At 49.7% G+C, this 60,948-nt stretch overlaps 3 protein-coding genes and 1 pseudogene across 4 annotated transcripts; 3 read left to right on the top strand and 1 right to left on the bottom strand.

Annotated features, from left to right (window-relative positions):
* Positions 1-5,678: 5,678 nt before the first annotated feature.
* LOC138073998 (ribonuclease 7-like) lies at positions 5,679-6,239 on the top strand (annotated as a pseudogene).
* Positions 6,240-21,988: 15,749 nt separating this feature from the next.
* ARHGEF40 (Rho guanine nucleotide exchange factor 40) lies at positions 21,989-43,383 on the top strand. The gene is made up of 24 exons (XM_068993136.1): positions 21,989-22,087; positions 24,123-24,320; positions 25,228-26,479; positions 26,626-26,793; positions 26,941-27,061; positions 27,605-27,701; positions 27,812-27,892; positions 28,022-28,138; positions 32,578-32,673; positions 32,781-32,896; positions 33,270-33,396; positions 35,405-35,527; positions 35,604-35,747; positions 36,239-36,849; positions 36,965-37,199; positions 37,558-37,644; positions 38,455-38,670; positions 39,383-39,553; positions 40,357-40,534; positions 41,266-41,370; positions 41,599-41,742; positions 42,248-42,378; positions 42,781-42,826; positions 42,946-43,383. Exons 1-23 carry the CDS (start codon positions 21,989-21,991, stop codon positions 42,820-42,822), a joined length of 4,659 nt encoding a protein of 1,552 aa, XP_068849237.1. The 3' UTR covers positions 42,823-42,826; positions 42,946-43,383.
* Positions 43,384-44,139: 756 nt separating this feature from the next.
* Positions 44,140-52,166, bottom strand: ZNF219 (zinc finger protein 219). Its single transcript, XM_068965398.1, has 5 exons — positions 52,150-52,166; positions 47,380-47,468; positions 45,689-47,096; positions 45,253-45,384; positions 44,140-45,038 (listed from the first exon to the last, which is right to left on the bottom strand). The coding sequence occupies exons 2-5, from the start codon at positions 47,383-47,385 to the stop codon at positions 44,434-44,436; spliced, it is 2,151 nt and encodes a 716-aa protein (XP_068821499.1). The 5' UTR covers positions 47,386-47,468; positions 52,150-52,166; the 3' UTR covers positions 44,140-44,433.
* A 2,776-nt stretch (positions 52,167-54,942) lies between these two features.
* Positions 54,943-56,993, top strand: TMEM253 (transmembrane protein 253). Of its 2 annotated transcripts, XM_068966617.1 has the most exons (6): positions 54,943-55,044; positions 55,431-55,541; positions 55,626-55,682; positions 55,972-56,082; positions 56,198-56,344; positions 56,913-56,993. In XM_068966617.1, exons 1-6 carry the CDS (start codon positions 54,943-54,945, stop codon positions 56,991-56,993), a joined length of 609 nt encoding a protein of 202 aa, XP_068822718.1. The 2 variants fall into 2 exon arrangements, with proteins under 2 accessions (XP_068822718.1, XP_068822719.1); XM_068966618.1 differs by lacking the exon at positions 55,431-55,541.
* Positions 56,994-60,948: the final 3,955 nt, after the last annotated feature.

The raw sequence follows: 60,948 nt of genomic DNA on the forward strand, positions 1-60,948 counted from the left end.
AAGTTAATGTTATACCTTCATTCAGCTTGCCTCTTGGTGACTTTTACCTCAGGGCATCTGCACCCCAGCCCGCCTCATCCTTGACACCTATGGAAAACAGTCAGCAACAGCTCCTCTCACGCATAGTCAGGAGTAACTTAGCCAAGCAAATGAAGCTTCCCGCTGGTTACTCAAGCTGAGCATGTCCTCAGAGACCTCTATGAACAGATCCCACCAAGGCCCTCTACTGAGGTGCCAGGAATCGGTTCTGGGCAATCTCACACAAGATCCAAGCAGAGGACCAGAAAATGTACATACAGCCCACTCTCCACTTAGCCACTTGCAGCCATTTGTAGTGGTCCCGGCCACTCCTACACCAGTCCTGCTCTTCCAGAACCCCCTTCTTCCTGAAGAGGCTGCCCCTTGCCTCCAGGGTAAAGCCTGACAACCCAACCGAAGGTAGCATTTGTAGCTCAAAGCCTATCTCAGGCCAGCAACCCAGATAGACTTTTCTGGCCCCCTCACCCACACCTCCTCAGTTCAGTTTAGTTCAGTCACTCAGTTATGTCCGACTCTTTGTGACCACATGGACTGCAGTATGCCAAGCCTCCTTGTCCATCACCAACTCCCAACTCCCGGAGCTTACTCAAACTCATGTCCATTGAGTCGGTGATGCCATCCAACCATCTTATTCCTCTGTCTTCCCCTTCTCCTCCCGCCTTCATTCATTCCCACCATCAGGGTCTTTTCAAATGAGTCAGCTCTTCACACCTCCTAGGCTATACTGAAAAAACTGGTCTCTACAGGATCAGTGCTTACTCTCCACTCGCCCTCTTGGAGCTACCTTTGGGGTCTTCCTGCAGGATCTCTTTTCACATTCTAGTCTGGCCACTAGCACTCTGATGCTTCCTCTTGTTTCACAGAGTCTTTTAGAAATTATTCTTTTTAGAAAATATTTAGAAATTATTATGCTTTTTAGAAATTACTCAACTGAAACTCTTTAGGCTACAAATGGTGAGGAGACTAAGAGGACAAGAGTGGCGATTCAGTTCAGCACACAGTTACTGAGTATCCCTCTGAGCTATCCCGACTTTATGGAGATTGAGAAGCATGAAAGGAGCTGATTTCTGCCCACGAGTTCACCGTCTAGTTGGGAAGCCTGGATACACACATCAGAGTCAAATAACAGAACAAGGCAGTACCTGATTGAACATCTAAGTGAGTGGTACCAGGAGTTAATGCTGAAGGAGGTGTGTTCAGCAAAGAGTCACCCCAGGTAGAGTTGTACAGGAAGGTTCAAGCACAAGCTCAGGGGACCAAGCTGAGCACTGAAGGATGGATAATAGTTGAGGGAGAACCTTTAGGGAAGAGGAAAAAAAAAAGCAGAAATAAAGTCACAATCTATCAGTCACACAGTAACTGTCAGCCCATAAGGTAACTATCAGAAAGCAGTGTGGGGACTTCCCACACTGGGACAGGAATCTCCCTGCCAATGCAGGGGACAAGGGTTCCACACCTGGTCCAGGAAGATCCCACATGCCACAGAGAAACTAAGTCCGCGTGCCACAAGCGTTGCAGCTACTGAAGCCCGTGGGCCGAAAGCCTGTGCTCTGCAATGAAAGAAGCCACTGCAATGAGAAGCCCACGTGCAGCAAAGAAGACTCAATGCAACAGAAAATAAAATAAGGAAATAAGAAGAAATAAGTATCCCTCCGAGCTAGCTACATGCCCAGCTCTGTGGAGACTGAGAAGCCTGAAAGGACCTGATTTCTGTCCCACAAGTTCATCATCTAGTTGGGAAGACTGAATACACATGTAAGAGTCAAATAATAGAACAAGGTAGTACCTGATTGAGCATCCAAATGAGTGGTACCAGGAAATGCAGGAAATAATAGATTCAAAGAGCACATTTATAAAAGTAAAAGAGCAGCGTGGTGAGGAGGGAACAACACACCACTGGAGCCAGTGCTCCCTCCTTTTCTGTCCTAGGCCTGCCACTTAACACATCTGTGAACTTAGCCTCTCCAAGCCTCAGTTTCCTTTTGTATAAAATGGAAAAAATAACATGCAACACATAGTCAGTTCAGTTCAGTCTCTCAGTCGTGTCTGACTCTTTGCGACCCCATGAATTGCAGCACGCCAGGCCTCCCTCGCGATGGACATCACCAACTCCCAACACCCAAACTCATGTCCATCAAGTTGGTGATGCCATCCAGCCATCTCATCCTCTGTCGTCCCCTTCTCCTCCTGCCCCCAATCCCTCCCAGCATCAGAGTCCTTTCCAATGAGTCAACTCTTTGCATGAGGTGGCCAAAGTATTGGAGTTTCAGCTTTAGCATCATTCCTTCCAAAGAAATCCCAGGACTGATCTCCTTTAGAATGGACTGGTTGGATCTCCTTGCAGTCCAAGGGACTCTCAAGAGTCTTCTCCAACACCGCAGTTCAAAAGCGTCAATTCTTCGGCACTCAGCTTTCTTCACATTCCAACTCTCACATCCATACATGACTACGGAAAAAACCATAGCCTTGACTAGACGGACTTTTGTTGGCAAAGTAATATCTCTGCTTTTGAATATGCTGTCTAGGTTGGTCATAACTTTTCTTCCAAGGAGTAAGCGTCTTTTAATTTCATGGCTGCAATCACCATCTGCAGTGATTTTGGAGCCCAAAAAAATAGTCTGACTCTGTTTCCACTGTTTTCCCATCACACTATTTCGCAAATTGAATTGTACATAAAGCACAAGACCTTGGCATACAGTGAGCACTTTTTTTAAAAAAAAATTTGGCCATACACTGCAGCATGCAGAATCTTAGTTCCCCAACCAGGGATCAAACCACCTGCAGTGGAAGTGCAGACTTAACCACTGGACCACCAGGGAAGTCCGCAAGCACTTTTAAATGATAGCTGTAATCCTTAACAGAATACCTAGCACTGTGCCAAGCACATGCTCTATCTTCACGGAATGGTGGTTAGCGTACACTTAAAATAAATAAATAAAGCAATGTAGTGTGTATCATCCAGGCTGCCTTTAGGAAAGCAGTAAATGATACACTCAAGGCAACTAGCTCTAGAACGTCAAGGGCTCTGTTTAATACCCCCATACCACACTAGGCATTTTAACATTTCGTCATGCCACATTGAATATATAAAATGTATGCTCCTCATTCAATATCATTCTTGCAGAAATGTATCTGAAATGATTTTTAAAGTTTTACTTCTGAAATTATTTGACTCCAAGTAACTTGGGATTGGCACTTCTTCTCCAATCATGGTGTTGAGAATTCCAGTAAAAGGGCGGAAAAAAAAAAACTAACCTAAAACTGTTTTCCAAAGTAATAGACTTCTTATGGGTGCCAGATTCCAAAATAAGTGAAATCAACTTTATGTTACTGTGGTAGCAGGTAAGTAAATAATTTAAATTTGATTTTGTAGTTGACTTTTCCTATATTGGAGCCAATATATTTTTTTTCCTAGTCTCAAATATTGTAGGCCCTTGTAAACCTCCCAGACCCTAGGCGCTGGGCTTTTAGTGCTTAATGGATAAAACAGCCATGAGACTGTGACCACCAGGAAGACTTTTGATGAATAACTAGGATGAAACCCACAATTAAAGGAACATTTTCCTCAGACCTCCCTGAGTGGGACTGGCCAGTTGCACAGTCAGTACCTACTTGAGGAAAGCATGTTTGCAACTTAACTAGATTCAGAGCTTGCGAAGTCCATGGTCAGTCACTTGGTTGGCATGAAATGTTCCTGCCAACCCTTGGCTCCTGCTGCCATCCCTACCCTCTCACACAAAAAGCCCAGAGGCTTGGGTCTGCAACAGGTAATGAACAATCACATGGCAATCCAACCATCCCAGTGGGAAAGGCTCAGCTGACAGCCTGCAAAAGGGAAATATCTATATTGGGTTGGCCAAAAAATGTTAGAGATTTTCTGTAACATCTTATGGAAAAAACAAACGAAATGAACTTTTTGAACAACTCAATATATTTTCTCTCTGAGGCCCGAATCAACTGTTTGCTGGATAATGCTCTACTGGGATCAAAAAGCAGCATTTCGTTAGCTTTGCGGGGAGAAGTGCAGGAGAAGGATGAGCTCGGTTGATGAACCAGGCTCCACCTTGAAGATAGAAAGGAAAACATCTCCAGTGTTTCTCATCTGGCAATGCAGATCATAGGAGCCTAAGTGTTTTTTGCCACTTTGCAGAGCTTTTTATCTCAAAGGCAGTGAAGTCACACAGAAGTCAAGGTAGGGCTCAACACGCCAGCACAGACCCGAGAGGCTACAGCTAAAGCAAGATCCCCCACTTCAGTCATTTGCTCCCTCCCTTGATAATTGCTGTAATACTGCCAGTATTATCATTTGCTAAATTTATATTTATATGCATTTAGTTCAAAGAGTTCTTTGAATATGAAACTGTGTAACATCATATTTCAAAGAATACTAGAGTGTCACTGGATAAATAGAAGTAAAAATAAAGAATGTCATCAAATCACTTAAAATTCTGGTGATCTTCCCTGGTGGTCCAGTGGTTGAGAATCTGCCTTCCAAGCAGAGAATGTGGGTTCGATCCCTGGTCAGGGAATTAAGATCCCACATGCCATGGGGCAACTAAGCCCACTGCTCCACAAAAGAAGCCTGCATGCTGAAACAAACCCAGTGCAGCCAAAAAAAAAATGTTTAAGTTCTATCCAGATACTGTTTTCAGTTGAAGGCTCAGCCTGAGATCTGTTGTCTATACTGAAAAGTGGGTAGAAACAAAGGCTTTACCTTCTTGTCCTAATAGGAGACTTTCTCTTAAATGTCATCAGGAGGATTAGAAGAGAATTATCAAAGGCAATGGTCATGTTTCACTTAAACCACAAACAGACACACTCACTCGGCCCTGTCTCTATGGGAAACACGTTCTCCTTCCCTTTTCAGCCTGGTACTAGACGAAAAGGGATGGGCTGAAAGTTATCCCAGCTCTGACACTCAGTTGGTGGCCTTGGGAAGGGCACTTGCTCTTTCAGGCCCTCCAGTTCTTTCTTCTGTAAAGCAGAGTTGATTGACATGATCTTGAAGAAACTCTTCTGCTCTGATTCTGTCATTCCAAAACTTTCTCCACTTAGGGCGATATGTCAGTCCCAGAAAGAACCCAATTCACAGAATCCTGCTTGGCTGGCTGGAACACTGAGAGTGACTGTTTTTCTAGCTTCAGTGAGAAACTGGACCACAGAGCAGAGAGGAATTAGTCTGACACCACAACCTTAATATTGATTTTCAGGAATGTCTGAGCCAGCCTGGAAGAGCAAGGTATGGACCCTTGACCTACTTTCTTCCAAGACTGGTTTCCTTTTGTGGTCTGATTTCTCAGAGTTTCAAACCAGGAACACGGGAATGTGGAAAGAATAGGGGCTTTGGAAGCTGAGAAGCATCGATTCAAAGCCTGTAACACTCCCTAGCTGTGTGATGATGGGCAATTTCCTTAACTTTGCTGCGCTTCAGTTTGCTTGCTTATTAAAAATTAAAAAAAAAGAAAGAAAGAGTTCATACCTCATAAAACTCTTATGAAGGAAAAACTGTATATGTATTTATTGGGGGGCATAAAATATATCATTAAATAAAATGTATCTGCTGGGACTGAACAATTAAATGCCAGTAGTGTTTTTAAATATCTGAGGCTGTAGGAACCCTGCAATAATTGATTTACAGTATGAAATTTTTAGAAGGGCTAGCAGGGCACCCCCATGGTGACCTAGTCACCCACCTCCCATCTCTTCTGTGTCCCTGTGCCCCCTGGGAGCAATGGCGCCAGCCAGAGCAGGATTCTGCCCTCTGCTGCTGCTCCTGCTGCTGGGGCTGTGGGTGGCCAAGGACCAGTCAGCGCCAAGCCCGGGAACATGACCCCAGCTCAGTGGTTTGAAACTCAGCATGTGCAACCCAGACCTCAAGGATGCAACACTGCAATACACAAAATCAACAAGTTCTCTAAGCACTGCAAAGACTTCAGCACCTTTCTGCATGAATCCATCTACTGCATGGTCATCACCTGTCAGACCCCCAACATAGCCTGCAAGAATGGTCATAAAAACTGCCACCAGAGCCAAAAGCCTATATCCCTGACTACATGTGAGCTCCTCTCAGGAAGGTGTCCAGACTGCAGGAACAAGGAGAAGCAACTGGAGGCATTCTTCATCGTAGCCTGGGACCTGCCACAACAGAAGGATGACCTGAGGTACCAGCTGGTCCTGTGCTTTTGGATAATGTTGTCTAAGGCCAAGTGTTCCCCTCACCCCAAGCTCTGCAGACTCCTGACACTGTGGCTGCCTTTTCTCCCTTGAGTTCTTCACTAATCCTCACCCTTTTTGCAAATACCACTTCTCTCCCACGCAGCCAACTTCACATACTCTTAATTCCTTACGGGGTTTTGTGGATGCTCCTAATGATGAGGGAAGAGAGGTGATTCTCCTTAACCCTTCACTGCTGCTTACGTTGTTTTCTGAGTGTGGATGCCCTGTGGCTCTTCAGGCACTAAGGCTGTTGGCATGGGTGGATCCAGGTTTTGTGGGGCTTATGGCACATGCGATTTTAGAGACCATCTTAAAGAAGAAGAACACAAAATTACAAATGCAAAGTAAAGTCAGGACCTTGGTAGAGCTGTGGTTGGACCATTCAGAGGGAACCCCAGGGGAGATCATTCAAGGAAGGAGGCCAGGAGAGTCTGTGCCCTGTTCACTGTACTGGGCAAAGGAATGTGTCTGACTTTGCTACAATGAAAAACCCTTCTTTTCCTGATTGAGTGTGTGCATTACTGTCCAGGGGAAGCATGGAGGTTTGGAAACCCCTCTTTATCTCCGTGAAGCTTCAGCATCATGTACCCTGCAGGCAGAAGAGACAGCAGCACCCTGAGCAGGCTCAGGCTGGAAGGAGCAGTCAGTCTGGGGGGCTCTGCCTTCCGCCCCCTTAAAAACTGCCTGGTGGTCCCACGTCACATGAAGGGGAGGATGGCAGGGAAGGGCAGGCTGAGCCCCAGGATAGCAGTCAGACCTAAGGTGGGACCCCTTGTTTATGTTCAAGACCTGACCTCATGCCTCACTGTTATGACCCAGAGCAGGAATCTCAGATCTTTGAAATGAACTTCCCTCCCTTGGAAATTTCAGAACCAGGACCTTCTAAAAATCTTGATCTGGTTCTAATTAGTGCTTCTCTAATTTCCGAGGTGAAGGATCAGTTTTGTATGCAAAATCTGCCACAGATCAGCACTTTCATAAAATACAATAAAATGAATTACTGGAAAAATGAAATAGAATATACAGATATAGAAAACACAAGGTCGAATTTTTTTATAATCAAATTCAGTGAACATAAAAGTGGTGTATCCAGTTGGAATGGCTGTGATCCAAAAATCTGCAAGCAATAAATGCTGGAGAGGGTGTGGAGAAAAGGGAACCCTCCTACACTGTTGGTGGGAATGCAAACTAGTACAGCCACTATGGAGAACAGTGTGGAGATTCCTTAAAAAATTGCAAATAGAACTACCTTATGACCCAGCAATCCCACTGCTGGGCATACACACCGAGGAAACCAGAATTGAAAGAGACACATGTACCCCAATGTTCATCGCAGCACTGTTTATAATAGCCAGGACATGGAAACAACCTAGATGTCCATCAGCAGATGAATGGATAAGAAAGCTGTGGTACATATACACAATGGAGTATTACTCAGCCGTTAAAAAGAATTCATTTGAATCAGTTCTGATGAGATGGATGAAACTGGAGCCGATTATACAGAGTGAAGTAGGCCAGAAAGAAAAACACCAATACAGTATACTAACACATATATATGGAATTTAGAAAGATGGCAATGACGACCCTGTATGCAAGACAGGAAAAAAGACACAGCTGTGTATAACGGACTTTTGGACTCAGAGGGAGAGGGAGAGGGTGGGATGATTTGGGAGAATGGCATTCTATCATGTATACTATCATGTAAGAATTGAATCGCCAGTCTATGTCTGACGCAGGATACAGCATGCTTGGGGCTGGTGCATGGGGATGACCCACAGAGATGTTATGGGGAGAGAGGTGGGAGGGGGGGTTCATGTTTGGGAACACATGTAAGAATTAAAGATTTTAAAATAAAAAAAAAAAGACAAAAAAAATAAATAAAAGTGGTGTATCAGATTGGGATAATAGTTTCTCAATGCTGCCTTTCAATTTCTATACTTATGATAGATACACAGAGGAAAATACTATATACATATACACATATAAATTAAACACCAGCATAAGACATACACGCCCATACATATATACATATACATGGGCACGTACTCACACATGTGCACGTGTGCACACAACACACACACTCAACAGTAAGGCGACACCGTCCTTCCCTCGGCTGATTCTGCCTCGCGCATACCGCTTCCTTTCCATACTTGGAAAGAGACTTTTCTACACCAACTAGAGCTCATAATAAGGAAAGCATGATTGGCGAAACATGAAGTGGCAAGAAAAGCAGAAAATCCAAAAATTCTGACTCCCAGCCCCCATCCCTGCTACCTAGAAAGAGATCTAAAGCAGAGCTCCTTGCTACCTACCACACCCACACTATCTTACCCAAATATAGCTTTCCCCACAGCACCCAGACAGCCTTCCCACATCACACTCTGCCCATTGCCACCACTATTGCACCCACCCTGTGCTTCTGACCAAGGAAGATATACTGGAAATGAGAGGAAAACAACATCCTTCTACTCCTCCGTCTTTGCCCGGGTGTTGTGGGCAGGCTTCGCTTCCTCTGTCTGCACCTTAAATGATGGTGTTTCTCAGGCTCCTATTCTTAGCTCTCTTTTCCTCTCACACTGAACTCTCTTGAATGACTTGACACAGTCCCATAGCTTCAACTGCCACTTATCTGCTCCCAAAAGCATCTCTCCGGCCCTGTCTCCCAAGTTCCAGGCACATCTCATCTCAGCACCTTGCAGACATCATTAAAAGAGACACTCAGAGCTGGCCTCAGATCTGCCTGGCTGCCAAACTTGCCCCTCCTCCTGGCATCTCTCAGCCTTGGTGAGGGGAAACATCAGAGCCAGTCAGTCAAAGTCTTAATCTAAGAGACACCGGTGTCTACACATTCTTTTTCTGTTTGCTGGGGTCGCCAGTAACTCCTCATCTATCCCATGCTTGCCTCCTAACTTGTCTCAGTCATGTCTGACTCTTTAAGACCCCAATGGACTATAGCCTCCGGGTTCCCAGGTTCCACTGTCCAGGGGATTTCCCAGGCAAGAATACTGGAGTGCGTTGCCATTTCCTTCTCCAGAATATCTTCCCCACCTAGGGATCAAACCCACATCTCTCTCTTACATCTTCCGCTTGGCAATTGGGTTCTTTACCACTAGTGCCACCTGAGACCACCCAGGTAATCCCAGGTATTACCTTAAGAGGATTTTCTTTTTTCCAAATATAAGTTCCTAACATTGGTCCAACAGACATAATGATTTTGGAGGCGGCTGTGATTTGAAGCTAAGCAAATACACCTAAGTGGTTGCAATCAAGGATTTGCTGTCTAGCTACAGAGGGAAGAAAAAATAATACCTTTAGGACTCTATCGAACAGTAACAGAGTAGGAACCTCCCCGGTGGTCCACTGGTTAAGACTCCACCTCCCAGTGCAGGAGGTGCAGGTTCAATCCCTGGTGGTGGAACCCTACATGCCAAGGGGTGGGGCCAAAAAGTTAAGAAAAAAAAAAAAAGCAGCAATAGAAGAGTATAATGAATCAAGTGGATTCTGTAACATTTCTCTCCCACCTCCCCCAGGGTTTCATTCGTCCTAACCTATAGGTTAGATTCTCTGTTCTCTGTTAAATGCTAATATTCCTGACACATGTCTCTGACATAACATTAGGTCTGTAATTAGAGTCAGGCAACACCAGGAGAAATCAAACCACTGTATATATGTAAGAGCTGTGGCTCCAGAAGCTGGCAAGAGTGTGGAACAAATTCAGAATAGAATGGATCTTTAAATAGACTAATTATATCCAAACAAGTAATGTAGCAGCTTGGGTAGGAGTTTCTGACTTCCGTGTGTAGGTTGAAGAATTAGATGCAGTGTAACTTGAATCCAGGGGCCATGGATCATGAACCTGGCCCATTAAGAGACTAATGACAGAATACAGGGCCCACTGGGGCAGTTGGGGGCCTGAGAAGGGCCACTCAAAAGCCTTGGGACCAAATCTCTGCTGGTTACATTCTCTGAGAACAGATTTCCAAAAAGTCAACTCGGAAAGGCACTCCCCAGATATTTAGGATGACATAATTATTTCCTGGTCGGTAAGTTTGCTTTACTATCCATAAAATTGTAAGAATAGAAATATTTACGCAAGTCAAGTACATGGCGTTAGTGTGTTTGTATTAAAGAGTTCCTGTGTGTTTTGTATTTTAAGTATTTACAGTGTTTAAGAGAATCTAGCCTGTTACAGTAACAAATTGGTCTTGCTATTTTAAACGTGTAATTAGTTTAGATCTGTGGTTTGAAATAGAATTTTCCTTTATTTTTTTCTTCAAGTTAAAAAAACAATTTTTATGTTTATTTATTTATTTGGTTGCATTGGGTCTTTAGTTGTGGCGTGCAGGATCTTTGTTCCAGTGTGAAGTCTCCTCTAGGTGTTGCGAGCTCCAGAGAGCGCAGGCTCAGTAGTTGTGGCACTGGAAAGTGAATTCTTAACCACTGGTCCACCAGAGAAGTCCCCAGTTTTTTTTTTTTTTACTAAAGTGTAGTTGATTTACAGTGTTGTGCTGATCTCCACTGTATGGCAAAGTAACTCAGTTATATATATATATATATATATATATATATGTACACATCCTTTTTATGTATAGAATTTCCCTTTAAAACTAGTTTGGGGACATTTAAAAAACAGGAATTTAATCACTATATTCATAAATTGTCAGATTTCTAAGAATTTTTTTAGGTATTCAGGAATGTGTGGTTGGTTAGCTCAGGTAACCAAATCACTTTGTAAGGATATGGAATATGTTAAACTTATAAAGTATACTTTTAAGTGTTTAAAGGAGTCATTAGCTACATTTATAAATGGTACCAAACAGTTCATTAACTACAATCATTTAAAGTGATTATTAAAATATACTTGTTTGCAAGTTGAACATAAAAACTTAAGGAAGAACTGAGCTTCTGATTTGCATCTTTAACATAGGGAACAAAATTTCAAAAAGCCAAAGTAGCCCTCTACATGTTTTTTTTCTGGCACAAAAAGGACATTTAAAAAATTCACACCGACACTGCAAGACTGGTCCATTTTCTGGACTGCTTTCATCTACCCAGTACAGAGCAGATTGGGCGATTGTATATCCTGCTCTTCCCATGTTTTCTGGTTTTACTAAGCCTTTAGAAGGGAGAATGGCTCTGCTGATGGAATAGCAGAGGCCGGGCTCAAGGCACAGAGCTGGCAGGGACTGACTCCAAAATTGTCTCCTCAGCGCCCTCCTTTCTCTCCATTGTTCCGCCTCCAGATGGGTCACTCTGCATTCTGGAGGAACTGAGAAAGGGGAGCAGGGCTTCCCTGAGGCCACTGCGGCGGTGGCAGACAAATTCAGCTGAATACGTAAAAGTAAAACTCAGAGACTATATAGCTGAGTCTCCATCCTCAATAGGGATTTTTCCTCCCTGGCCAAATTTGGAATTTTGAGACTACATATTTCCAAGTAAAATGGCTTTTTAAAAACAACAGATTGTTAAGCAAATGTTTCCTTCAATAAATCAGGCTGCTTGCCTGGAAATGTGTGTGTGTGTGTAAACACATGTGTTCATGGTGAGGAGGAGAAGTTATGTTAGTGGGATTAGGAGTGCTGTATTCTACCAGTTACAGATTCTGTGGGGACCAGAATGCCTGGTGTGAAGTACAAATATTTTTTAGTAGAAATAAAAAACAAGACAATGTTGGGACTTCCCTAGTGATCTAGTGGTTAAGAATTCACCTTGCAATGCAGGGTACACAGGTTCTATCCCTAGTCTGGGAACTAAGATCCCACATGCCAAGTAGTAACTAAGCCTGCTGCAAGCTGCACTACTGAGCCCAGGCATCACGCTGGGAGAGCCCGCGTGCTGCAACTAAGACCTGATGCAGCCAAATTAATTAATTAATTAACTAACTAACTAAAAACAACAACAATATAATGTAACAATTACTTGGAATCAGTCACTTGGGTACTGGGTGCATTTGGCTTGGGCTTTTTTTTTTTTAATTTTATTGGAGTATAGTTGATTTACAACATTGTGTTAGTTCCAGGTGTACAGCAAAGTGATTCAGTAATACATATACATCTATTCATTCTTTTCCAGCTTCTTTTCCCATATAAATTATTACACAGTATTGAGTAGAGTTTCCTTGCTGTTAAGTAGGTCCTTGTTGGTTTTGTATTTTATTGATATGTATAGCAGTGTGTGTGTGTGTTAGACCCACGGCTTGGGAGCTGTTGGATGCATGGCATAGTGTATTAAAAGGTTTGTAAAAAAGATCTTAAGAATAGGTGGAATAGAGGCAGAGACGTGGAAGGAGAAGATGAGCATAGAACACAAGATGTCAAGGAACTGAGACAAATTTGTGCACACCAGCTTAGCAGTTCTGAAGACTAAGGGGTTGGGAGATATGATTTCATGGTGCTATAATTCCCAGGTTGCCTGCCCCTGGAGGCTCAGCTGGGAGTCTGCCAATGAGCACTCCAGCTGCCACTGGATATACCTGGCACACTGAAGTCTTAATAAATGTTCATTGAACACAATTTGTTTTCAGAGCAAAGGAATGGGGCTAGGGAAATATACAAATCACAACTCTGGAAAGCTTATAAAACAATTTATTTTAAAACTTTCTCATTATGCTTCAAAATTTCCAGAGAGGGGGAATTTACTACCTGTCGAGACAGCCTGTCCCATTTTCTGGCAGCTCTAAATATTAAAAATTCTCCTATAGAGAACCTAATCTATGTCTCTGTCACTGCAGCAATTTGCTGGTGCCCTATCACTTTGAGCCATTCAGAGTAAATCCAATTCCTTATCACACCCAACTTTGTAAATATTTTCAGTGTTTTGTGCCCCCTACCCTCCAAAATTGTCTCAACAGACAATAACACGAGCTGTAAAACGGCTTCTAAAGTTTGACCCAATAATTTTCAGTTGGTAAAATATGCTAAATGGAAATCGCTCAAAGTGAGAAGGAGTAAATTTGTGCAACCTGTTTATATTTGTCTTTGTGTGGCAAAAAAACAAAAAGAAATTGTAGAAATAATACAAATTTCCCCAAATTGAGAATGACTAAACAAATGATGGGGCAGCTATTTATAATGCATTAATTGAAGCATCAAGTCATCACTTTAGCTGGAGACAAATATACAAAAATTATTTTGATGCATAGAAATTTGTGTGGGGAATGATAAATGAAGAAAAGAGAACATTGGGACTTCCTTGCTGGTTCAGTGGTTAAGAATCTGCCTTCCAATGCAGGGGGCATGGGTTTGATCCTTTGTCAGGGAACTAAGATCCTGCATGCCATGTACCACCCCACCAACCAAAGGAAAAAAAAAAACAAAACTGTATTTTCAAATGGACTACAACTAAGTAAAAGAGTACCTGTTTTTGTATACCAATAAAGTCCCTAAGTGAATTTGGAGCCTTTCCAGAACTCTGTCTCCAAACCAGTGCCTCCTTCAAATTCATCTAGCCCAGGGAACTACGCCTGACTCAGAAGACATTCCACGTGTGTTGTTTTTTTTAATTAAAGTATAATTGAATATAACATCATACCAGCTTCAGGTATAGGACACAATAGTTCAATATTTGTATGTGCTGCAAAATGATTACCAGAATAATTCGACATCTGTCACCATACATAGTTACACAAAATCTTTTTCTTGTGATGAGAACTTTTAAGAACTATTCTCTACGCAACTTTCAAATATGTAACACAGTGTTATAAATTACTGTCATCAGTAATTACAATATTACTTCAGTTCAGTTCAGTTCAGTTATTCAGTTGTGTCCCCATGAACCACATGACCCCATGAACTGCAGCACACCAGGCCTCCCTGTCCATCACCAACTCCCAGAGTCTACCCAAACTCATGTCCATTGAGTTGGTGATGCCATCCAACCATCTCATCCTCTGTCATCCCCTTCTCCTGCCCTCAATCTTTCCCAGCATCAGGGTCTTTTCAAATGAGTCAGCTCTTTGCATCAGGTGGCCAAAGTATTGGAGTTTCAGCTTCAACATTAGTCCTTCAATGAACACCCAGGACTGATCTCCTTTAGGATGGACTGGTTGGATCTCCTTACAGTCCAAGGGACTCTCAAGAGTCTTCTCCAACACCACAGTTCAAAAGCATCAATTCTTCAGTGCTCAGCTTTCTTTATAGTCCAATTCTCACATCCATACATGACTACTGGAAAAACTATAGCCTTGACTAGAGGACCTTTGTTGGCAAAGTAATGTCTCTGCTTTGTAATATGCTGTCTAGGTTGGTCACAACTTTCCTTCCAAGGAGTAAGCGTCTTTTAATTTCATGGCTGCAATCACCATCTGCAGTGATTTTTAGAGCCCAAAAAAATAAAGTCAGCCACTGTTTCCCCATCTATTTGCCATGAAGTGATGAAACCGGACGCCACGATCTTAATTTTCTGAATGTTGAGCTTTAAGGCAGCTTTTTCACTCTCCTCTTTCACTTTCATCAAGAGGCTCTTTAGTTCTCCTTCACTTTCTGCCATCAGGATGGTGTCATCTGCATATCTGAGGTTATTGATATTTCTCCCAGCAATCTTGATTCCAGCTTGTGCTTCCTCCAGCCCAGCGTTTCTCATGACGTACTCTGCATAGAAGTTAAATAAGCAGGGTGACAATATGCAGCCTTGATGTACTCCTTTTCCTATTTGGAACCAGTCTGTTGTTCCATGTTCAGTTCTAACTGTTGGCTCCTGACCTGCATACAGGTTTCTCAAGAGGCAGGTCAGGTGGTCTGGTATTCCCATCTCTTTGAGAATTTTCCACAGTTGATTGTGATCCACACAGTCAAAGGCTCTGGCATAGTCAATAAAGCAGAAATAGATATTTTTCTGGAACTCTCTTGCTTTTTTGATGATCCAAAGCATGTTGACAATTTGATCTCTGGTTCCTCTGCCTTTTCTAAAACTGGCTTGAACATCTGGAAGTTCATGGTTCACGTATTGCTGAAGCCTGGCTTGGAGACTTTTGAGCATTACTTTACTAGTCTGTGAGATGATGTCACCAATAATGTACATTGCATACTCATGACTTATTTTGTAAGTTTGTATCTTTTGATCCTCTTCATCCATTTCACCCACATACCAACCCACCTCTTGCAAGGCAACCAGCAGTCTGTACTCTGTATCTACAAGATTTTTTTTAAAGAGAAATCACATGACGTCTTTCTCGTACTTATTTTACTGAGCATAATGCCCTTCCCTGGTGGCTCAGATGGTAAAGAATCTACCTGCAATGTGGGAAACCTGGTTCAATCCCTGGGTTGGGAAGATCCCCTGGAGAAGGGCACAGCAACCCACTCCAGTATTCTTGCCTGGAGAATCCCCATGGACAAAGAAGCCTGGCAGACTACAGTCCATGGGGTTGCAAAGAGATGGACACAACTGAGCAACTAAGTACACACACACACACACACACACACACACACACACACACACACACACACATATATACCATATTTCCTTTGTCCATCTATCAACAGGTAGTCGGGCAGTTTCTGTGTCTTGGCTATTGTAAGTAATACAGCGATGAACACAGACATTCACATATCTTTTCTTCAGGAAGAAATGAAAGCTAAGCAGTGGACTCCCTGCCTTGGCCTACTCACTTGTTCCTGGTTTCTATCTCTCACCTGTTCCCACTGCCATTCCTATTATGTGGGGATTTCTGCTCTCTTTACAGTCTTCGGAGCTTCCCTGGTAGATCAGCTGGTAAAGAATCTGCCTGCAATTCAGGAGACCCTGGTTCAGTTCCTGGGTTGGGAAGGTCTGTTGGAGAAGGGATAGGCTACCCACTCCAGTGTTCTTGGGTTTCTCTGGTGGCTCAGCTGGTAAAGAATCTGCCTGCAATGCAGGAGACCTGAGTTCAATCCCTGGGTTAGGAAGATCCCCTGGAGAAGGGAACAGCTTACCCACCCCAGTATTCTGGCCTGGAGAATTCCACAGACTGTATAATCCATGGGGTTGCAAAGAGTCGGACACAACTGAGTGACTCTCACTTTACAGTCTTCACCTAGTTTGGTGACATCTTTTGGACACTAGCTAGGATACAGCAGTGAGAAAAGAGATAAGATCCTTGACTTTTCATGAAGCTTAATTTCAAATGATATGTGGTGGTAGAGGTGGGTCTATTGAGAAACAGGAAATAATCAAGGAAATAATCAAAGAACTAATCAGATAGAGACAAATGCTGGGAGGAAAACAAAACAGAAAACATACATTATTTTGAGGGACAACAGATGAGAGACCAGTTTAGCCCACTTTAGTTTAGGGAGACATTTGAGAATGCAACATTTTAGTTAGGATCGAAGGATGAGAGCCAGAACCTAGAACTGTGAAAAGAAGCTTCCAGGGAGAAGGAATATTCCAAATTAAGAATAAGCAAGGCCTGTGTGAAGAACTGAAAGGCTGCCATGACTGGAGGCTCATAGTGGCTTCCCACATCAGTGGGGTGGTAAGAGATGAGGCTCGAGAGAGGAGAAAAGCAGTCATGATACAAAGAGGAGGCCATTAGAAGAGGTTGATGGGATCTGATTGGAGTATTTTTTTTTAACTGAAAGATAATTGCTTTACAATGTTGTGTTGATTTCTGTACATCAATGAGGATCAGCCATAATTATATATGTATAGCCCCTCTTTCTTGAGCCTCTCTCCCTCCATCCTCCCATCCCACCTCTCTAGGTCACTACAGAGCACCAGGCTAGGCTCTTGTGTTATACATCAGCTTCCCACCAACTATCCGTTTTACACATGATAGTGTTTATATGTCAGGGCTACTTTCTCAGTTCGTCCTTCCCCAGCTGTGTCCACAAGTCCATCATCTACATGTGCATCCCCATTTCATCTACACAGACAGGTTCATCAGTATTACTTTTCTAGATTTCATACATACGCATTAATATACAATATGTGTTTTTCTCTTTCTGACTTACTTCACTCTGTATAACAGGTTCTAGGTTCATCCACCTCACTACAACTGGCTCAAATTTGTTATGACTTAGTAATATTCCATTATATATGTGAACCACAACTTCTTTGATCCATGGTGGTGGCAGTTTAGTCGCTAAGTCCAATTCTCATGACCCTATGGACTGTAGCCTTCCAATCGCCTGTCCATAGTATTTCCCAGGCAAGAATACTGGAGTGGGTTGTCATTTCCTTCTCCAGGGGATCTTCCTGACCCAGGGATCAAACCCAGGTCTCCTGCATTGCAGGCAGTCTCCTGCATTGCAAGTGGATTCTTTACCAACTGAGCCACCAGGGAAGCTCCTTTATCTGTATACCCTGAGAAAACCACAATTTAAAAAGACACATGTGCCCCAATATTCATTGCAGCATTATTTACCATAGCCAGGACATGGAAGCAACCTAGACGTCCAGTGGCAGATGAATGGATAATGATCAGGGTTTTTAGAAGATCACGCTGGTGAGGGTGCAGAGAACAGCTTCTTAGGTGGCGAGAGTGGAGCAGGAAGACCAGGATGGAAATGAATGCATTAGTATAGGCAAGATGGTGGTGGTGTGGGCTTTGGTGTCACCTCATTCAAAGCAGACAAGCTATAAATGTTTAAAGGAATATTAGCAAAAAAATAAAACCAAACCTAAGGGGAAATTAAACAAAAAATAGAATCAGCACATATATACTACACAGATTTCTTATCCTGAAATACCTAAGGTTTGGCCCCCAGTTTCCTTGGAAAGCACGAGTAACAAGAATATGTTCTCTCAAGTCTGTCCCTTCCTGTCCCCCAAATTCCTCTTTGTGGTCCTTCACTAATTCCCCCTTACCTTGAGGTATACAGCTCAAGCAGAGCCCTAGTCCCTTCTAGTCTCTAAGTGGACAACCCTATGTAGAATGGCCATTACATCTCTTGGTGCACACAAGCCAGGTAATAAACGTTACAGACACAAATGTTTCTTTCACCATCTCTCATGTTTGCATAACAGTACTTCCCAAAAGAACCATACTGGAAATTTCCTGGCAATTATTTTAACTATTATTTATTCTAGAACAAGACTAGTGGGGGAAATGGTTTCAATGCCTGACCACAGTGATATATTTATCACTTTTAGAAACTCTTCCCAGCACTGGTTGCTACAAAAATAAAGTCAACACTTTTTAATATCCTTTTTAAAAAATTGTGTCTGTCTGTACCAGGTGTTAGTTGCAGCACATGGGATCTAGTTTCCTGATCAGGGACCAAACCCAGGCCCTCTTCATTGGAAGTGTGGAATCTTAACCACTGGACCACCAGGGAAGTCCCGAAGTTAACCCTTTTTAACATGATAGTTCAGTTCAGTTCAGTTGCTCAGTCGTGTCTGACTCTGCAACCCCATGGACTTTGCAGCAAGCCACGCTTCCCTGTCCTAATCTAACATGTCAACCTAACATGATGGTTAGGTGGTGGAAAAGGTGTAGTGTTCAAAGCACTTCCTATATGGACTCTTGCTTGACAGCTTGGATGAAACCCTACGACAGTGGTTGAGAATGAAGGCTCTGTTGTCAGGCTGCTGGGGTTCAAATTCTGGCTTCTCCGCTTACTGTATAGTTTACAGCTTGTTTTTTAATTTCAAATAAGCCAGAATTTCATCTGTAAAATGTGAGTTTGTTACACTCCAAAGAATCTGAAATTGGTGAAATATAGTGAGAACTTTTAGTGAATGCTGGAGAGAGTTTCTAGGTCTGGTCTATTGCCAGTCTCTATTTCCTCCATTTTAATATTACTACTTCACAATCTCCCCAAAACGTTCACATCAACACACACACTATCACACAGATGCACAGGTATTAGGTAAGAGCCTGCATCCTTGGAGAAAGTGGCATTGAACCACTATATGCATATCTATCTCCTTATTTACTTAAATAAACCATTCTAATTTAGCACAGATTAAAACTCCTGGAAAGGAATAACTTGATTTCAGAGCCTTCATCCAAAACCCCTCACCCGTAGGCTCAAAAACTTTCAATAACTCCCTTTTTCCCATAGGGGGAAAAATATCCACTCGTTTTTTTTCCCCCAGGAGCTCACAGACTACCAGAGCCAGCTTTGTGGGAAACTCGGATTCTACCAACTGTTCCCCAATTTGTTTGAGTATAAAGAATGTTAAGATCTAATGAGGAAAAGTTCAGACTCTGTCAACACTGGGAATGGGTGAGCTGGGTTTGAAACAAATGAATAAGGTTCATAATAAACCCCCTAAGAAAATCTCCTAAATTCTGGCCTCTGTAACCAGCCACTGGGTCGCATTTACAGAGTGGACACCAGGGGGTAGCAAAATCTCACTCTCCCAGTTCTCGGCACTAATTATAAGGAGGCCCGGGGAGGCTGGATGTCTAGAGGGCTCATAACCCATTGACGGACAAGAGCTCCAGCTCCCTGCCTCTGACTGTGCTGGAAAGATGGGCACTGAGGTTTGCTGCCCTAGATTTTTTTTTTTTTTTTACGCTATGGAGCAGAGGGATTTTCTTGCCTCCAAAAGAATGAATATTTTCTCTCCTCTTTTCCAGACCCGGAGAGGAGAAAAGGGCGGAGATTAGCGTTCAGAGGAGGTGAGAGAAGAGCCCATCACCTAGGCGACGCCCCCTGCATCCCCACCCTTCCGCCTGCCTCCGTTCCAAAGACTGCCCTCAGGCTCTTCTCCTGGCTTCGTCGGAGCCGCATCCCAGGCAGGACGTTTCCCAAACGTCACCCCCTCCCCAGTCGCAGTGGTACCTGCATTCACGTCCGTCTCTGGGGTCTATTTGGCTCTCCTAGCTTCTCAAATGCCCACTCTTTAGAAGTGCCCCTGCCCACCCCTACACGGCTTCCAGGTGCCTGCTCAGAGGAGGGGCAAAGCATCTCCATGCTATGCCTAAGCCTCTTCTGATCCTCCTGGGGGACCCTCGCCAGGGCTTCATTTGCCATCCAGACGAGGTGGAGGATGGGTGAGACTAGAACTTTCTTAACTAGCCTACCCCCTTTGTCTACTGCGTCAGATTGCCATCCCCGCCACCAAGAGCTCTAGCGGCCCCAGGAGACTCCGTTTCGCCACCCCCAAAGAAGGAAGGGTCTGGAATCCGGAGGTGGGGCTGCTGAACGGGGTCTGGTGCCTTGCCTCCGCTAGCTAAGGGAGAGGATGAGGGATTCAGAGGGGAAGGGGCAGCGAGGAAAGAACTCAGAAAACGTCCGCCTCGGCAGGAGGATCCTGATCCCGGGACTCTGAGCGCATTCAGCCTCGACGTCCAATCCCCCTCCCCAAGCCTTCTCCGCTCCCTAATTCCCCCCCGCCCCCGCCCTCCCCAGACCGCACAGTGGAGTCCATTGTCGGAGCCCGAAGGCTCGAGGCCGGAGGGGATGGGAGGGGAAGGAGCAGGGCAGGCAAGCCCCTGGAGAGTGGGAGGAATCCCCTGATTTTCCTGCCCCCAACTCCGAGGGAAGCTAGCAGGGGCTGGGGGGGGGGGGGGGGGGGAGGGGCTGTGTGTGTGTGTGTGTGTGTGTGTGTGTGTGTTGGGCGGGGTGGGGGTGGGGGGTTCTCTTCTGAGCTCCAGGTGCTGCCAGTGCTGCCAAAGCCTGGCAACCGAGGGGAGAAGAGGTTCCCAGGCGAGTTAGACTCAGGAGGCTTCCGGCCACCAAATGACCCAGTCCTAGGCTGGGGACCCCAGGGAATTCACGCACGCCCCAGTGTCTGGACTGTCCCTTGCGGAGACTAAACTGATCGCCTAGGGAGCTAGGCGGAGGCGGGAAAAGGGCATCTTCGGCGGGACGGGCCTCCGAGGGTCAGGGTCGGGGAGACCGGCTGGAGGGCGGGGCGGAGGAGGAACAGGGTTGCGGGAGAGCCGGGCAGATCGGCTGGGGGCGTGGAGGGGAGCGGCCAGAGGCCCGGCGCGGGAGCGGGCGTCCCAGCAGGGGGTCGGACGCGGAGGCAGAGGCGGGCACTGCAGGGCGGGGCGAGGAGGGGCGGCCGTCTCGACCCTCCCTGGTGGGGCCCCGCGGCCTGGGAGCCCGAGCGGGCCGAGCCGCCACCGCGGCCGGAGCTGTCCCCTAGCCAGACCCGGCGAGACGCGAGCGGCGGGAGGGAGGCGGCGGCGCGCCCGGCCCCGCCCGCCGGCCCGAGCGTCGACGCGGCCGCGAGCCGAGCCATGGTGAGTCCCGCGTCGCCACCCGGTGTCCCCTCCGCTTTCGCGCCGTCCTCTGCGGATCGCCAGCCCCCAGCTGGGTGCCTCCTGCTCCAGCTTGGAACTCTTGAGCGCTCCTGGGACTCTCCTTCCTCCCATCCCCCCCTTCTTTTCTTTGATCTGCCTGTCTGCCCCACTGACTCTGACCCCACTGGGTATTGCCCTCACTCCTTTCTTCCCCTCTTCTTCGCGCCCTCCCCCAACCTCCCTTCGGTCTCTCCCCCCAATCCACATACCTCCCCTCGCCCTCCTCTGTCCTGACTTGTGCTTTCCTTTGCAGGATCTTCCCTCCCCCTCCCGGTCCCAACTCCTTACCCGCGGGAGACTCCTGCGGGTTCGTGCTGCAGCGGCCCTGGAGGGGGGCCCGGCCTCGGGTCATGAGAAATGACCTGCCTGGAACCACCATTTTCCATCCCGGGCCCCACCCCGGGCCCACCCATCCGGCCCTGGGGGACCGGCCACAGCTGCGGCTGGGTTGGGGCCAGGGACCTGGTCAAAAAGGGAAATTCCCGTGGAGAAAGAGATGCTGCCTCAGAGTAGTGAACAGAGTGGGGAGGGGGCCCCACAGGGGGCGTAACGATGCCAGAGCCGACCCGAGATGCGATGGGGGGAGGAGTACCCTGGAGCTCCCGCTGCTGGGAAGCGAAGCACTGTCTCGGAGCATTCCCGCTGCAGCGGGTTGGGGACCCTGGCAGCAGCAACTCGAGGACACAGGAAGCAGGAGGGCGCTGCTAGGGGACGGCCGTGCCTATAGGAGTGGACATGGTCCTGTGAACTTTCACTCCAAAAGTACTCTCTAAAGAGTCATTGCAGGTGTGGGCACTGCCAGGGAGAGCGCCCACTGCGGAGGGATGAGGGGGTGCACGGCCCTAGGGGCGCTCACAGCACGATGTGGAGGAGGGGGAGAGGCCCTGCCAGGGGGCGCTCACAGCAGGGAGTGGAGGAGGGGTAGGAGCACCACCGGGGTTGTTCCTCTACAGAAGGAAGGGCAGCCCCTGGCAGGGAGACTGGAACAAGAAGAAAGAGGAACTAGGCCAGGGAGAGCTGACTCAGTCTGCTCTCCTCTTTGGTCCGGGCCGGCTGGAGGCCGGGTCGCTGAGCTCCTGCCCGCCCTTTCCCACCCCAGACCCCTCCTCCCCTCCTGCCGCTGCTGTTTCCTGTGGCTGAGACTCTCACTCAGCCATGAGCTCACCGCCCCTAATGGGTTGCAGCTGCCTCGCCGCTCCAGCTCTAGCTCCCCCTTCCAGGCCTCCGAGGGGACAGCCCACTCTGCCTCACCCCGCCCATCCCCACCCTCCCCCACCCACGCTCCCGGAGCTGGCCGGGTCCCCGGAACACTGGGGGGTCTGTCTGCTCGCCCACACACCGTGGGGCCGGGTCTCGGTGCTGACGCACTGACTGTCGGTCTCTGGAGTGGCTGCCTCGCTTCTCTGATTGTCGGGACAGGCTTGTAACAGGCTGGAAAGACTCAAAGTAAAGTATGCAGGTTTATCCTCAGGGCAGAGCCGGCGGAGTAGGGGGTGGGGAGGGCAATGCGGAGTAGAGAACTAAGTAAACACTTCAATTCAAGCATCACCCTTGCCCAGTTACAGCAAAGAAATCTGATAAAAGGAATTTCAAAGCCACCTTGAAAGAGAAGTACGTTTGTAAAGGAATAGCCTGGGGGGTGGCTGTTTAGGTTCTGAGATGGAGAAAGATAACCAACTGATTCACTTAGGGAGGTGAGTCTAGAGGAAACAGGGCTGAGAACTTTGGAGAGAGTGGCCCAGGATGGAGGTTGTGAGACAGGCCTTACAGAAATCAGAAAATATTTCAGCTCTAATACATACCAGCAAGGCCTCCTCCTCCCTGTCCTACATGTTCCTTTTGTGACTTTTCCCTCTTTCAGGTGTCCCCACCCGAGTCTTTGTAACCTAACCCAGCATACTCTGGGAATGAGTGATTCCTTGAGAGCCACTGGAGAGGATGAGGGGTGCTAGAAAGACTCAAGACAGATAGCCCTTCAGTCCTTCTTCTTCCCACCCAATGACCATTAGCATATGATTGCTCATGGGTAATGGCACCTCTGCTTAAGAAGGAGGTCTCTGGTTGGTCTCTGGTTGGTAGTGATTCCCTGGTGGCTCAGATGGTAAAGCATCTGCCCGCAATGCAAGAGACCTAGGTTCAATCCCTGGGTCGGGAAGATCCCCTGGAGAAGGAAATGGCAACCCACTCCAGTACTCTTGCCTAGAAAATTCCATGGATGGAGGAGCCTGGTGGGCTACAGTCCATGGGGTCACAAAGAGTCGGACATGACTGAGCAACTTCACGACACCACCCTGGTTGATAGGCCCTGTGGGGAGGGACTAGTAGAATGGCTGTGTCAAAAGGCTCCACCCTGCAGAACTCTCAGCCACCTGTGACTTCCCTGATGGCCCAGGCACCCATCTCTTCTTGAGGAAGAGGGCCTATGCAATTATCCCAATGTACAAGAACCAGCTTCAGCCCTGATAAAAGACATTCACAGAAAAGTCTCCCCAGATCTCCAAAACCAAGGTCTCAGAGTGCACTCTGATTGGCCCAGCCCCACTCCCATCTCATTCAGCCACCATTTCCTGAATGCCGTCTCTCTACATACTCTTTGTACATGATGGGGCCCCTGGGGGACAACACCAACCTTTAAGGAACCATGCTTGGGTGCTAGGGATCCACTGTCTGATCTTGTCTCTCCCAGGAGCCTGAGCCAGTAGAGGACTGTGTACAGAGTACTCTAGCGGCCCTTTACCCACCTTTCGAGGCAACAGCCCCCACACTGTTGGGCCAGGTGTTCCAGGTGGTGGAGAGGACTTATCGGGAGGATGCGCTGAGATACACCCTGGACTTCCTGGTGCCTGCCAAGCACCTGCTTGCCAAGATCCAGCAGGAAGCCTGTGTAAGTGAACACGTTCCTGTTCTGTCTCCCCTGAGACCCACTGCCTCACCCCAGACACCGGTCAAATTAATTTCCCCCCACCCGGAGACACTGCCTCCCCAATAGTGATGCCCCCAGAGACACTTACCACTCAGATACTAACACACAGACACTCATCTTCCCAAATATTGACCCCTGAGAAACGTCAACTCCCAAAGACGCTGACCCTCCAGACCAAGTTCCAGACATTTCCCTCCTCATATCAATTTTTTCAAGATACTGACTCCCCCAAGAATGACTCAACAAAGTCACTTCTACAGCTCTAAAGACCTCCTAAGAGTCTCCAACTCCTCCAAAACAATAGCATCTGCTGACCACATCTTTATAATGACTCAGTTCTTCTCCTCCTACTCGTGGAACCAGCTTCCTTGAGAAGCTTCCTACCACCAGAAAACCGATCAGTCCCAATCTTTCCTCTCTCACATGCACACAGCAAGATATCTCCTCGTGCACCCCTTGAGTCTTAACCCAACAGGCATAAAGCCACTCCTGCCTTGGCTAGTCCCATTCTAACTAGCCCCTCCTGCTGGCTTCATCCGGAGAAGGCAATGGCACCCGACTCCAGTACTCTTGCCTGGAAAATCCCATGGGTGGAGAAGCCTGGACGGCTGCAGTCCATGGGGTCGCTAAGAGTCAGACACGACTGAGTGACTTCACTTTCCCTTTTCACTTTCATGCACTGGAGAAGGAAATGGCAACCCACTCCAGTATTCTTGCCTGGAGAATCCCAGGGACAGGGGAGCCTGGTGGGCTGTCATCTATGGGGTCACACAGAGTTGGACACGACTGAAGCGACTTAGCAGCAGCAGCAGCAGCAGCTGGCTTCATCAGCAGAGGCCTGAGCACAGCCTGCCCCCTATCTCCCCAGGCCCAGTACAGCGGTTTCCTCTTCTTCCACGAGGGCTGGCCCCTCTGCCTGCATGAGCAGGTAGTGGTGCAGCTGGCCGCCCTCCCCTGGCAGCTGCTGCGCCCAGGAGACTTCTACCTGCAAGTGGTACCCTCAGCAGCCCAAGCACCCCGCCTGGCGCTCAAGTGCCTGGCCCCAGGGGGTGGGCGAGTGCAGGAGCTGCCTGTGCCTAATGAGGCTTGTGCATACCTGTTCACACCTGAGTGGCTACAAGGCATCAATAAGGACAGGCCAACAGGTCGCCTCAACACCTGCCTCCTGTCTGCGCCCTCTGGGATTCAGCGACTGCCCTGGGCAGAGCTCATCTGCCCTCGATTTGTGCACAAAGGAGGCCTCATGGTTGGACATCGGCCAAGCACACTACCCCCAGAACTGCCCTCGGGCCCCCCGGGGCTCCCCAGCCCTCCACTCCCTGAGGAAGCCTTGGGCACCCGGAGTCCCGGGGATGGGCACAATGCCCCCGCTGAAGGACCTGAGGGCGAGTATGTGGAGCTGCTGGAGGTGACACTGCCTGTGAGGGGGAGCCCCATGGATGCTGAAGGCTCCTCCGGCCTCTCTCGGACCCGGACAGTACCCACACGCAAGGGTGCTGGAGGGAAGGGCCGGCATCGGAGACACCGGGCGTGGATGAACCAGAAGGGTCTGGGGCCTCGGGACCAGGATGGTGCCCGGCCACCTGGTGAGGGGAGCAGCACTGGAGCCTCCCCTGGGTCTCCCCTGGGAGCTGAGGTTGAGGCTCTCCCAGAGGCAGCGGCCCTGGAGGTGTCTGAGCCCCTGGCAGAGGCACTGGGAGAAGCCTCCGAGTCTTGCCCTCTGAGGCCAGGCGAGGTTGGAGCAGGACCAGGCCAGGGGGCTGAAGGGCTGCCTGGTACCCCTCGGAGAACAGGCAAAGGAAACAGGAGAAAGAAGCGAGCTGCAGGCAGAGGGGCTCTTAACCGAGGAGGGGACAGTGCCCCACTGAGCCCTGGGGACAAGGAAGAGACCAGCCATCAGGAAGCCCTTGGCAGCCTGCCCCCACCAAACGGACACGAGCTTCCAGGATGCAGCCCAGTTAAGGAGGAACATGAAGGCTCAGGGAAGCCAGAACCTGAGCCAAGAGAGGAGCTCAAACCAGCAGACGAAAAAGAGCCATGGTCCCAAGAAGTCTGCGGGGCTGTAGAAGAAAGGGCCAGAGAAAGAGAACAGGAGGGGCTAAGCCTGGTGTGCATGGCAGGTGAGACAACATTGAGGCCAGTCGGCAAGGGCTGGGCTAGGTGGGGCCTAGGGAAGGGGGCTGGGGGAAAAGCAGAGGTGAGGCTGGGAGCGGAACAGCCAGACCTGTCCTCACTTCAGGCCCATAGCTCTGCCTTGTGTCTGCAGCGCCCAACGATCCAGAAGGGCTCCTCTCTGACCCCCTAAAACCACCCCCAGAGACTGTGCAAGAAGCGAAAGGGGAGAGCATTCCGGAAGAAGGCCCCCCAGTCTCCATCTCTGATGACCCTGGTGTAGCTTGGGACTTAATGGCATCTGGATTCCTCGTCCTGACTGGTCAGTGGGCAGCAGTGGCTGAAGGGAAGGGGTTGAAAAAGCCTCCAGGAAAAGCCTCCAGGGTGGGCTGCAGAGGGAAGCGGGGTAGACGGGAGGTAGCCAAGGCCTGCCCCCAGCCAGGACAGCCTGGCCATTTTGTGTCCTCAGGAGGGGTGGACCAGAGTGGGCGAGCTCTGCTGACCATTACCCCACCGTGCCCTCCCGAGGAGCCCCCACCCTCACAAGACGTGCTGAGCACTGCTCTTCATTACCTTCACTCACTTCTCAGGTAACTGAGGCCCAGGCTCACACCCTGCACAGTAACCTCCTGGGTCATAAGGACCCTGTCTTCTTCTCTCCACAGGACACTGACCTCTAGGACACCTACAACCCTCAGATTGTTCAAGTCATTGATGTCTGACCTTCCTGACCCCTGACTTGCAGAATGTCTTCATCAATCCTCAAAATCAACCCTGCTGACTTTTAGTCTCCTAAGATGCTACCTAGATTTTAAAAATGTTGATTCATTCATCCAACAACTATTTCTTGAGTGCCAGAACCTATTAGGCTGGGTGCTGGCATTGAATTCATATCCTTCTGGAGCACAGAATTCCTAACTTTTTAAACTCTGATCCCATGACCCAGTAGTTGTATGAATATAGACTCCTAATTGCTAGTCATCACTATCGCTTGGACACACATCCCAGGCTTTGTTTGATCCTTTTCACATTGCTAGAATCTAACTTCTCCTGAGGATGAGTGACACTCAAACACACACACACACACACAAACACACACTCTCTCTCTTTCCTTGGCTCTTCTGCCCCCACAGACCTGATCTACAGATATCGGGGCTGTCTGTCCTGCTGGATCTTCGCAAGGCACCCCCACTGCCTCCAGCTCTCATTCCTGTCCTGAGTCAACTTCAGGTAACCAATCCCTTGAGATGATTACTTATTCTGGGCCCTAACTCTTCCCTAGTGGTCACTCCAGGCCACCTAGTCACCTGTAATTTAGGGTTATTCTTCGCTGCCTTCAGGACTCGGGAGACCCGCCCCTCATTCAGCGGCTCTTGCTTCTCACTCTTGATGAGCCTCCAGCTGAACTCCATGGACTTCAGGTTTGAGCTCCTCATTCCCACCTAGTTCCCATCAGTGATGGAGAGAGAAGAGGCTAGTTGGAGCCCCTGATCAATCCCTGAATCCCTAGGTGCCCAGGCCCAAAACCCCGTGTCTTCATGTGTCTACAGGGTGCTGAGTTGCTATCAGAGGGTGATCTGAAAAGAGTGGCCAAGCCTGAGGAGCTGCAGTGGGACTTGGGAGGTCACAGGGAGCCCTCTCCTAGTCACTGGGTAGAGACACACCAGGTAAGCTTCCTCTCCCTCACCCAGGACACTGGGAACCAGGAGTGACCCAGCAGAGGACATTTCTAGGAAAAAATGGCAAATCTGAGTCTTGACCAAGGGGCTGGGAAAGAGTCCATTTAGTTCAATAAGTCGTTATGGTTCACAATTCAACACGTGTTTATTAGCAAATTCAATAAGAGCAAAAGATTATGCATGTACCCTGGGCTGCTGAGAAGATGGGAGGAATATGTTAAATAAATCCTTTTTTTCCTTCTAGTTTTGAGATATAGTTGACATTCAGCAGTGAACAAGTTTGAGGTGTACAACACAGTGATTTACATACAATCATGAAGTGATTACCACACTAGTCAATATTCATCATCTCATATAGATACAAAATTAAAGAAATAGGAAAATTGTTTTCCTTGTGATGAAAACTCTTAGGATTTACTCTTAACAAGTTCCATATTTAACATACAGCAGTATTAATTATACTGTGTTGTACATCACTTCCCTAGTACATTTCACATCTTGTAACTGGAAGTTTTACCTTTTGATTGAGTGAGTGAGTGAAAATCGCTCAGTTGTCCAACTCTTTGCAACCCCATGGACTATACAATCCATGGAGTTCTCCAGGCCAGAATACTGGAGTGGGTAGCCTTTCCCTTCTCCAGGAGATCTTCCCAACCCAGGTCTACCACGTTGCAGGGGGATTCTTTACCATCTGAGCCACCAGGGAAGCCCGAGAATACTGGAGTGGGTAGCCTATCCCTTCTCCAGGGGATCTTCCTGACCCAGGAATTGAACCAGGGTCTCTTGCCTTGCGACTTCCCTGGTGGCTCAGATGGTAAAGCATCTGCCTGCAATACGGGAGACCCAGGTTTGATCCCTGAGTTGGGAAGATCTCCTGGAGAAGGAAATGGCAACCTGCTCCAGTATTCCTGCCTGGAGAATCCCAGGGACAGAGGAGCCTGGTAGGCTACAGTCCATGGGGTCACAAAGAGTCGGACATGACTGAGCGACTTCACTTCACTTCACTTCACTTCTCTTGCCTTGCAGGCAGACTCTTTACCAGCTGAGCTACCAGGGTAGCCCTGATCGTCTTTGTCCAATTCCCCCCGCCCTCATCTACACCCTTTAAAAAAAAACAAAAATCTGATCTCTTTTTTCTATGAGTTTATTTGTTTTTGAAGTATAATTGACCAACAACATTATTTTAGTTCCTGGTATACAAGAGTAGACTCAATATTTCCATACATTTCACGATGATCACCATGATGTCTAATTAACATCTGTCACCATACAACGATATTACATAAGTATCGACTATATTCCCCGTACTGTACATTTCATACCTGTGGCTGATTTACTTTGCAACTGAAAGTTTGTACTTCTTAATCTCCCCCACCTATTTCTTTCCTCTCCCCGCCCCCTCCCCTTTGGCAACCACCTGTTTGTTCTCTGTATCTATAACTTTGCTTCTCTTTGGTTATGTTTGTTCATTTGTTTTGTTTTTTAGATCCCACATAAAAGTACTTGTATTTTTCTGTCTGACTTATTTCACTTAGCATAATACCCTCTAGGCCCATCCATGTTGTCACAAATGGCAGGATTTCATCCTTTTTATGGCTGAGTAATATTCCAGTGTGTGTGTGTGAGTGTGTGTCTACCACATCTTCCCATCAGTAGATGAAGTTACCATTCATCTACTGATGGGAACTTAAATTGGTTCCATGTCTTGGCTATGGTAATAATGCTGCAATTACCATAGAGGTGCATATATATTTTCTAATTACTGTTTTCACTTTCTTTGTATTAAATACTCAGGAGTGGAATTGCTGGATCATATGGTAGTTCTATTTTTAATATTTTGAGGAACATCCATACTGTTGTCCATAGTGCCTACACCAGTTTACATTCCCACCAATAGTGCATGAGGGTTCCCTTTTCTGCACATCCTCACCTATACTTATTCTGACAGGTGTGAGGTGATATCTCATGATGGTTTTGATTTGTACATTCCTGTTTATTAATAATTTTGAGCATTGTTTGATATGCCTGTTGGCCATGAAACAATGTCTGTATGTCTTCTTTGGAAAAATGTTTATTCAGATCCTCTGCCCATTTTTTAATTGGGTTGCTTGCTTTTTTGATATTGAGTTGTATGAGTTCTTCATATATTTTGGATATTACCCCCTTATAGGATATATTATTTGCAATTATCTTCTCCCCTTTTTTCATTTTGTTGATGGTTTCCTTCACTGCACAAAGGTGATGTAGTTTGATGTAATTCCATTTGTTTATTTTTGTCTTTGTTTCCCTTCCCTAAAGAGATGTATCAAAAAAAATAATACTAAGATGTCAAGAAGCATATTGCTTATATTTTCTTCTAGAAGTTTTGTTATTTAAGGATTTACATTCAAGTGTTTAATTGATTTAATATTTATCTTGTGCATGGTGTGAAAGAGTATTCCAGTTTGATGCTTTTGCAGGTAGCTGTCCAGTACTCCCAACACACTTTATTGCAGAGACGGTCTTTTTCCATTGTACATTCTTGCCTCCTTTGTCATAGATTAATTGGCCATATGTGTGTAGATTCATTTCTGGGTTCTCCATTCTGTTCCATTGATCTGTGTGTCTATATCTGTGCCAGTATCATACTATTTTGATTACTGTAACTTTGTAGCTACAGTTTGAAATCAGGGAGCATGCTACCTGCAACTTTGTTCTTCTTTCTCAAGATTGTTTTGGCTATCCAGAGTCTTTTGTATTTTCATATAAATTTTAGGATTATTTCTTCTGGTTCTGTGAAAAATGCCATTGATATTTTGATAGGGATTGCCTTCAATCTGTAGATTATCTTGGGAAGTGTGGATATGTTAATAATATTAATTCCACCAATCCATGAGCATGGCATATCTTTCAATCTGTTTGTGTCATCTTCAGCTTCTTTCATCAGTGTGTTATATCAAGTACAAATCTTTTACCTCCTTAGTTAGGTTTCTTCCTAGGCATTTTATTTGTTTTGATATTATTATAAATGGAGTTGTTTTCTTCATTTCTCTTTCTGATAGTTCATTGTTAGTGTATAAAAATGCAACCAATTTCTATATGTTAATTCAGTATCCAGCAATTTTATTGAATTCATTGATGAGTTACAGTAGGTTTTGGTGGCTTCTCTAGAATTTTCTATGTATGGTATCATATCATCTGCAAACAGTGACCATTTTACTTCTTCCTTTTCATTTTGGATACCTTTTTATTTCTTTTTCTTCTCTGATTGCTGTGGCTAGGACTTCCAAAACTATGTTGAATAAAACCAGTGTGAATGGATGTCCCTATCTTGTTCCTCATCTTAGAAGAAATGCTTTCAGCTTTTCATCATTGAGTATGATGTTAGTTGTGGGTTTGTCATAAATGGCCTTTATGATGTTGAGGTGTTTCCCTCTTTACCCACTTTATTGAGAGTTGTTTTTTTTTATCATAAGTGGATATTGAATTTTCTGAAAAAGTTTTTCCACATCTATCAAGATGATCATGTGATATTTAGCCTTCATTTTGTTAATGTGGTGTTTCATGTTGATTAATTTGCAGACATTGAACCATCCTTGCATATCTTGAATAAATCCCACTTAATCATGATGCATGGTCCTTTTAATGTATTGTTGGATTTGGTTTACTAATGTTATGTTGAGTGTTTTTGCATCTGTGTTCATTAATGATATTGGCCTATAATCTTCTCTTTTTGTGATTCTTAACATGACATTAAATAACATCATTTTTGGTGGAAGATAAAGTAGAAACAACGGGAGAAGCATGCAGAATGTCACTGGGGTTCTAGAAAGAGCTGACTCAGAGGGGCTGATTCTGGTTCCATGTGACCTGTAACAAGTTACTTACTTCTGGAGATGGTGCCTTCCTGGTACCTGCTCCCTGCACCAACATTCCAGCCTCAAGATTTTTGCCCACAAACTACACCAGTTGGGACATCTCTGATTGTATGAATCTGAATGCTGTCTTCAAGAAAAGAGGTCTGAACATGGTCTGAGCTGAGTATTAAAGGGGGTCTGTAACATGGTCTCTAAGCTGCGGATCAAAGGGGTAGTGCATCTGAATAGGCAGAGAGGTGGGTTTTATAGTGTGATGAGGTAGTGCAGATGAGGGGAAGGAGATTCATGTTTACTAAGCTGTAAAATGTGTCAGCCCTACGCTAACTGCTTATGTAGGCTCATCTCTTTAAACCTTTAAATCTGGTACGTCTTTACAGTTGAGAACACTGAGGTTCAGGGAATTTTCTGGACCTGCCTAAAATCATACAGTTAGTAAGCAACAACCTACTTACTAACTGAATCCAGCGTTGCCTCATAAAAGTCTCTAGGGTTGCCCCACCTCCACCCTCAGGCTTAGGCTCCTTATCCTAGACTCTGTCCCTGGACTCCATCCGCGTGTATTTGTTTCAGCAAGTGGCAAGGCTGTGCCGCCTGTGCCGAGGTGTGCTGGGCTCTATACGGCAAGCCATTGAGGAACTAGAGAGAGCAGCAGAGCCAGAGGAAGAGGTATGAAATGAGATGGGACAAAAGGGCATGAGGTGGAGGTGGGGATGGGGCTGAGCTGAGCTGAGGGCCTTCTGGTGGAACCCTGTCAATTTCTCCCTGCCCGCCAGGAGGTGGTAGGAATGCCTGAGCCCCTGCAGAAGGTACTGGCAGATCCCCGGCTGACGGAGCTGCAGAGGGACGGAGGAGCCATCCTGATGAAGCTGCGCACCACCCACAGCAGCAAGTACGAGGAATGGGTGCACGGGGGCAGGTGGACGCGCACGATGGAGACACAGCAGAGAACTGCCAGTTCACCTTAGCTGCCAGAAGATTCTTACTAAGCACGTTATCTGGACAGGATATCATGCTTCTCCATTTACAACTCTCATAACATCCCCAGGTGCTAGTCATGATTATAAATGGACATTTGGAGGATCAGAAATGTTTAACGTCTTGGCCAAGGTCAGTCAGTAAATGGAAGAGTCAGGATTCAGATACAGGCCCCTCTGCTGACCTAGGATGCTGTGTCACCCCTCACACTGGAATGCAAGAATACGATGGGGTTGGAGGGGAGCTTGACAAGGGCAGTGGTTAATTCTGCCCCTCTTCCTCCCCAGGCTGGAAGGCCCAGGTCCAGCTGCACTGTATCAAGAGGTAGATGAAGCCATTCACCAGCTCGTGCGCCTCTCCAATCTGCACGTGCAGCAGCAGGAGCAGCGGCAACGCTTGCACCGACTGCAACAGGTGAGCCAGCACCCCCTCCCCCATGCCTCTTTCCACCTGACGGCCTGGCCTCCAGCAACTTTTTTTCCCACTGATACTTACAGTTGATGGTGTTCTCCTAATCTGGCTTGAACTACCCTCCCTCCCTCCTCATCTCCTTGGAAGTTGATCATGGTCAGTGTGAGATTCAGCAAGAGGGAGGTGGCATTTCAGCACCAGCCAGGAAGAGAAGCCAGATCTCCCCTTCCCATTGCTGATATTTGAGCAAAGATCCTTAGAAATTGTGAGATACTCGGGTGCCCTCGGGGACTGTAGGAAGAATCTATTGATTCTGAGAGCCTACCTCCTTAGCTCAGAAATAACAAATGACCATTGACACCAGCTCTGTCCACCCCTTAGGCAATATCATCCCCAAACCTGAGGCTGGAAAGGTCCCACCTCCCTCCACCTTAGAAGGAGAGGATGATGGAAGCTGCTAAATGCCTTGGAAACTGAAGTCTCTTTATGAGAAAGATTCGGGGATAAGGCTTGCTTCTTTGAACCTTAATTCTTTTCTCCTGGGGTTAAGAGCTCCATAGAGATTTGCTCTCCACCCTACCTTGTAGGGTAAAGGGAGCTTTGAAATCTGATTGCTCCTTCATAACTCCTGTGTGTGCCGAGTGATCACCTCATGGACTGCATGTGGCCTCAGGGGAAGGGTCATCTCAGGGTCAATGACAAAGGAGGGTAGGGGCAGGGCCGTCTTTCTGAAATTTCTCCATATTTAGCTTCCTCCATTGCAGCATCTGGGTTTCCCTGGTGGCTCAGACAGTGAAGAATCTGTCTGCAATGCAGGAGACTTGGGTTCGAGACCTGGGTTCGATCCCTGGGTTGGAAAGATCTCCTGGAGGAGGGTATGACAACCCACTCCAGTATTCTTGAGTGACTAAGCGCACACACACATTCCAGCATCCAGGTCTGTGAACCAGTGAAGTTTCTCGTCATGTCCAACTCTTGGCGATCCCATGGATTGTAACCTACCAGGCTTCTCCATCCATGGAATTTTCCAGGCAAGAGTACTGGAGTGGGTTGCCATTTCCGTCTCCAGGGGGATCTTCCAGACACAGGGATCAAACCCAGGTCTCCTGCATTGCAGGCAGACGCTTTACCGTCTGAACCACCAGGGTATCTGGTGGAGTCCTCTTCCAGGCACTCTGCTTCACATAAAACCTAACCCCCTACTTCTTCTACTGTTTGCTTGCTTGCTTATTAGCTGTTTTCCTCCTGTTTAAAAATTGTTAGAACACAGGATTTGGAGTCTAAGGTGCTCAGTTTGAGTTGTGCTAAGAGATGTTGGACAAGCCTTGAAACATCTCTGAATTCCCGTGTCCTCATCTGCAGAATGCGGGTGACAGTAAGGCCTGCCTCACGAGGGCATCAGGATGGTCAAATGATTTCAGCAGAGGACTGCAGAAGTGTTTATTGTTGGCACAGGTTATTGGGAACATTCTCAGACTTCTTGTCCTCAGGCTGTCTTGCCCCAGCTTCCAGCCTTTCTTCAGAGGAACGAATTACCATCCCTTTTTGGTCAAACATCTTAGAACCAACATGAGAGTTCCTAGAGCCCCATAATAGGCAACCAGAGCTACACACTCACACAAACCTGAGTTGTCTTTCCAGGCGAACTACTGCCCCCGTCACTAGGCTCTGTAAATGTGAAATTTCTTCTGGCCCTCATGCCTCTAGTTCACACTAGTTTTATCTACTTCACCTCCAGGCATAGCCCTGGAACCCTAGCACAGGTCTCTCTTCCTAACAGCCCAGCCTCCCCTTCGACTTGTGTTTTACAAAGATCTCTTACTCACTTTCTTGCTTGACCCTTGTGGAAGTTATCACCACTCAGTTATTTCCACTTGACAGCTGAGATGATGTGGTTTCCCCCAACTTCTACAAGTTAGGGTGGTGCGGTAGGAGCTGGACCTCTGCTCTCCTTCGCCCTGCCTGCCCCATTCTCCCTCATGGCCCTGCTCTCCCACCCTGTCTGCCCCAGGCACTGCAGTGGCTCTCGGGCCCCGGAGAGGAGCAGCTGGTGAGCTTTGCCGTGCCTGGGGATTCCCTGCCTGCCCTGCAGGAGACAGAGCTACGATTCCGGGCTTTCAGTGCTGAGGTTCAGGTGAGAAGGGGGATTGGGGAGGAAGGGGAGACTGCTGGACTGAGGGCCAGGCCTCAGAGCAGCCTTGTTTCTCCAGGAGCGCCTGGCTCAGGCGAGGGAGACCCTGGCCCTGGAAGAGGACGCTGCCTCCCAGAAGCTTCTGGATATCTTTGAACAGCGCCTGGAGCAGGTGGAGAGTGGCCTCCATCGGGCTCTGCGGCTACAGCGCTTCTTCCAGCAGGTACGTGCCGAGCCTTTTCTTCCTGTGCCCACCGCCACTTTTCTTCTGCCTGGAGAAGCTGATTAGGGACCTATTAGAAGCCAGGACTTAGGAGGCCTCCCCTGGGCTTTGACTCTTGGCTCTATCACCCACCTGATGAATGACCTGGGACAGGATTCTAAACCTGAGTGTGCCTTGTGGCACCTACCTCACAGAGCTGCGTGAGGATTATATAAGCAGTATGTAACAAGCACTCAGTACAGAGCCTGCCACTTGTGAATTCTGTGTATCGGCCATCTTCATCTAGGCCCCTCTGTCTCCATACCAGCCCAGAGTAACACATTAGGCAGGGATCCAGGACAGTTTGGGGAGGTGTTTTGAGGGGTGGTGGTGGTGCTGGGCCTTGGGAAGCCTCGGTGAAGAAGGACAAGAGCTGCCATGGGGCAGTTCATGGGAATGGCCCGGGACCTCACCCTTTCCTGCCCCCACTCCCCATCCCTTTGGCCTTGCAGGCACACGAATGGGTGGATGAAGGTTCTGCGAGGCTGGCAGGAGCGGGACCAGGGCGGGAGGCGGTGCTGGCAGCCTTGGCCCTGCGGCGTGCCCCGGAGCCCAGCGCTGGCACTTTCCAGGAGATGCGGGCCCTGGCCCTGGACCTGGGCAGCCCGGCAGCCCTGCGAGAATGGGGCCGCTGCCGGGCCCGCTGCCAAGAGCTGGAGAGGAGGATTCAGCAACAGCTGGGGGAGGAGGCGAGTCCCCAGGGCCACCGGCGACGACGGGCAGACAGTGCCAGCAGCGGAGGGGCCCTGCGGGGCCCCCACAGCCCCTCACCCAGCCTCAGCTCCCTGCTGCTCCCCAGCAGCCCTGGGCCACGGGCAGCCCCATCCCACTGCTCCCTGGCCCCCTGTGGGGAGGACTATGAGGAGGAAGGTGCCGAGCTGGGTCCGGAAGCAGAAGGCAGACCACCAAGGACTGTGCTGATCCGAGGCCTGGAGGTCACCAGTACGGAGGTGGTAGACAGGACGTGCTCACCCCGGGAACACGTGCTGCTGGGCCGGGCCGGGGGACCAGAAGGGCCCTGGGGAGTGGGCACCCCCCGGATGGAGCGCAAACGGAGCATCAGGTGAGAGCCCAAGCAGCAGACCCAGCTGCCCCGCAGGAAAAGAAGGTGACATTGTCGGGGTGGCGACTGCCTCCCATGCCACAGCCTCCCCTGTCTCTCCCTGTGGCACCTGCAGCGCCCAGCAGCGTCTGGTGTCTGAGCTGATTACCTGTGAGCAAGAATATGTGGCTGCCTTGAGTGAGCCGGTGCCACCCCCGGGGCCTGAGCTGACTCCAGAATTGCGGGGCACCTGGGCCGCTGCCCTGAGTGCCCGGGAGAGGCTCCGCAGTTTCCACCGGACACACTTTCTGCGGGAACTTCAGGGCTGCGCCACCCACCCCCTGCGCATTGGGGCCTGCTTCCTTCGCCATGTGAGTCAGCCTCTAAAACGTCTTCCAGGGCTTCTCCCTTCACATGTCTCAGCCCCATCCACGGTCCCTCCTTCTCAGTACCTCTCTCCTCCCCGCTCCCCTCCCCGGAATGTGCAGTCCCAGACACTGGGGCCTAATGCTGTTTGCTGGGCTCCTGGATCTGCTCCGCCTCTGTGTCCCCAGCATCAGGGCTGCCTGGCCTTTGCTCTCTCCACCGGAGCCTGTCATTCCTCAGGCAGACTGAGTGCTCCCCGGGGGCCGGTCCCTCCTTCCGGCCGCACAGGATGTGGAGGAGGAGAGGGAGAGGCTGGTCTGCAGGGCCTCATGGAGATGACTTACTGCTTCCCTGCTGGCACAGGGGGACCAGTTCAGCCTTTATGCCCAGTACGTGAAGCACCGGCACAAACTGGAGACTGGTCTGGCTGCCCTCAGCCCCCCAACCAAGGTAACTTTTTCTCCTACTCTGTGAGAAGGGGAGAAGCCAGGATGACATAAAATTCAGCCAACCTCAAAATCTCTCGGGAAAAAAAAGCTTTCCTAGACGTGCCATGGAGCTTCAGCTACCAGTAATCTCCCAGAATTGCTGAGGGTGGGGCATGCACTGGTCTGGGAGCCAGGCGAAGCTGGGATCATATCCGGTCCACCTGAGGACTTTGGGCAAGGGTCTCGATTCCTCCGGACTGCTGTTTCTGTATCCAGTAAAAGTGGGCAGTATTCACTACATCTAACTAATGGACTGCTCGGAGGGTCAAAAGACCTCACATCAAAAGATGTGAAAGTGACTTCCAAAGTTAAAAGCCGGAGAATACAAGGGATTATTTGTATTCCTCTTCCATTCTCCTTTAAGATATAGAAGATGTCTGAGTCTCATGCAGGCCTCCTACCTTGTTTCTTTCTGCGGAAAGGTTTTTCACCTTACCTTTGGGCGTATCTGGCTTGTGGGTGCATGCTAAGTTGCTTCAGTCATGTCCGACTCTGTGTGACCCTATGGACTGTAGCCTGCTGTGCATCTCTGTCCATGGCATTCTCCAGGCAAGAAGACTGGAGATGGTTGCCATGCCCTCCTCCAGGGGATCTTCCTGACCTGGGGATCAAACTTGAGTCTTTTAAGTCTCCTGTATTGGCAGGTGGGTTCTAGTACCACCTGGGAAGACCATCTGGACTTGATCTACCCCTAAAAACCCAGAGTACTGCCCATCTTCCCCAAAGGTCTTAGCACCTTCCCTCATTCCTATCTGTTTCCTCCCCATACTAGGGCACCTTGGAGGGGGGCCCTCACCTGCCCCGGGCCTTGCAGCAGCCCCTGGAGCAGCTGGCCAGGTATGGGCGGCTCTTAGAGGAGCTCCTAAGGGAAGTTGGGCCTGAACCAAGTTCTGAGCGCCAGGCCCTTGGGGCTGCTGTGCAGCTGCTCCGGGAACAAGAGATCCGTGGCAGAGACCTGCTGGCTGTAGAGGCGGTGCGTGGCTGTGAGGTAAGGGCATATTCCAGACACACCAGCCCAGGCCGCTCTGTGATCTCAGAAGCAGTGTGGGCTGGTGACCAGGGAAGTAGACTCAATGTCAGAGGGCCCCAGGCTGTCGTTTCTAACAAACGTGGATAGCTTTGGTCAAGTCACTGAACTTCACTGGCCCTCAGTTTCCTCATTACTAATAAAGAAGCTATGTCCTGCCCGGCATCCCATGACCCTGTATCTGCCTCTGCTTTCCTATTCCTTTCCTAATTCTTATCTACATCTACCCTGCAGTTCACCTGTATCTCAACACTCAACACATACCTATTCTCCTCTCCTTAGTCTCTTTCCAGCCCTAAGGTTCCAGAACAGCTTGGAAACCTACCTCCACTGGGTTAGACCTCTTTTCCCTTCACGTCTTTGCTGATTTGATTCTCTTACTGGGGCAAAATGGTGCTTTGGTCCCTAACATGCAAAGGCTTACCCACTAGAGGCTCTAAACCCTACTGTGTGATCCATCTTCTGTCTTCAGAGGCAGGGCTGTGCTGCCACGCCAGGGGTGCTGTGCATGGTGACCAGTAGATGGATTCTAGGCCAGGGGCTTTCCTGATTTCCTCACTCCACCTGAGAACCAGTGCAGTAGGCCCCTTGCCCTATTAATCCCATTTTTACGCTCCATAAAATATATATAAAGGGCCCTAGGGCCAATGACTTTTCCTTTTGCTTTCCCCAGATAGATCTGAAGGAGCAGGGCCAACTCCTGCACCGGGACCCTTTCACAGTCATCTGTGGCCGAAAAAAGTGCTTTCGCCATGTCTTTCTCTTTGAGCATCTCCTCCTGTTCAGCAAGCTCAAGGGCCCTGAGGGGGGGTCAGAGACCTTCGTTTACAAGCAGGCCTTTAAGGTACAATGCCTGGGGGCAGGGCGGTGGTGGGAAACCACAGGGACAGGACAGGAAATCATGCTCTTCTTGAGAACTCAGGATGTTCTGGAAAACTCAATCCCAACCCAGGTTCAGAATCTGTATCATGTCGAAGAGGCTTTGGCCTGTAATCAAACATCAGGTCAGGGCGTCAAGGTGACAGAAGTCCTTGTCATTGGCCTGCTGCACGGGGTTCTTATTCACGCAGGAGATTCACGGGGCATTTCAGACCAGAAGGGAGGAGGACCGTTCCCATTAAGAGCACACATGCTTTCTGAGTTAGGGATGGTCCCTGGGGGATGAAGAGAGGACACTATAAATATAGCTTAACTTATGGAACTGAAGAAACCAAGAGGAGGGAGGCCTTGCTTTAGGGAAACAGCCTTGATATCCAGATAAACGTCAATAGCAGCCTAGTCCCAGATCAGGCAATGTGGCATGATTCTAAGAGTTTCTCTGACTTAGTCCTCTTATACTAGTTCCAACAGAGTCCAATACAGAGAAGAAAGCTTAGGTTTGGAATAACATAGCCATGGGCTTGAACTTTCTCTAATAAGCTATGATAAGCCTTTGGACAAGATGCTCTGGGTATTATACAGCACCCCCCTTCTGTAAGTCGTGGTTGTTGTGAAGGCTAAATGTAGAGCACTTGGCACAGGGTAGGTGTTGAGCAAACATTTACTGAGCATCTCCCAGATGCCAAGCTAAGTGTAGTGCTTTTCCACATGGTACCATCTAGTCAGGATACACTTCATCTTCACCCACACTCCTCTGCTCTTTCTCAGACTGCCGACATGGGGCTAACGGAAAACATCGGGGACAGTGGGCTCTGCTTTGAGTTGTGGTTTCGGCGGCGGCGTGCACGAGAGGCGTACACCCTGCAGGCAGCCTCACCAGAGATCAAACTCAAGTGGACAAGTTCTATTGCCCAGTTGCTGTGGAGACAGGCAGCCCACAACAAGGGTACTGGGCAGAACCAGGAGTGGGTGTGCTTGGGATCAAGGTTATGGCAGGAGGTTAGCTGGAGAGGGCCTGGGGAAAGGAGGGTATAAGATGGAGAATGATGTATGAGAAGATTCGACATGAGGGAGATTGCTGAGATAGAAATTAGTCGAAGGTGTACCAAAAGAAAAGAGGAAGCCACTAAATTTCAGGAAGGTGAGCACAAATGGCTGGGCAAAAGAGTCAGAGGGTGTTCAGCGCACGTGCCTTGCCTTCCAGAATTTAATTTCTCTGTTAGCAGACCTAGTTTGTTTGTTTTGTTTTGAGCAGTCTTTTGTTAGTTTTTGTTTTTCATTTTTAATTCTCTTTAATTCTCATTCCACTCGTCTGAAAAGTGGAAAGTAACATCTACATCTTGGTATGATAAGAAGGATTAAATAAGGTGATATATATGGAAACACTTGATAAACTGTAAAGGTATGTAAAAATGGGGATTTTGCGCTTAATGCCCAAGATAAAAGAAGAAGGTGTGAGTATTAGAAGAGAAGTTGGGTAGCAGGAACGCCAAGTGGGCAGGATGCAACAGGTAGGAGAGAAGAGACAGCTGTCTAAGGGGGAAGTCAAGGACCACCATCACCATCCATGTCATAGCAGTCAACAGGAGAGTAACAAGAGACACCAAGGGAATGAGAATGAGGAATGAAGAGCTGGGAAGGAGCAAAGAAGTTGGTAACATGGTCTCTGTTTCCTAGAGCTCCGAGTGCAGCAGATGGTCTCCATGGGGATTGGGAATAAACCCTTCCTGGACATCAAAGCACTTGGGGAGCGGACACTGAGTGCCCTGCTCACTGGAAGAGGTGAGGGCCAGAGTGCAGGGGGGTGGCCCCCAGAAGTCAAAGACCTTGAGAGTGAATGCACAGTGAGGAGGTGTGGTGGAAAGAAAGGAAGGGTCACAAGTGGATATGTCTTCTCAGAAACTGTGGGACTGACTGGGAGGCCCTCTAGGAGATGAGGGTCATTTCAGGGAGCCAGGAGGGCTTTCCCACACCAGCACCCCACCCCTCCACCTCCCCCACTCTCTGCAGCCGCCCGCACCCGGGCCTCGGTGGCCGTGTCATCCTTTGAGCATGCCGGCCCCTCCCTTCCCGGTCTCTCCCCGGGAGCCTGTTCCCTGCCTGCCCGCGTCGAGGAGGAGGCCTGGGATCTGGACGTCAAGCAGATTGCCCTGGGTGAGGCACCTCTCAAGGGGTGGCTCCCAACAGCTGGGTCATCATGGTGATGTTCAGGCTGCTTGCTGCTGAGCAATTCCTTTCTTTAGCCAAGTGGCCCAGTTGCCATGACAACTATGTACAGCTTCCCCATTGCTAAAAGAGCCTTCCATCTGGTTGCTAGGGTAATGCTTACAGCAGCCTGTTGCTAAGAAGCACTTCCTCTGTACCTCTCTCTCTAGCTCTCCTTGGGTTTCTATGGAAACTGCTTCAGCTTCCTGTTGTACCCTCCTGGTTCACCACGGCAATCCTTATAGTTTCCTGTCGCTTCTTCCCTGGTTGCTCTAATGATGCCGCTGACAATTTCCTGCCTCTTGGTAGGGGGGTTCTCTTGCAACTGGATTGCTATGGTGACTTACAGCTTCCTGTTGCTATGGAGCTTTTTCTTCCCTGATGGAGCAGCTTGGTTGCTTAAGGTAATCTAGAGGGGTTCTGTACTCTGCTCTCACCCTAGCTTCCCCTCCAGCCCCAGAAACACTTGACTCTTCTGGAGATGTGTCCCCAGGACCGAGAAACAGCCCCAGCCTGCAACCCCCACACCCTGGGAGCAGCACTCCCATTCTGTCCAGTGGAGGGATCTTAGGGCTATCCCGGCAGGTAAGTCCTTGCAGGAGTGCTGAGAATGGGGTGGGCTCTTCTGGTCATTCAGCTCATGAGGGGCAGAGGAACCAGTGAGCCTGTGCTCCCACAAGGCTACAGGTTAGATGGATGTATTGTCCAGTCTGTGTTTCTCCTCTCCTCCAGGCCTGGCTGAGAGGGATGAAGGTCAAAAGTGAAAAAAGAATCTTTAATAAGGAATGTGGTGCAAGAGTGAGAGAGAGGGGAGAATTCTAACAGATGGGTTGGAACTTGGATTCAATCCGCAAAATTCAGGAATGATGAGGAGGAAAAAAGGGTGAACTAATTGACAGGCTTGGGAGAGAGGGAGGGTTATATAACCTCTCTATACAAGAGATGATTTCTTATGCTTTAAACTCACTGTAGTTTCTCTTCCTTCAGAGTCATACCCGGGCCCTGAGCGACCCCACCACGCCTCTGTGACTGGGTGAGTTGGTGCCCCCTTTCTACCACATCCTACATCCTTCCCCATCCCTTCCCCAGCTGCCTGGGAGTCAGCTTCTTCCCTCTCCCAACCCATCTTCCCTCTTCTTTCCTGGCTTCCAGAGAAGATCCGGAGCTTGGCTACCGTCCCTCCTCTCAGCACACTTTGGGCTGGGGTGCTGAGGGCACCTAGTGGAGGACTGGAAGAGCACTGAAGTCCTTCCCTCTGCTTCCTGGACAGAGAGGAGGTCAAAGGACTAGTATGTTTCCCTGCTACCACTGTCTCTAGCTCTTCCCAGCCAGGTGCCTTCCTACAAGAACCAGAGTGTCCACACTTGCTTGCCTTTATACCCTGGAGGTGGGGAAATTTTCCTCCGTCCAGTCCTTTCCCATCCGGGGCCAGTGCATACTCCTAGGACACAGCTCCGTGTCAGCCCTGCCTCCATAGCCTGTGTTCTCCCCTCATGCCGCCCCCTGACTCTTCCTGAGAAGACTCATCTCTGCCAGTTCCTGGCAACTCCGTTCTTGGGCGGGGGGTCATAGACACGGAGCTATGCAAACCATTACAGAAGAGTGGGGCAGGGAACTGCAAACTTTATATATGTAATTACTGTTATTATAATACTATTGTTATATTAAATATATTTACTCACACTTTGTCTCCAAACAGCTAGAGCAGACCTCAGGGTTGGAGTGATACCACTAACTTGAGCACTTCCGCTCACCCGATCGTTAACTAGAACACAGAAAATAAAGCCAAGGCTGCAAGGTACACTGTACCCCCTTTCTGGCACAAAGCTGGGCCTGGGTGAACGTGCACCCTCCCAGAGGAGAGGCCTCCAGAGGCCTGACGTTCCTCCTCTCATTCCGCATGCACTTTCTGAGGCTGAGCTGGTCACAGTCAAGCTGGGGTCTACTAGCACCATCCAGCAGTTTCTCAAGACGGCATTCTCAGATCACAGTACAGGAGAACAATAGGCTACTTGTTAAAATACTAATTCATGGGCCCCACCCCAGAGCCACTGAAGCCAAAGCCTGAGGGTAAAGCCCAAGCTTCTTACCAAGCTCTTTGGGTGGTAAAAAGTGCCTGAAGAAAGGACTCTTTTCTGGATGCAGTGGCCCAAGGACAGGACATAGGCAGGCAGACACAGTGCCCTGTGTCTCAAGACACCTGTTTATTGGGGACACAACTCTGCGACAGGGATGACAGGAATCGTACCAAAAATAGCGACGTCTACAGGGCCCCTGAAGGGGCTAGAAGGGTGCAGTGCCCCCCACCCCCACCCATTGTACAAAAATAAACTCTCACGCCTATGGACCAGCAAAGGCTGGCAGAGCTGCCCCTCAGCAGGAACAGTCCTCTCTGCCAGCCCTGGGACCCCGTTCTTTGATCCTCACCCCTGCCACTGCTAAGGCACTGTGACTCTCCCCTGGGCTGGGTGGGTGTCGCCCGCCCATCCTCCTCACGCTCTCTGCCCCTCCACCTCTGGTCCGCCCGGGGCTGGGATATGGGTCCCACGCTGCCCCCTGCTGGCTGCTCTACCCAACTACCTCTACCGCTGCCCCGCTCCGGCGGGGTAAACTAAGCTAACGGCCCCCTAAGAGGGCTCCCTACCTTTCTTGGCCCCCTAGCCCAGCCTCTCCGGATCTCAACAGCCCAGGGCCCTCCTCCCCTTCCTGCGGAGGAGTGGGAGGGGTCTCTCCTGATGGTGCTCGGGCATAGGGCGGGGATGCATCGGCCTGGGGCGGCCTGCGGCCCCGAGCCCTGCGGCTGTGGTGCACTTGGAGGTGCAAGGCCATGAGCTCGGGGGCTCCAGTGGCGAAGGGACAGAAGAGGCATCGGTGGAGGGCACCCCCTGGCCCAGCCTCGCCTCCCGGCCCCGCCCGCAGGGACAGGTCCAGGGGCTCGGCCTCACCGCCTCGCCCGTTGCGCAGGGTCCTCCCGGGGCTAGCAGGCTTCCGACGGGACCCCGGGGCGCCGCCACTCGCGGGAGGCCGGGGGCTCGCTCTGCCCTCTACCCAGGTCGCAGGCTGCGGAGCCGCCTTGGCTCCGGACGACTGGACCGAACCCCGCTGGGAAGGGGGCGGCGGCTCTGGGGGTGGCCCGGGGCCGGCTCCACTCTTCTGCTCCCGGTGGTGGCGCTGCAGGTGATACTTGAGTGAGCCGGACTGGGTGCCCGCGTAGTCGCAGTGTGGACACTTGTAGGGGCGCTCGCCTGGAGAGGAGGGGTGCGATAATGCCAGTCACGATCACTGTCCGCCCCTACCCGCATTTCACTCCATGTACAGGCTTTGGGCAAGGAAAAAAAACACTGCCTCACCCACCCTTCTGATTTTAATTAAGAGGTGTTTCTCGTAGCTCTCACCCGCACCCCTCACCCCGCTTCCTGGCCTCAGCCCCCTCCCCATCCCGGAGGTTGGCCCCCTCACCTGTGTGCACTCGCAGGTGCACTTTGAGGTGATGCGCTGAGCGGAAAGATTTTCCACAAAAGGGGCAATCCTTGCCGGTGGCCCCCCGGCCCCCTTCAGGCCGGGCCCCTCCAACTAACAGCCCATTCTCTTCTGCAATACACGCGTTAAAAAAAAGTCAGAGGGATCCGTTGCCCTAACTCTATTAGGTCTGTGGGCCCCATACCACCCACAGGACTGCTTCCCCTCCCAGCCTAGGAGGAAACGAAATGTTTGCGGGAACCAGAGAGGTTCGACTTGCTCTGAGTTGGATTGTGCCCTCAAAGGGTAGTAAAGCCTCTACAGGAGGAAAACCGAGAAATGAGGCAGGTCCTTTTTAAAAGGAGCAGGCAGGAGGGCAGTGGTGGCGTCGGAGTGGGCCACAATGTGGAACACCTTAGAGGAGATCCTTACATACCCTGCGTGGCGGTGGACCTCGCCTGGGCCCCCGCGGCAGGCGCAGAGTGCCCTGAGGCCTCACCTGGGCGCGGGGGCAGTGAAGCCAGAGGGCCCACCGCCCTGCTCCGGGCCCAGGTCTCTTCCTCTGCCTCCACCACCTCCTCTTCCTCGTCTGGCTCCTCGGCGCGGTGCCGGCGAGCCCGGGCTGGGAGAGCAGAGGGCAGTGGGCGGAAGCTTCCAAAGCTGCGGCCAGCCCCAGGCTCAGCGCCCTCACCATTGGGCCGCGCCTCGCCGGCTCGCAGGCTCAGGTAGCCCAGGAGGCTCGGAGGCTCACGGCGCTCAGCGGGGGTGGGCGCTGGGGCCAAGAGGAGCGCAGGGCCCAGAGGCTCGTAGGCAAGTAGGCCCAGGTCAGAAGGCTGGGGGGCCCGGGCAGGCCCGGAACCAGGCCCCGGAGCACGCAGTGGGCCCAGCTTGCTGGCGTGCACTTTCATGTGGTTCTTTAGGAACCAGGGCTCCTTGAAGCAGCGGCCACAAACAGGACATGCATGATCGAAGGAGGCCTTGTGCTTGCGCATGTGACCCTTGAGAAACCAGGACTGCGTAAAGCTCTGGCCACACACTTGACAGCGGAACTCTGGAGGCGCTGGGGGCTCCTCGGGAGCAGCAGGAGCGGGGGCGGGGGTTGCCTCACTTTCAGGCTCCGGCTCTGGCTCGGGGACCGATCTAGGTTCAGGCTGGGGTGGAGGTTGAGGCTGGGGCGCAGCCGAGGTGGCCGCCAGGGGGCGCTCGGGAGCTCCGTGGGCCGTCAGGCTGTGGTGCAGCAGCTCCTCCTCCTGGCTGGAGCCGAAACTGCACAGGCCGCACTTCCAGGGCCTGTGCAGAATGTGCAGGTGGCGTTCGCGCTCTGCCGCGGTGCGAAATTTGCCTTTGCAGAAGGGGCAACGGAAGGCGGACGACGAAGGAGCCTGGGGTCGCGCCAGGCCCTCGGTGGCAGGGGTGGCCTGCAGGCCCCCTGAGCTTCGAGGTCGCCCCAGCCGGGCCTCCCGCAGCAGAGCGCGCTCCTCCAACTCCAGCAACAGGCGCGCTGCGGGGCTTCGCGGGCGCTCGGGCTGGTGCGTGCGCAGGTGTGAGCGCAGCAGCGCACGCTGCGCAGCACGGTGGCCACAGTGCGGGCACTGGAAGGCCTGGGCGCCTGGGTGCGCCCGCAGGTGCAAAGCCAGGATGGAGTTGAAGCGGAAGCGCTTCCCGCATACAGGGCAGGGGAAGCGCCGTTCGCCTGCGCGACTCTCAGACCAACCCACTGCTCCCATCCCTGAAGACCCAGCGCTCACGCCTGGCCCGTTGGAGTAGCGCTGCAGATCCAGTTCGCCGTCGAAAGCCGGGGGCGACGGCGCTAGGTGGCCGACCGGGGCGCGGGGACGTGAGCCCTGTGGAGAAAGATGTGAACAGAGCGAAGGGTGGAGAAGGGAGAGCTGTGGGGGAGACATGGATACGGAGAGCCAGACGAACCCAAGAGAGGGTGGGTCGGGGCCTGAACCAAGAACACCGGGGGCCCCTCCCACTAACCTCGAGGAAGTTGGGGGATGAATGGGAACTGAGCTTTTGGGACCACGGAAATAATAATGGGAGGCCAGAGAGACAAAAGAGAGGTAGGGAGGGGAGGAAGTATAGTTTCAGGTACTTGTAGGTTCAGGCCAGAGCCTCACTCACCTCCATGGACCCCCTTCACATTCTTTGGTTCTGAGGAGTGTACGGAAGAGGGGGGAAAGCTGCTAGTGAAGGCAACAGGTGCTGAAGAGCTAAAGCAAGAGAGACAGATTTGGAGCAAAGGATGAGCCCTGATTTTCAGCAGTGGAAAAAGTCACCCCTAACCCCAGCCTCTTCCGGAGAGCCCCAAGCTCTTAGCACCCTGGGATCTATCCCTTCTCCTCCCTTACATCCTGAGACAGGAGGAGGCTGCTGTTTTCAAAACTTGTACTACTTTATTTGTTCACAAGGCTCCCTAATAACCCAGATTTCTTCCCCCTAAATTTTTCATTTTAAATGCCTTATCCAGAACAACCATCACCACCACCACCACCACCACCACCACGCCCCCCCCACCCCCCCCCGCCACGTCTCTGCCACCCTGGTGGTGGAAGAGACCATCACAGTATACTCTTCTCTCATTTAGACTGGGCTGTGCAGTGGGAAAAGCAAGTGGGGTCGGCTTGCCATGCTCCTCAGCTATCCAAGTGGGACCAGTTGCTCTCAGACCCCTAACTGACCAGCCAGCCAAACATTCTTCCAGGCTCCACAGTTCTTCCTCTGCCTTTACCCTGTCTTTCTGTCTTTCCCCCTCATTCTTCCTCCCTCCGCCTGGATTCCTGATCCATTCATTTCCATTCATTACAGAGACTCATTCATGCATGGGAGAGAAACACCTCCCAGCAGCAGAGTCTGGAGACAGACAGAGGGGGAGGGGCATGAAGGGGGAGAGAGCCAGAGGGAAAGGGAATGAAGAGAGAGTTGGGGGAGGAGTGGAAGTTAAGGGGCGCTGCTGGCCTTGGGAAGGGGTTAAAAACTGCAAATACCGGATAGAATTCATCCCCTCGTTTCAAACCTTGGAGCCTGCAGTTTGATGGGGCATCTCAGCCCCTTTGTCCAGGGCTGTTCCGAGGCAGGCTTTCCTCCTCTCTGCAGGGGAGAGGCTCCCTCACACAAGAGGAGGATTACACTGGCTCTGAGCTCAAGAGGCTGGAGTGAGGGACGGGGGGCGGGGCTGGGCCATCTGCACAGATAGGGGCTCAGCACATGCTCTGAGCTGAAAAGGGTTAAAATTCTCCAGGCTAAAATTCCCTGGGCCTGGGATGTGCAGAGCTCCAGTTCTGAGGAAGGAGAAGAGCACTGAGAGGAAGAGGACTTGGGGGTGGGGGGTGGGGGGGGCGAGGATCTCCTGCTTCTAAGCTGCAGAGAAGGTTAGCTTTAGGACTTAGAAGCAACCCCACAATTAAGATTCATGGAAACAGGCCTAGGAGAATGACCAGAAGTCATCTAGTCTATCCTGCTTACATAAAGAACTGTATGTGGTCAAAGCTAGACAAATGTGGACCTTACCTGATTTTTTTTTTTTTTTTTGGCCTGAGACAGAAAGAATGTTTGAGGTATAAAGAACCTCCTTACAATAGGCATTGTGAAACTGAAATAGGTTACTGAGAAAGAAAAGGATTCAGCAATATTTTGCTTAAGGAATTTTAACAGTAGAGAACTGAGCTAGGGTCAGCCCTGCAAAGAAAAAAGGCTCTGGAGACCCAAGGATGCTTTAATTTTTGATGTTTAGTAGATGGGACAAGATTCCATGAAGGGTCAGGTACCTGTTACATGTGGAATCTGGGTGATGGGAATTTTATTAACAGGAAATTAATTAACAAAATGTCTTTGTCCAAGGTCACTAAACAACCTCCACCACAACTTTTAATATCTTTATTTCTGCAGCTTCAAATTAAGGTATCCACTCTCATCTTCTGGATCCTCCAAATAAGCCCCTTTCCTGAGACCAAGAGCCTTGTTGAGTTCACTAATATAATGAAAGATGAATTAGTGTAGGACTGCGGGGTACAAGACTATTGTGGGCCCAGTCAGATCATTAATAGCCCTGCAACCTTCAGTAAATCACTTAACTTCCCAGTTTACTCATCTGTAAAATAAGGGGATTAGACTAATTTATACTGAGGGTCCCCTCCAGTTCAAAAGTTTTGTGGTTCTGAGTCATAGGACTCTTCTGGACCCCAGAGAGATGTTGAAACAAATGGTCATTCCTTCAGTACCATGGAGAGTGCAGTGGGCTACCAGAGGAGCCTCTTTGGCCACCTCCATACCATAGAGCAATGAAGTGCTAGAGGGGCCATATTTGCCATTTTAGCACCTCACATAAGGCAACAAGCCAGAGGATTTTTAAAAATTCTTATCTGGAAACCATAGAGGGGGAAAAAAAAACCAGTGGTACCAGAGGGATTATTTTGGCCTTTTGGATGTCACTGAAAATAGACAGATGTAACAGAAAATAGATGTAACTAGAAGAATTTTAATTAGCTATAAGGAGTGTTCTGACAGTTACAGTTTGTACATCCTGGAATGAGTTACTGAGGCATCATATTTGGGTCCATCACATTCTGTTGCTCTCCTGGGGATTCCCGGAACATCCTGGTGTACAGCCAATCTGGTATATTCAGAGGAAGCAGATGGTGGGGGAGGAGGGGGAGGAGGCTGGGAATACTGCATGGTCATAGCTGACTAACCTACGGGCAGATACCCTGATTCTGAGAAGATTCTAGGGCCCTTAAAACCGCTTATAGGATAGTAAACAAAATAACCTCCTGGGAGGCTGATCTCATACCAAAGCAAGTAGAGTAGGAATTGGGCAAAGCTTCCTCCCCAAAACAAAACAAAAGCACTGCTTTGCACATAGCAGTTTTCCAGGACGGAAATGCAGTGATATACAAGAAGGCTCAAAGTGAAGCTGAATTCCCAGCAGGGAAAGTTTCCCCAGAGGGTAGCCTCAAATCAACAAAACCCACTGAGAGAACCTCCTAGGCTCAGTCAGGATCTCCAGAATCATCTCCTCACCAAAGAGGTCCCAAGAACCTGATCCCACAAGTTTTTCTCAGTCGGAGAAAGCACTGACAGAGCCCCAGAGCCCCAGATTTTATGAAATGACCTGGAACCCAGATCATGCATGCATTGCCCGTGGGCAATAATCAGAGTTTTCTATAGTCAGGCCCTAAACACCAACCACAAGACTTAGCCAGGCAGTAGCACTGACCTACTTCCCACCCTCAGTGGGAATCAAGGGTTATTTTGCCCTTATTTGGGTTCTACAGGGATGTAGGGCCAGGGATAGGGATCCAAAATCTTTCCAAAGCAATAGGCCAATTCCTTTTATGTGCTAGGAGACCTGGTGGGAAAGGGGGTGTGGACCATCAAGGGTTGGTGAGAAGACTCTTAGAAACAACAGGGACAAGTACATAGATGCATCTGCTGTCTGGAGGACCATGAAGATTCTCTCTCAAACTTTGTGTTTCCAAAGCTTTTAGGGTCAAAGTGTAAGGGGCAATGGTCAGGACTTGAAGTATAGGGCCTGCAGGACAGCGACTAGATCTCTGTCTCCAGTCATCTCTACACTTGATGTTTTTCCCTCTGAGAATGTTTACGCCCTCCAAGTCCTCTAACAACTATGATTAATGCTGTACTAGATGGAGTTGAAAGGGAAGTCCTTAGGTGGTCTAGAGTCAAGACCACCTTTATCACATGGACATGCCACTAGTTCACTTTTATGGCCTCCTTTCCATGGTCCTCTGAACTGCACTGCTCAGGTGGCTCCCCAAAAACTGACCTCATAGCACAGCCTGCCCACCTTTTAGACTGAGTTCTTGGTAAAGCCTGCTTCCTTCCATCCTCACTACCCTGAGTGGGGGTTATAGACCTCATTTGTGGGTTTCAAATGGACAGCAGGAGGTGAGAGGGAAGTACACCTGCTCACCTACAGCCACCCCACCATAGTGAATCTTATCCCAGAGGCATGTCCCAAGTTGACCCCTCTTCTGAAAGTTGCGAAGGACCTGGATCTGGGGGAAGGGCATGCAGCCAGCCCTAAGCCCCCTTAGCTGGAGCTGACCCTAGAAAGGTCAGGGTCTCAGCACCCATATGAACCTCAGTTCTCAGATAAGGGGGTGGGGAGTGGGTAGGAAAGCCTCTGGGAAAATCTCCCTCCCAGGAGTAGGTTGGCAAGTAGGGCAAGACCTTTGATCTTGCACAAGAGGTTCTTCTAGCAGCACCCTGGGCCCCTCCCGGGGAAGATAAACCAGAAGGATGATGGGGGACAGGGTTAGGAGACTGGGAGGCCAAGGCTCAGCTACCCGGGCCCGGAGAACAAAAGCTGAGTTGCAGCCGCCTCCGCCGCTGCCGCCGGCCGAGCTCTTTGTGACACTTTGTTTGGGACGCAGAGAGGGAAGCACCCCCCCCATCCTCTCCCCTCCCCCATCCCCCGCTCCCGGAGAGTTTGGGTCCCTTCCCCCTCCTCCTCCATCAGCCCTACCTGGGCCGGGGGGCACTCATCCACTCTGGTTCCCAGTTCGGCTGCCCGGCACCCCCAGGCCCCTCGCGCCCTGCCTTCGGGCCCCTACAAAGACGACCGCCCCCCCACCCCCGCTGGCCTTTCCCCTTTGGTGTCCGCTTTCCCGACTCCCCCACCTGCCCCCCCTCCTTCGAGGCCCCCCTAGCTCTCAGGCTTCCGTGGCCGCCGCCCCCACCCCGCCCCCCCAGGAGCTCTGGGCGAAGTTTGCTTGGGGCCGAGCCGGCGCCCCTCCCCCGCCCCCGCCCCCTGCACCTGCTCCGAGCCGGGCGCGCGTAGCGGGGGCCCCCCCCTCCGGAGGGGGGGCGGGGGCCGGGGGCGGGGGCCGGGTGGCTGAGGGGGGGCCGGGAGTGGGGGGAGCGGCTACTCACGAGCCCCGGGCGGGCGGCGGCGGAGCGGGCGGCGGCGGCGGCGGCGGCGGCGGGCGGCGGGCCGGCGGCGCGGGCGTCAGCGTTACGTGGGGCCGGGGGAGATGCGCCGGGCCCCGGCCCCCCCGCCCCCGGCCCGGCCCCCGCCCCCTCCCCGGTCCCCCGCCCCCGGCCCCGGCCCGCATTGTGTGCGGCGGGAGGCGGCCCGGCCATTAGCATGCGGGGGGCGGCGCGGCGGGGCTGGGAGCCGCACGGGAGCGGGAGCGGGAGCGGGAGCGGGGCTCCGGCTCCGGGGACAGGGAGCAGGGGACCCCGGGAGCCACGAGAGGCGGCCGCCAGGGGCGGGGTGCGGGCCGTTTGGAGACTGGGGGCGCTGTCGGAGGAGGGGGGGAACGGGGGTGGGGCGCACGGATGATTCCAACAGGAGACTGGAAGAGATTTTGAAAGGTCATCTCGTCCTTCCCCCAGCCTCCAAGCAGGACTGCCCCTCCCACCCTAAACCCGGACATACCAGGGAAGGAGCTGGCTCTGCCGCTCTTTCTGCCCCAACATGCACAGACTCGGGAAGTTCTTCCTGGGGTTTTATCTCAAAGCCTCTCCCTTACAATTTCTGTCTCTCTTTTGGGGGAGGAGGAGGGGCGATTGTAGAGATAGTTAATGTCGGCCGTGTAAGAAACATTAAAGTTACTGTTCGGTCCTTTCTGTTCTCGATAAACAATTCCTGCTCCTTCCTCTCGAGTTCTATTTTTCCATTCCTTAAGTTACTTTAATGGCTCTTCAATACAACAAATATTTACTGAGTGCTTACTAAGTACCAAGCACTATGCTCAGGGCCGTGGGGGATGAACACAGTAGGGGAATGTGGTACTCTCCCTCGAGGAGATTGTAGTCTAGACAGGGACTACAAGTTTGTAAACTGGACACTTAGATTTGATCAATATTTCACTGAATGCCTGATCACATATTTAATAGTATACAATCCTTCCAATAACACTTCTATAATTAGTCTGCATTTACAGGTAAGGAAAATGAGGCTAGACTCTTTCCACTGGCCTACCAGTTATGGGATACTCAGTGCAAGCCCAACATCTCACATTCTGTCAGGCCATCGCCACAAAATAAAATTAATATACGTTAAGGATAGAGGAGAGAGTAGACAGAACAGTTCTCAAGATCCCTTTAAATATGATTCTCATTGCCCAGTAAAGAAGAGGGGGCACAGTGTTTCAGTGAGTTGGCGCAGCACTGAACAGGGCAAAAGTGGCTCACATAGAAGGCCACTTGCCTCCCACGACCCTGCCTCCTAGTTCTGACTCCTGGGGTCTTCTGGCTCAGTCTTCTGTCATCAATTAATAATAGCGACTCACATTTATTGAGCGTGTAGGTGCCAGGTGCTGAACTGAATGGGTTCATATGCATTTTCTCTTTTAATACTTAAAGCAACCCCTTGAGATTGGTATTAATTTGCCTTTAATGATAAGAGAACAGAGATTAAGTAACTTGCCCAAGGTCACCTGGGTTGATCTGGGATTTGAACATAAATCTGGTTGCCTGCAAAAGTCAGGCTTGCACCAAGGTGGGCTTTTCCTACTTTTGATCTACAGAATATATATTTGGGCCCAGGTGATACTGCTTCTTTATTTGCTGTTCAGTAGCTAAGTCATATCTGACTCTTTGCGACCCCAGGAACTGCAGCACACCAGGCCTCCCTGGTGTGTAGAAATAAATGACCCCAGCTTAGCTTCTGAATAAGTGCTGTAATGGCATCAGGTATATCAGTATAAACTAATCAGCATCATTAATGGTTATTATGTACCCACCCTGAGTCAACAACCCTTCCCAGTCATATTACTGTCCCCCTTTTAATCACTCAGTTTCAACAAACTGAGGTTCAAATTGGTAGAATAATGTATCCAAGGCCACACAGCTGGGAAGGTGTCAGAGCTTGCCTGGCTGCAAGGCAACTTCTGTCCCTCAAAAATATTAATTGTTGCAATAGTGTCCTTTCCAAGACTGACCATTTAAGGACCAGTCTTCTAACATGTCTAACTACAGGTTATCACTGAGTCAAAAACAATCCCTACTATAAATAGAGCTCTCCATCCACTTAGTCAGTGCCCAATCCAGAGTAAATCCTTCAAGAAAGGAATGAGAGAGGAGAAATTGTCCAGAAAGTGAGAGATAAGAAGCTAGGTCTTAGCTGGTCTTGGGACAAATCTTCAAGTGGTAATGATGGGACTAATTCAGAGAGTGAGGTGGGATTTCCCTACAGAATGACAAGTAATTTAAGGAGGAAGCCCCCTAAAACAGGAAAAAGATTAGGTGGAAATGGGACATTGGAGCCCAAGGTGATAGTATCCATGTGGATAAGGTGAGTGATCAGAGACGGGGTCAACAGGAAATGGGAACAGAATGAGATAGGGCAAGGTGTCTTGTAGAGTGAACTGAGGCTAGTGTCTACCCACCGCCACTCCCTGGATCCATAGGCCCTCATAGGGACCTTTGCCCCACCACACCTCAGCCTTGATAGCCTGTCTCTGCCAGGACAAGTTTGTCATCCGCTCTGAGCTACCAGGGGCCCCGCCAGGAACTCCAGGCCCGATTGGGACCCATCCCTTTGGAGCAGCTGCTTCAGACTAGGTAGGTGTAAGGACCCTAAGTCTTAACTTCCTGGATACTGAAAGCAGGCAGAGGGGCAGCTGAAAGAGATGTTGCTGGATGTCCTGTCTTCTGATGGGTGTCATACTGCATTTTTCCCAGGCTAGAAATCACGGAGCTCTAGTGGTCAAGGGAGCCATGGAGGACAGAGCTGGTCAGCAAGAGAGACCTAGCCTTCGTCTGGAAAAGCTACAGCGCTGGGCCAGGCACAGGCAGAGTGGGCGCCTCCTGGTGCTGGCGGTGAGGCCAAGCTGCCCCACCCCGACCTTCAGCATGTTCACTTGTACCCCCAATTCAGTTCTACACATGTTTTGTAAGCACTTATCACGTGCCTGAAACTATGCTAGGCTGAGTGGGAGGAGGGTGGAGGAAATATTGAATAAACAAGGCAAGACTCTTAATCTCCAAGTAGATTCTCCATATGGGGAAAACACACAGGTAAGTAACTGAACTACAGCATGAGGCAGGAAAAAATTAAATGATATCTCCTTCTCCTTATGGCCCTTGGTTGACTACTCTCTGGCACTATGCATTCTTCCCAATTGCTGATCTATGTACGAGGCAAAGATTGGGAGGAAGGGAGTTCCTGACAGTTTCCCTTCAACTACACTGCATCTGGCCTCCAGGTGAGCCAGCTATGGCTGGCAGTGGCTGTGGTGCCCTTTGCTGTCTCAGTAGCCTGCCTGAACTCTGCTTGTCACATGACCACAGCACTGCCACTTGGGCCTGGCATACTGGTAAGAACTACCACGTGGGAGGGTAGAAGGAAGGGCCCCTCTCTAACAAGCCAGACCTCACCACTTGCCTTTCTCATCATTCAGGGTTTCCTCACTGGGATTGTTACTCTTGAGCTGCGCAGAGCACCCCGTCTCTGGAAGGTGAGAGGGGAAAAGAATGTAGTACTATTCTCCCACCCCCTGAAACACATACACACATGCACATCTCAGTCTAGGAAGTGAATTTCTAACTGTTGACTAATTATGTCAGCTCTCTGCCCATGACTGGCCTAAAACCCTGAGGGGGTAAAATAAGAAAGTTAAAGGGCTGATGGTCTTGTTTGGAGGTGGAGGAATAGGAGCTGAGTTTTGTTTTCAGCTAGGCTACAGGTGGGGCTTGAGGTTCCAATGAGTTCCCTAGGCTGGCAGGACTCAACTGGCTCACTGGCAGGTGCGCGCCATGATGATATTCAACACCTTTACTCTGATCTCGGGCTTCATCGCATTGGTGGTCGAGGTGATGAAGACAGCCTTGATGTCTGCCCGAACCATCCCCTCCGAGGTACAAGTGAATAAAGGAGAATGTGGGAGGATGCGGAGGCAAGAGGAGGGGAAAGGACAAGGGCAGATAGGTGCAGGGTCCCCTGCGGCACACCCTCAGCCCCATCTACCTACAGCTAGCTGGCTTGTTGGTGCTGGAGCTCAGCGCTGAGGCCTTCACCCTAGGGGGAGTGCTGGTCTCAACATACTCCCTGTTCCTGCTGAGCCAGAGGAAGCCAAGATGCTGCAGAAGCCAGAGTCTTCGCTACCAGGAGCTACAGGAGGTATTGAGGGCTGGGAGGAAGCAGAGAGCTAGAAACTTATTTTTTCACTGGCTATTCTGGTCAATGGTACTTAAGGGAGAATAATGTGGTGGGGCAGGAGGGGTTGTTAAACTGAAACTTATTAGTTTTCTGGCTTTGGACATGTCTCTCCTAGTGATGGCTAGGAGACTCAGATGGTAAAGCGTTTGCCTGCAGTGCGGGAGACCTGGGTTCGATCCCTGGGTTGGGAAGATCTCCTGGAGAAGGAAATGGCAACCCACTCCAGTACTCTTGCCTGGAAAATTCCATGGACTGAGGAGCCCGGTAGGCTACAGTCCATGGGGTCCACAAAGCATCGAACACGACTGAGCGACTTCACTTTCCCTTTCTCCTAGTGATGGGTAACAGGAAACTGAGTATCTAAATGGTTGCGGCTAGAAATGTGGGAGAGCATTAGGAATGTGACTAAATATTGGAAGGACTATGTGAACATGAGGGAAAAAATGGGAGAGGAGGAAGCTGCATCTCTCTGGGATTCCTCCTTTCTCACCCTTGATGTTTGCTCACCTCACAACTGTCTGGTTTTCAGGGCCTCTCAGAGTTGGAGGAAGTTCCTGAGTTGGAGACTGGTCCCACAGTGGCTAGCACAGCAAAGAGAACAAATGAGTGAGCTGGCAAGTGGAAGCAGACATGTGCTGCCCTCCTATCCGATGGGAACATTCTCCAGACTCTCCTGCACCACATCCCCCTGAACTCAAGCTAGATGGAGTCCCCCGAGACATACATGAAGTCTTGTGGAGTGCCTTCAATTTTCCCTCTGACTAGGCCCCTTGCTTTACCCTTCCCTGCTGGGGAAAGCAACACCTAGAGTGAGTCTGCCATCACCTCACAGCCCTGAGAATCTGACTGCCTGCAAGATAAGACATCCTTAAACTTTCAGTTAGATCCATTTCCTCCCTTCCATTCTTACCCACTGCCTCCCCAGCTTCACATCTGCCTCATCTCACTGTTTCCAAGATTTCCACCTTTCACAATCCCATTCACTCCAAACCCGGGTTCCCGTACACGCCCACTCTCTGAGATTCATTCACCACTGGTGCTTCCGTTGTCTCACTTCGATCTGGTGCCTTTCTACTCTAGCGGAAACTACAAATCCCAGGATGCCTCGCCGCCCCGTGGCCTGCTGGGAAATAAAGAGCCTTCCCTTCTGTGGTGGGGGCGCTGTGCATCTGCTGAGTGACTCGAGGCGCTGGAAATCTGGGCCTAGACGAGCGTTTCCTCGGACGCGACCACTGGCCCCGCGTGCAGGGAGGAGCCGGGGGGGCAGTTTTACGCGGGGGCGCCACCACCCCAACCTCGGTAACTGAGAACTGACTGGGGTTCTATATTCCTCCATCTGGTAGCTTCGGAGACCGGCTGGGGTTGAGGGCTGCCCCTCGGCAGAGCTGGGGTTTCCCAGATGCTGTCGCCGTGCCCCCTCCCACAGTCCCCAGGTCCAAAGTCCTGAGACTTGGAGCGCGCGCGAGAAAGGGGTTGGAGATGATGAGTCAGAAGCCCAGGGCCCTTCTCATCTCCCTCCCCCGGGGCCTAGGCGCCTGAGGAGGACGGACTGGCTGGGCAGACGGGGTGGACAGGGCAGGAAGAGGGAGGGACACGGCGACCCAAGCTAAGGTTTTCCCGCCTCTTGTGAGCTAGCCGGTGTAACGATCCCGCGTTGCAACCACCCTTTCCAAGGCGGGAGAGATACTGCGCAGGCTCAGCCTCTCGGCAGCCCTGCCGACCTTTGATCGCAGCTGCGGCGCGCTTGCAGAAGCTCTGGTTGTGCTCAACCCCCACCGTTTATGATCTTTGCAATTGTGCAAAAATGGCAAGTTCAGGTGGGCTTGAGAAAAGCCCAGGAAAACGAGGGCACCCAGTAGCACCAACCCGACAGCTTGCTAGCCGCTAGAGAAACTAGAAATTGACCAGAACTGCAATACTAAGAAAACTCACCCCAAATTCACATAGTGCCGGGATGGGTGTGCGCCTCACACTCATTTTTGTTCCCACTTGAGAAGGCTGCTTCTCCAGACTTAACCAAGCCCAGGCACCAGTGAGGAAAGAGCGCAGCCTGGCTGCATTGCCCTGACATTGCAGTGGAGCCCGCTGTTTGTGACACCTTGGGAGTGGTAATAGTTGCCCTATGACAAGATTGTGTGAGTATTAGTGGGTGGGGGCAGTTCTGGGATTAGGCTGTGGAATGAGGAAACAAAATCTCCCCCACTCCCCCAGTCTAAATGCCAGAATAATGGAGAGCTCATCTGTGAAGCACTCACAATAATTTTCCTCAAAATCAGAAGGTGGTGGTAGCTGAAGAAGTTAGGGATAAAAGTCAACAATTCATTCTTAACTGGCTTCCACATAGGAGCAACAAGTTTTATGATATGATCAGATATCCAGGAATTGCATTTTAGTTCTTGGAAAAGTTTACGATGCAGATAAACCTTGTATCAGGTTAGGCTAGGTTGTGCTGTGGTAACAATGCCAAAATCTCAATGGCCTAAACCCACAAAGGTTTACTCTCTGGCAGGGTGCTCTGCTCTTTGCAAATTATTCAGGTACCCAAGTCCATAGACCACCACCATTATGAGAGACTACCATGTCAGTTCAGTTCAGTTCAGTTGCTCAGTCGTGTCAGACTCTCTTCGACCCCATGAATCGAAGCACTCCAGGCCTCCCTGTCCATCACCAACTCCCGGAGTTTACCCAAACTCATGTCCATCGAGTCGGTGATGCCATCCAGCCATCTCATCTTCTGTCGTCCCCTTCTCCTCCTGCCCCCAATCCCTCCCAGCATCAGGGGCTTTTCCAGTGAGTCAACTCGTCGCATGAGGTGGCTGAAGTATTGGAGTTTCAGCTTCAGCATCAGTCCTTCCAAAGAAATCCCAGGGCTGATCTCCTTCAGGATGGACTGGTTGGATCTCCTTGCAGTCCAAGGGACTCTTCAAGAGTCTTCTCCAACACCACAGTTCAAAAGCATCAGTTCTTCGGCACTCAGCTTTCTTCACAGTCCAACTCTCACATTCATACATGACCACAGGAAAAACCATAGCCTTGACTAGATGGACCTTAGTCGACAAACTAATGTCTCTGCTTTTTAATATGCTATCTAGGTTGGTCATAACTTTCCTTCCAAGGAGTAAGCGTCTTTTAATTTCATGGCTGCAATCACCATCTGCAGTGATTTTGGAGCCCAAAAAATAAAGTCTGACACTGTTTCCACTGTTTCCCCATCTATTTGCCATGAAGTGATGGGACCAGATGCCATGATCTTTGTTTTCTGGATATTGATCTTTAAGCCAACTTTTGCACTCTCCTCTTTCATTCTCATCAAGAGGCTTTTTAGTTCCTCTTCACTTTCTGCCATAGGGGTGATGTCATCTGCATATCTGAGGTTATTGATATTTCTCCCGGCAATCTTGATTCCAGCTTGTGCTTCTTCCAGCCCAGCGTTTCTCATGATGTACTCTGCATAGAAGTTAAATAAGCAGGGTGACAATATACAGCCTTGACGCACTCCTTTTCCTATTTGGAACCAGTCTGTTGTTCCATGTCCAGTTCTAACTGTTGCTTCCTGACCTGCATATAGGTTTCTCAAGAGGCAGGTCAGGTGGTCTGGTATTCCCATCTCTCTCAGAATTTTCCACAGTTTATTGTGATCCACACAGTCAAAGGCTTTGGCATAGTCAATAAAGCAGAAATAGATGTTTTTCTGGAACTCTCTTGCTTTTTCCATGATCCAGCGGATGTTGGCAATTTGATCTCTGGTTCCTCTGCCTTTTCTAAAACCAGCTTGAACATCAGGAAGTTCACGGTTCACGTATTGCTGAAGCCTGGCTTGGAGAATTTTGAGCATTACTCTACTAGTGTGTGAGATGAGTGCAATTGTGTGGTGGTTTGAGCATTCTTTGGCATTCCCTTTGTTTGGGATTGGAATGAAAACTGACCTTTTCCAGTCTTGTGGCCAGTGCTGAGTTTTCCAAATTTGCTGGCATCTTGAGTACAGCACTTTCATAGCATCATCTTTCAGGATTTGAAATAGCTCCACTGGAATTCCATCACCTCCACTAGCTTTGTTCATAATGATGCTTTCTAAGGCCCACTTGATTTCACATTCCAAGATGTCTGACTTTAGGTGAGTGATCACATTTTGTACAGTTCTACTGTGTATTCTTGCCACTTCTTAATATCTTCTGCTGCTGTTAGGTCCATACCATTTCTGTCCTTTATCAAGCCCATCTTTGCCTGAAATGATCCCTTGGTATCTCTAATTTTCTTGAAGAGATCGCTAGTCTTTCCCATTCTGTTCTTTTCCTCTGTTTCTTTGCATTGATTGCTGAGGAAGGCTTTCTTATCTCTTCTTGCTATTCTTTGGAACTCTGCATCAGATGCTTATATCTTTCCTTTTCTCCTTTGCTTTTCGCTTCTCTTCTTTTCACAGCTATTTGTAAGGCCTCCCCAGACAGCCATTTTGCTTTTTTGCATTTCTTTTCCATGGGGATGGTCTTAATCCCTGTCTTCTGTACAATGTCATGAACCTCCATCCATAGTTCATCAGGCACTCTGTCTATCAGATCTAGGCCCTT

This window comes from Capricornis sumatraensis, chromosome 2, assembly GCF_032405125.1.
Source record: "Capricornis sumatraensis isolate serow.1 chromosome 2, serow.2, whole genome shotgun sequence".
In the NCBI taxonomy this organism is placed as follows: domain Eukaryota; kingdom Metazoa; phylum Chordata; class Mammalia; order Artiodactyla; family Bovidae; genus Capricornis; species Capricornis sumatraensis.

Bases quoted from the DNA above. Each gene is read 5' to 3' on its own strand.
- ARHGEF40 (XM_068993136.1), top strand. From the start codon at position 21,989: ATGCCAGAGCCGACCCGAGATGCGATGGGGGGAGGAGTACCCTGGAGC. The intron at 35,528-35,603 runs GTGAGAAGGGGG...TTGTTTCTCCAG, and splicing joins CTTTCAGTGCTGAGGTTCAG to GAGCGCCTGGCTCAGGCGAG. The intron at 36,850-36,964 runs GTGAGAGCCCAA...TGGCACCTGCAG, and splicing joins GAGCGCAAACGGAGCATCAG to CGCCCAGCAGCGTCTGGTGT.
- ZNF219 (XM_068965398.1), bottom strand. The intron at 45,385-45,688 runs GTATGTAAGGAT...CGTGTATTGCAG, and splicing joins GAGGTCCACCGCCACGCAGG to AAGAGAATGGGCTGTTAGTT. The intron at 45,039-45,252 runs GTGAGGGGGCCA...CCTCCTCTCCAG, and splicing joins GCACCTGCGAGTGCACACAG to GCGAGCGCCCCTACAAGTGT.
- TMEM253 (XM_068966617.1), top strand. From the start codon at position 54,943: ATGGAGGACAGAGCTGGTCAGCAAGAGAGACCTAGCCTTCGTCTGGAA. The intron at 55,542-55,625 runs GTAAGAACTACC...CTCATCATTCAG, and splicing joins CACTTGGGCCTGGCATACTG to GGTTTCCTCACTGGGATTGT. The intron at 56,083-56,197 runs GTACAAGTGAAT...ATCTACCTACAG, and splicing joins CCCGAACCATCCCCTCCGAG to CTAGCTGGCTTGTTGGTGCT.